Source organism: Amblyraja radiata, chromosome 12 (genome assembly GCF_010909765.2).
Source record: "Amblyraja radiata isolate CabotCenter1 chromosome 12, sAmbRad1.1.pri, whole genome shotgun sequence".
In the NCBI taxonomy this organism is placed as follows: Eukaryota; Metazoa; Chordata; class Chondrichthyes; order Rajiformes; family Rajidae; genus Amblyraja; species Amblyraja radiata.
The window spans coordinates 45,332,182-45,404,270 of record NC_045967.1 but is presented as its reverse complement, the minus strand read 5'-3'; the positions used below and the strand labels follow the sequence as shown (position 1 = coordinate 45,404,270).

At 43.6% G+C, this 72,089-nt stretch overlaps 1 protein-coding gene across 1 annotated transcript; it reads left to right on the top strand.

The window, feature by feature from the left end:
• Positions 1 to 38,537: 38,537 nt before the first annotated feature.
• On the top strand, positions 38,538 to 66,298 carry LOC116979151 (serine protease 23-like). Its single transcript, XM_033030667.1, has 3 exons — positions 38,538 to 38,836; positions 64,369 to 65,530; positions 65,572 to 66,298. Exon 2 carries the CDS (start codon positions 64,385 to 64,387, stop codon positions 65,504 to 65,506), a length of 1,122 nt encoding a protein of 373 aa, XP_032886558.1. The 5' UTR covers positions 38,538 to 38,836; positions 64,369 to 64,384; the 3' UTR covers positions 65,507 to 65,530; positions 65,572 to 66,298.
• Positions 66,299 to 72,089: the final 5,791 nt, after the last annotated feature.

Genomic DNA, 72,089 nt, shown 5'->3' with positions numbered 1-72,089 from the left:
AAAGAGTTTCAATGGGAATGCAAAGTGAAAGAGAGGACTAGATTACCAAGACTTTGGAGTTGTGGAGTGGAGTTTGGAGAAAGAGAGGAATAACAGGAGCTCTGGAGTGAAAAGGATCGTTTTATAAGAGGGACAACTATCAACGGTGCCAGAGGAAGTGTTGACAGCGGATGAGAAGGTGGGTTTCATGGATGAAGTGACCTTGGAGAGAACTCGAGGGGAAATAAGAGAAAATAGAAAACGATCCAAGCTCGGGGCAAAATGGAGGCTGAGGGTAGAGGGTCTTTGCAAAGCTTGACGAGAGAATTGAGCGAGGGGTAGTGCTGGTGGTTACAATATCCAACATCCAATGAAGTTTGGCAAAAAATGCTGGAGTAACTCAGTGGGCCAGGCATCATCTCTGGAGACAAGGAATAGGTCGAGACCCTTCATGAGTCTTTAGTATTTATCTTTGGTGTAAACCAGCATCTGCAGTTCCTTCTTACACATCCAATGAAGGGTCAGAGGCATAATTCCAGTAGATGGGACCACAGGGCCCAACCTGGTCCTCAGTTCTATTTTCAATTCTTCCAATTGCCGACTGCCATGTATTTTCAAGACTTTTCTATAAACCATAATATTTAGCAGTTGTGACAGCTTTATATAGTTCTCTGCAATGTGATGCAATTACATACTTGCTCCAAATTCTCTTGCAGCTTTTCCATAAGGCAATGAGAATCTGTATGTGTTTGGAATATGTGGCCAACACATGTGCAGCTGGAGGAAGCCAGATACTCTGGCATCCAGTAGTATCTTTGTTCCCCTCTCATGGACCTCTAAGTAAAAATGCTGGTCGATTCAGTGCATGCCTTTTCCAATTTTGTACACCATGTACTGTGTTTAATTGATCATGCAAGATGTGTAAGCTGGCTATTTTAACATAGTGCAGATGGAGCTGTCAACTGAACAAAGCATGTTGTGGGTCTCATATTGTCAGAAGAGTGGAGATTGGTGGATGGAGTTTAAATGATGCAAGAATGGAGCAGGGATAGATAGAAGCAGAAGCAAGATTAAATAACAATAATTTGTTATTTATTATTAATCAGTCACAGTGGCGCAGCGGTAGAGTTGCTGCCTTATGCCCCTGTCCCACTTAGGAAACCTGAACGGAAACCACTGGAGACTTTGCGCCCCGCCCAAGGTTTCCGTGCGGTTCCCGGAGGTTACAGGTGGTTGCCGGAGGTTGCAGGTAGTGGAAGCAAGTAGGGAGACTGACATAAACCTCCGGGAACCTCCGGGAATCGCACGGAAACCTTGGGTGGGGCGCAAAGTCTCCAGAGGTTTCCGTTCAGGTTTCTTAAGTGGGACAGGGGCATAAACAGTGAATGCAGCGCCGGAGACCCGGGTTCGATCCTGACTACGAGTGCTGTCGGAGTTTGTACGCTGTCCCCGTGATCTGCGTGGGTTTTCTCCGAGATCTTCGGTTTCCTCCCACACTCAAAAGACGTACAGGTTTGTAGGTTAATTGGCTTGGTAAAAATTGTCCCTAGTGGGTGTAGGATAGTGTTAATGTGCGGGGATTGCTAGTCGGTGCGGTCCCGCTGGGCCGAAGGGCCTGTTTCCATGCTGTATCGTTAAACTAAATCTAAACTAAAGAACAGGCAACTTCATTCCGGTGTAAGTTGTAGGGCTGGAGGATTTATTTCCACAGTTAGTGGATGATACGCATATAAGAAACAGGAGCAGGAGTAGACCATAGAACACCATGAGTTTGCACCACCATTCAATACGATAAAGATCATGAGATTATAAGACATAGGAGCAGAATTAGGTGATTTGGCCCTTTCCACCATTCGATCATGGCTGATCTATTGTTCCATCTCTACCCCATTCTCCCGCCCTCTCCCCATTACCTTTGACATATTTACTAATCAAGATCCTATCAAACCCCATTTTTAAAATACCCAATGACTTGGCCTCCACTGCTGTCTGTCGCAATCAAATCCACAGATTCACAACCCTCTGGCTAAAGAAATTCCTCCTCATCTTCATTCTAAATGTATGTCCTTTTATTCTGAGGCTGTGCCCTCTGGTCTTAGACTCTCATGCTATTGGAAACATTATATCTGCCCTTTGTCCTCAAATCAATTTTTCTGGCTAATTCCTGTAATTGTTGATTCCTTCATAGTCTAGAAATCTATCTCAACCTTGGGTATCATTAATGACTCAACATACACAAACGATCCAGAAACTGTGGTATTATTTAAGATTTGACTTGGAAAAACAGACTTTGGACAAGGGAATGCAAACACGGGAATCAGGTGTAAAAATATTATTTTTTGCTATGGAGGTTGAACAATGCAAGTAATACAAATCCACTTCCAATAGTAAAGAATGCGCTGAATGCAACACTGAACTTGTGCTTAGGACTCTAGAGTGGGATTAGAACCTATAATTTTCTGCCCTCAAAGGTAGGAGCCCTGACTGTTCCAGCTGCTACGGTCAGGCAAACGCCTCCGTTGCCATGCGGTGAGAACAGAGAGGTTGAGAAGGAGTTTCTTCCCAGAGGCCATTCGGACTGTAAACGCCTATCTCACCAGGGACAAACTCTACTGAACGTTTTTCCTTCCATTATTTATTATGTAAAGGTATATGTGTGTTATGATTGTGTTTATAGTTTGTTTGGTTGTTTGGTTATTTGTCTTTTTGCACAAAAGTCCGCGAGCATTGCCACTTTCATTTCACTGCACATCTCGTATGTGTATGTAACAAATAAACATGACTTGACTTGACTTGACTTGACTAGGAATGCTAGCAACCAAGGGACAGCTGATACAGTATCTGCTCAATACAGTTGTTATCATTGAAAATAGCTGGCAGGAGATTTTTTTCTAGATACTTTTTCCTAAATGTGAAAATGGAGTCAATAGCCTCTGACAGAGGCTGGAGCAAGAGATCCTTCAGACTTTACTATAGACTTTAGAGCTACAGTGTGGAAACTGGCCCTACAACCCACCAAATCCACGCTGGCAAGTGATCACCCTGTATACTAGTGTTATCCAAAGACTAGGGACAATTTACAGTTAATTGGCTTTGGTAAAATTGTAAATTGTCCCTGGTGTGCAGGATAGTACTGGGTGATCGCTGGTCGGCGTGGTCTCGGTGAGTCAAAGGACCTATTTTTGCACCGTATCTCTAAAGTCTAGAAGACAAAATTGTTTTTTGCTTCACCTGGAAGGACTGTTTGGGTTCCTAGAGTCAAACGTTTGGAAAAGTGGCAGGTACAGAACTGCATCTCACGTGGTTGCAAGAGAAAGTGCCTTAAGAAGAACAATTGGTGGAGGTGGAAGAGTGACAGGGGAGGTGGAAGGGGTTGGACAGGCTAGATGCAGGAAGATTGTTCCCGATGTTGGGGAAGTCCAGAACAAGGGGTCACAGTTTAAGGATAAGGGGGAAATCTTTTAGGACCGAGATGAGAAAAACATTTTTCACACAGAGAGTGGTGAATCTCTGGAATTCTCTGCCACAGAAGGTAGTTGAGGCCAGTTCATTGGCTATATTTAAGAGGGAGTTAGATGTGGCCCTTGTGGCTAAAGGGATCAGGGGGTATGGAGAGAAGGCAGGTACAGGATACTGAGTTGGATGATCAGCTATGATCATATTGAATGGCGGTGCAGGCTCGAAGGGCCGAATGGCCTACTCCTGCACCTATTTTCTATGTTTTCTATGTTTCTATGAACCAGGGAGTCATGAAGGGAACAATTCCTTTAGTCAGTTGAAATGGCAGGAGAAGGGAAGGTGTATCGAGTGTGGAATCTCAGTGGATGCAGCAGAAAACACCAAGGATGATTTATTGAATGTACAAGCTGGTGGGCTGAAAGGTACAGGGGAATCTTATGTGCAGGAAGGAATCGTGATGTTGGTCTACACCAAAGATTGACACAAAATGCTGGAGTAACTCAGCAGGTCAGGCAACATCTCTGGAGAAAAGGAATAGATGATGTTTCTTCAGAAGGCTTCCAACCTGAAACGCCACCTATTCCTTTTTCCCAGAGGAAAATCCTATCATTCCTCTAACAGACAGGAGAGGACATGAGAGTAGAAGTTTGGGAAATAAAGGAGATATGCTTGGTAACACAGGACAATTAAATTGTTGCAGGGCCTGCTGAACAAATTAGGTCATTGTTTCAAAATCTCCAGAAACAGTTACATTTCTGAGAGAATGATGAATCATGCATCTTCAGGGCCTGAGTGGTTCAATCAAGCCATTGGCATATGGTCTAAAGTATTTACAACATTTTATGAAACTTAACATTAAGTGTGTAATGCTGTTTTTGTAAAGCTGACAGGAATGGAGGAAATTGTCCGGCAATCTGAGGCAATTTGTAATTCATGAAATATCAAATTTTAATCACCACATTTGCAATAATACGCTGGCAGATGTCGGCATTAGGGTGGTACAAAGCATAGTAGAAAATATCCATCTGGCTTATGTTTAAATGGTGATGGATGCAGCAGCTATATCTCTGCCAAGATTACACCCAGATTAAAACAACGGAAACTCTAAACCCTCTTGACTCAGTAAAATTAAAGAAATGCATATCTGGGCAAAAGTGCATCTCCTTCCAAATCAACAAGAGTTTTATGAATTCCTTTGAGTGCCGTTGACTAAGATAAATTGTGTACAGTTTCACTAAATAAAATTAACTCACCCCCAATGGGATTTCTCTCCAGAGATGCTGCCTTGTCTATCACTAAATCCCTTTCCAACACTATGCTTTTCACATAGAAACGATGAAGTTACACATTCTGAACGCTAAGTCTTTCTGTTTGTGAAAAATAAGTAAAACCCCTGTGTGTCACGGTGCGAGTCCACCCAGAGATGCTGCCTGTCCCGCTGAGTGCCCACGGTAGACTCACGAGTCACTACGGTAAACTCACGGGCTACTACGTTCTTACAATGAGTTTAAAAGTTTAAAATTTTTACTTCAAGAGTAAATTTGACTCATGGAAATCTTTCATCATGTTGAAAGATTTTCACGAGTTAACAAGTTTCCCGAGTACCTGCCGTTAGCGTTACGAGTTCCGACGTTCCCGCTACGTTAATTCTACGTGATTACCACGAGTTTGATTTGTTTTAAATTCGGGATCACTCGTGGGTGGACTCGCACCGTGAGACAGGGCCATTAGAGAGGCAAAGTCAAAGATAATAACCAGGTTCGATGAAATTACTGAGCAATTTAAACATGTCATTGAAGAGAATAATTGGACAATTCTTCGATCAAGTTCAGCAAGAGGACAAAAGGAAGAAAGGATCGTGAATCGATCGAATAACACAGGATGATAAATATGCTGAAGAATTGCTCGCTTCATATGCTAAAAATAAGCAACCTGTCCTCTCTGAAGGACACTAAGTGCTGGAATAACTCAGTAGATCAGGCAGCATCTGGAGAACATGGATAGGTGAAGTTTCGGGTTGAGACGGGTCTGAAGAAGGGTCTCAACTCCAAAACGTCACCTATCCATGTTCTTCAGAGATGCTGCGTGACCTGCTGAGTTACTCCTGCACTTTGTGTGCTGTTGTGTATTAACCAACATCTGTAGTTCCTTTGTTTCTATATTCCTCTCTAAACATAGAGATTCTTTGTATCATCAATAACTTCTCCAAAAATGCAGTGTGATGAGATTATGCAAGTGCCTGAGATTGATAAAATGTCCATGATTTATATGTAACTACAATCCACTCAACGTATATTTCTGACGATACCCTGCCTCTCTCTATTGGGAGAGATTGTTGTAGGTGTTTTTTTCTCTCTTTGCCCTTCGAACAAATTCCTTTTTCTAATGATGTTTGCTGTATAAACAACCATTTGTTGTGACTCATGTAAATTGTATCAGATTCCAGATTTAAACCATTGGCTAATGCAGCGAAATCACTAAACAAGTTCCACAGGATAGTTTGTATTTGTTCCAAAGTGCCAAGAGACTGGGGATGTGATTTGTGACACAGCAACTAAAATTATAAAATAATTAACGATACCTAGAAATTATTAGAGGATTGGAAATGGGTTAATATGTTGCTCGTGTTCAATAAAGTGACCAATGAAAAATAGCCAACTGCTAAAGTTTTAGTATTACTGCCTGTCCACGTGTGAAATACTGGAACATTATTATTATGGGTAAATCCAAGTTTCAACTCTACACCAGTGACAACAATCACCCTGGGTCCAACATGGAAATGTACCAAGTTCTCCAGCGTCTTTGAGGAAACAATGTCTCATGTGAACAATAGATTTTGATGTGGGTTTTTATAATCTTCATCGATGTTTTGAATAAGTTCCACATGAGATTTACAGCTTAATGAAGCAACTCCTTGCTGTTGTAAATCTTCCCACCATTAGTGGGAAAATGATTGTTAGGACAGGGAATTGGCTGAAGTGTAGAAATAATGAGTGTGCATTAAATATATTTATATTTGTGTGGGATAAAGCATTTGAATGTTGCTGGGGACCCCGCCTGAAGAAGTGTTCAGGCCCAAAGCGTCACTTGTTCCTTTTCTTTAGAGAAGTGGCCTGACCCGCTGAGTTGATCCAGCACTTTGTGTCTATCTTCGGTATAAACCAGCATCTGCAGTCCCTTCCGACACATTGAGGACTCATTGCTGAGACCACTGTTTCTAAATACCTCCATCTGTAAATAATAAGCAGTGAATGTGTAGCGATCCTAGTGCTGGACGAAAGCTGAGGGTCAGGCAGCATCTGTGGAGGGAATGGATGGGTGACATTTTGGTTTGGGACAGATTTAATTTGCGGGGAAGAAAACAGGAAAAGACAGGTGGGGCGAATGAAACCCTGGGAAATTGACAAGTGGACACAAGGGAAGAGGGAGGTGGGAGGGAGCTTTGATGTGACGTTGACTGTCCATTTCCCCCACAGATGCTGCCTGGCCCTCGTGTTTCACCAGAACCTTGTGCTTTGCTCAAGATTACCTGCGTCTGCAGTCTATTGTGTCTCCATTGCTATTGATCTTATAATTCCACCCATTATTTGTCACCAGCAATGCTGACGGTTATGGATCAACCCTAGTTGCCCCATGAATTGGTTGCTTGTTTCAGAGGGCAAATAAAAGTCAACCAGATTGGTTGGTCTGCAGTCACACTTCATTAGAATGGTGGGTTCGAATGGTGGATTTTCTTCTCGAAAGGACTTCAGTGAACAGGGTCAACGTTTTTTTTAACAATTGGGTAATTTGATGTCGTCACAATAGTTCAAAGTGTTTTATTGTCATATGAACCAAAGTGGAACAACAACATTATTTCTCGCAGCAGCACAACAGGTTTGTAAAAACTCAATAGATAATATAATAAATAAATAAAAACAAAAGTTTAATAAATAAACCCAATGTAGTGAAAAAACTAAACAAAGCCTAAAGTCCCAACTGCAACCAAGGCAGTTCATAGTTTGGAGTTTAATTGGAGTTTATAGTGTTCAATATGGTTGGAGGGAAGAAGCTGTTCCTGAACCTGGACGTTACAGTTTTCAGACTCCTATATCTTCTTCCGGATGGGAAGAGTGAAATTAGAACATGGCCAGGGTGATGTGGGTCCTTGATGAAGCTGTGTTCCTTCCATGGTTGGCCATCGATGATGGTTGCCATTACTGGATGGCGCCCGTATGGCCACCACGCCAGCAGTCTGTCTTGTCCCTTCTCTGTTTTTATTATTTTAAGTATGTCTTGAATGTTTGCTTTAATGTCTCTTGGTATGTTTGTTGGGGGGGGGGGGGGGGGGGGGGGGGGAATCGGGGGGAATGCAGCGGAGCGTTCCGAACCGTCCCGACGCCAGAGTTTTGATCACCCCGACAAGAGGTCTTGAACAGCGGACCATCGGCAACGGCCCCGTTCAAAGGCCCCGACTGCGGGTGAACAAAAGAAGGAGATAACTAAACTTTATTGCCTTCCATCACAGTGAGGAATGTTGGATTCCACTGTGGTGGATGTTTATGTTAAACTTTATTTTATGTGCTGTGTGTATTTTTGCTTTTAACTTAGTATGGCTGTATGGTAACTCAAATTTAACTGTACCTTCATTGGTACATGTGACAATTAAATTGAATCTTGAATCTTGAATCTTGAAACTAGCCAGAGTGGGATTTGAACTCATATCTCTGATCTGAAAGTTCGGGTCTGTGAAAACGAATCCAATTATGCAATAATATTCCAAAGGATCCACTAAGCTGCTGAGAATAGTTGTTTGAGAATTAAGCAAGCTGGTACAGCTAGTAGAGCTGCCACCTCCCAGCTCCAGTCACCACCACTCACCCCTGACCTTCATCCGGGTCTGTGTTGAGTTTGCATGTTCTCCCGATGACCACATGAATTTCACGGGTTTGGTCCAACATTTCAAAGACGTGCGGGTTGATGCGTTAATTGGCCACTGTGAGTTGTGTTCAATGAGTATGTAAATGGAACATCTAGTTGGGAGATGATAGGAGAATAAAATAGGTTAAAATATGTTTAATGTACAAATGGGTGGTTGGTGGTTAGTGCAGACTCGATGGGCAGAAGGGCCTGTTTTCATGGTGTTTTTCTCTGTGACTCTACGAATAATGTCACAGTCGCACAAAATCAAAACTTTCCAGAAAGTTACAATATTAAATATAAAGAGAAGAACAAAACTGTATTTACTTCCAGCACAGAAATGACCAAGAAGAACATGTCATTGTCTGAAGAAGGGTCTCAACCCGAAACTTTACTCATTCCTTCTCTCCAGAGATGCTGCCTGTCGCACTGAGTTACTCCAGCTTTTTGTGTCTAGGGAAGAATGAAGCTTATTGCTGATTTCAAGGATGCAACATCTCATTTACAAGTGTTGATTGGCAATCTCTTCCAATGAAGGATATTTGATATGTATTTTGTGTTGTGCATTAATAAAGAAAAATTAGCTTTCATTTTACTCACTAATGTTACATAGAAGCTGAATTGAATAGAAACTGTTAGATGCATTGTGTGGATAATGAGATTTGAGATCTTATTTGATGGATACCTATTTAAGGACTAGATAGAGTGGACGGGCAGGATGTTTTGAGTAATGGGAGAGTCTAGAACTGGAGGGCACGGCCTCAGAGTAAAATGATCTACCTTCAACATGGAGATGAGAAGGAATTTCTTCAGCCAGAGGGTTGCAAAGGCCGAGACATTGGGTAGTTTTAAGGTGGAGAGTGGAAGGTTCTTGATAAGGAAGGGTGTCAACGTTTGCAGGGAGAAAGCAGAAGAATGGGGTTGAGAGGGAAAAATAGATCAGCCATGATTGAATTGAGGAGCCAACTGGATGGGCTGAAAGGCCTGATTCTGCTCCTATGTCTTATGGACTTATCAAATGAAAGTAAATGACTGATAAATAATCGGTGCAAGACTTTGGATGGGGAGTGAATTCGAGTGGTTCCATTAAAGACATTGCAAGAGAAAGCTGCAGGAAGGAAAAATAACCTTTAAAAATAAATTTAAAAATGTAATTTTTATGAAAAAGCTCCAGTTATAAAATGTTTAAGCGAGTACGAGATCTTACGCTGTTGATTATTCTCTTATTATTCTCTTTCTTGGGCCAATTAGTTGATTGACAATCATTAAAAATCATCACCTTGTTGTTTATTTTTGTCCAAGTTTGATTAATAAATAAATAATGCGAAAATTCGGCTGATTTATGGAAATGAAAAAGAGATTTGGCAATTTGGCAGTATCATCTGTACGGCAGCGCAATGGAGTAGCGGTACAGTAATGCCCCTGTCCCACTTAGGAAACCTGAACGGAAACCTCTGGAGACTTTGCGCTCCACCCAAGGTTTCCGTGCGGTTCCCGGAGGTTGCAAGTGATTGCCGGAGGTTGCAGATAGTGGAAGCAGGTAGGGAGACTGACAAAAACCTCCGGGAACCGCACGGAAACCTTGGGCGGGGCGCAAAGTCTCCAGAGGTTTCCGTTCAGGTTTCCTAAGTGGGACAGGGGCATTACTACCTGACAGTGCCAGAGACCCGGGTTCGATCCTGACTACGGGTGCTTGTCTGTACTGAGTTTGTACGTTCTCCCCGTGACCTGCATGGGTTTTCTCCGAGATCTTCGGTTTCCTCCCACACTCCAAAGACATACAGGTTTGTAGGTTAATTGGCCTGGTATCAATGTAAAATTGTCCCTAGTGTGTGTAGGGTGGTGTTAATGTGCGGGGATTGCCGGTCGGTGCGGGATTGGACGGCCGAAGGGCCTGCTTCCGCACTAAACTAAACTAAATTAAACAAAACCATTGTAGAGTGGCCATACATTTGAATAGCAATGCCCTGTTAAGGGTTCAAATCTGGCCTTAAATTCTATACATTTTTCACAGCTAATACAAAAACATTCTTTAGCACAAACAGATGACAATCTGCAATGCTTATTATTTCATTATGCCAATCAATACAGGAAAGTAGCTGCACATTCAATTTGAAAACTAACCTGATCCTTCTTTAAGGTGCATATGAAAACATATTTGACATTTTTTGAGGTAAATGCGATATTATGATTTTTTTTCACCATAATGGCATCATTATCGAAGAAAATGCCTCAGAGGGCGGTGGAGGCAGGTTCTCTGGATACTTTCAAGAGAGAGCTAGATAGGGCTCTTAAAAATAGCGGAGTCAGGAGACATGGGGAGAAGGCAGGAACGGGGTACTGATTGGGGATGATCAGCCATGATCACCTTGAATGGCGGTGCTGGCTCGAAGGGCCGAATGGCCTACTCCTGCACCTATTGTCTATTGTCTAAAATACTGAAACATACTCAATAGATCGGGCAACGTATGTGAAGGGTGGTTGGTCTGAAATGTTAACTTTGCTTTTCTCTCCACTGATGCTGCCTGATCTGCTATCGCCAGCAGGTTTTGTTTTTATTTCAGATTTCCAGCATCTGTCACGTTTAGGAGACAAAGATACTGCACATGCTGGAAACCTGAGGAAAAAAACAAAACTGCTGGAAGAACTCAGCGACTCGAGCGTATCTGTGGGAGAATTGGAATTGTTAACGTTTTGGGTCGAAGCCCTGCCTTAAGACAGAGTGGAGAGTGAAACTGTAACGTCCAGGTTCAGGATCAGCTTGGTCCCTTCATGCATTCAGCTACACCTCAAATAGCCTTGAACTACATAGTCTATTATTGTTATTATTGCACTATTATTGTTTTATTTGTGTCTGTATGTGTGCGTGTGTGTGTAGAAATGTATACAGTATATGTATATGATCTATATAAATGTGTATTTGTGCATATGTGTATATATTCACACACTGAACTTTTTTTACTCGTTTATTATATTGTTTACGGTGTACTATGTTTACATAGTCTATTGTGCTGCTGCAAGTAAGAATGTCATTGTTCTATCTGGGACATATGACAATAAAACACTCTTGACTTGACTTGAGAGGGAATGTAAGGAGGAGAGGGGGAGGGGTGAGACTGTTCAGTAGTTCTTGACTTGACCAAGGAGGGGTAGGGTTTGTTGTACTTAGCTTTATGCATCATAAGTACAGTTTTGATTCTGAGCCTTGTATGTCCATAAACAAGGGAAGATATGCCCCTCCTATAAAGCTGACTGGGTGATGATAGTGGGAGGGGAGGTGGGGTAAGAAGATGTGGTGGACGAGGTGAACTTCCATGCTGCAAGACTTAGTCAACCAATGCTTGATCTTTTTCATTGTATATTTCAAGTTTATTCCGCATTTGTTCATTCACCTTATGAACAAATTCATATGCATTCTCATATTCACCTTCATTAGAGTATAGCATCAGAGTGATTATGATACAGTACTAGTTCTGTGTTCTATTGCAGGCAGAGAAGATTAGTTTAACTAAGATTAGTGCAATCATGTTCAGGACAACCATTGTGTGAGCTGAAAGGTCAGTTCCTGTGCTGCGATGTTCGATATTCTGTGTTTATTCAGAAGCTTGACCTATAAATTAGAGCACAGAGTTCAAAATACTTCACCTCAGCAGCTGGATATTTTTATTTCATTGAAATGAATAGGAACAAGGTGAAAAGTAAAAGTGGCAGGCAGACAAATCCAGGGCAAAAATCAAAAAGGGCCACTTTTCAACATAATTGTGTAAGGGGTAAGAGCGTTGTAAAAACAAGCCTGAAGGCTTTGTGTCTCAATGCAAGGAGCATTCGTAATAAGGTGGATGAGTTGAATGTGCAGATAGCTGTTAATGATTATGATATAGTCGGGATCACGGAGACATGGCTCCAGGGAGGCCAAGGCTGGGAGCTGAACATCCAGGGATATTCAATATTCAGGAGGGATAGACAGAAAGGAAAAGGAGGTGGGGTAGCGTTGCTGGTTAGAGAGGAGATTAACGCAATGGAAAGGAAGGACATTAGCTTGGAGGATGTGGAATCGATATGGGTAGAGCTGATAAACACTAAGGGGCAGAAAACGCTAGTGGGTGTTGTGTACAGGCCACCTAACAGTAGTAGTGAAGTTGGGGATGGTATCAAACAGGAAATTAGAAATGCGTGCAACAAAGGTAAAACAGTTATAATTGGTGACTTCAATCTACATATAGATTGGGTGAATCAAATTGGCAGGGGTGCTGAGGAAGAGTATTTCTTGGAATGTATGCGGGATAGTTACCTAAATCAACATGTAGAGGAGCCAACGAGAGAGCAGGCTATTCTAGACTGGGTATTGAGTAATGAGGAAGGGTTAGTTAGCAGTCTTGTTGTGCGTGGCCCCTTGGGCAAGAGTGACCATAATATGGTTGAGTTCTTCATTAGGATGGAGAGTGACATTGTTAATTCAGAAACAATGGTTCTGAACTTAAAGAAAGGTAACTTTTTTTTTTTTTTTTTTTTTTTTTTTTTTAATTATTTTTATTAGAAGTACGGTAAATTACAACAATACACAACACATATATCTTAATACATTTTTTGTACCGCTTCATTTTTTTTAAGCTTTAAGAAAAAGATAGAAGTAAGGAAAGTAAAGAAAGTGCGCAAGAGTCGTGAAGTGCAAGAGAGTGTTGGGAAAAGAAAGCCCCTTAGAAAAGAAGTTAGAGAAGGAAGTGAAGTAAGAAAGTAGACCCTAGAAAAGAAAGAAAAAGAAAGTAAGGACAATCGCTCTATTATAACATTGAACTCCGCAGAAAGACTACCAACCAAGTCTGTTTTTGTTGTTTTACCTCCCATTGCCAGGTCCTGATACCATTTATTTATTTATTTATTTTTAAAATTACTATTGCACCTCATGCTTGTAATAGGTCCATAAACGTAGACCACGTCTTTTGGAATTGGTTTGCTTTACCTGCTAAGAGGAATCTCATCTCTTCCAGATGTAATGTTTCAAACATATTTGATGGCCACATTTTTATTGTTGGTGTGGGCGCATTTTTCCAGAATTTAAGTATGAGCTTTTTTCCCATTATTAGCCCATAATTGAGTAAATTCTTCTGATACACGTTTAATTCAGGGATACCTTCCGATATCCCAAAAATGATCCATTCTGGTTTTGGTACCAGTTTTATTTTAATTAATTTTGAAAAAATATCAAACATTCCATGCCAGAATTTTTGGATTTTTGTACAAAAAACAAAAGAATGCGCTATGGTAGCTTCTTGACACAGACATTTATCACAGATTGGTGAAACATTAGGAAAGATTTTATTTAATTTAGTTTTTGAATAATATAGTCTATGTAATGTTTTGAATTGGATAAGCGTATGTCGTACATTGATCGAGCATTTATGCACCTGTAGTAAATGATTATCCCAGCTCTCTTTTGAAATTTTTATAGCTAATTCTTGTTCCCAGTCTCTTCTAATTCCATCTGTTGTGGGTATTTCTATGTTTAAAATGATATTATATAAGTACGATATTAGATTAGCTGATTCCGCCTTTGTCTTCATTGCTTCATCCAGTAAGTCGGAAGGCATATTATGATAGTCTTTTGTGTATTTTTTCAGATAATCACGAATTTGAAGATATTTAAAATATTGGTTATTTTTCAAATTATATTTCAGTTGTAGTTGTTGAAATGATAATAATTTTCCCACTTATTACAGATCTTCGAGCGTTTTGATTCCCATTCTTTCCCATTGTATAAATGATTTGTCTATGATTGATGGTTTAAACGATGGGTTATTGACTATTGGTATTGAGAGAGATAGGTTTCTTAATTTTAGATTCTGTTTTATTTGTTTCCATGTTCTAATTGTGCTATGTGTAATTGGGTTTTTATTATAATTTTTATTATTCAAGAAAGGTAACGTTGAGGGTATGAGACGTGAATTGGCCAAGATTGACTGGCAATAAATTCTTAAAGGGTTGATGGTGGATATGCAATGGAAGGCATTTAAAGACTGCATGGATGAACTACAACAATTGTTCATCCCAGTTTGGCAAAAGAATAAATCAGGGAAGGTAGTACATCCGTGGATAACAAGGGAAATCAGGGATAGTATCAAAGCAAAGGTACAGGATACTGAGTTGGATGATCAGCCATGATCATATTGAATGGCGGTGCAGGCTCGAAGGGCCGAAAGGCCTACTCCTGCACCTATTTTCTATGTTTCTATGTAAAAGATGAAGCGTACAAATTAGCCAGAAAAAGCAGCCTTCCAGACGACTGGGAGAAATTCAGAGACCAGCAGAGGAATACAACGGGCTTAATTAGGAAAGGGAAAATAGATTATGAAAGAAAACTGGCAGGGAACATAAAAACTGACTGCAAATGTTTTTATAGATATGTAAAGAGAAAGAGATTAGTAAAAACAAATGTAGGTCCCTTGCAGTCAGAAACAGGTGAATTGATCATAGGGAACAAGGACATGGCGGACCAATTGAATAACTACTTTGGTTCCGTCTTCACCAAGGAAGACATAAATAATCTGCCGGAAATGGCAGGGGACCACGGGTCAAATGAGATGGAGGAACTGAGTGAAATCCAGGTTAACCGGAAAGTGGTGTCAGGTAAATTGAATGGATTAAAGGCCGATAAATCCCCAGGGCCAGATAGGCTGCATCCCAGAGTACTTAAGGAAGTAGCTCCAGAAATAGTGGATGCATTAGTGATAATTTTTCAAAACTCTTTTGTTTCTGGAGTAGTTCCTGAGGATTGGAGGGTAGCTAATGTAACTCCACTTTTTAAAAAGGGAGGGAGAGAGAAAACGGGGAATTACAGACCAGTTAGTCTAACATCGGTAGTGGGGAAACTGCTAGATTCAGTTATTAAAGATGGGATAGCAGCACATTTGGAAAGTGGTGAAATCATTGGACAAAGTCAGCATGGATTTACGAAAGGTAAATCATGTCTGACGAATCTTATAGAATTTTTCGAGGATGTAACTAGTAGAGTGGATAGGGGAGAACCAGTGGATGTGTTATATCTGGACTTTCAGATGGCTTTCGACAAGGTCCCACATAAGAGATTAGTATACAAACTTAAAGCACACGGTATTGGGGGTTCAGTATTGTGGATAGAGAACTGGCTGGCAAACAGGAAGCAAAGAGTAGGAGTAAACGGGTCCTTTTCACAATGGCAGGCAGTGACTAGTGGGGTACCGCAAGGCTCAGTGCTGGGACCCCAGCTATTTACAATATATATTAATGATTTGGACGAGGGAATTGAATGCAACATCTCCAAGTTTGCAGATGACACGAAGCTGGGGGGCAGTGTTAGCTGTGAGGAGGATGCTAGGAGGCTACAAGGTGACGGATAGGCTTGGTGAGTGGGCAAATGCATGACAGATGCAGTATAATGTGGATAAATGTGAGGTTATCCACTTTGGTGGCAAAAACAGGAAAGCTGACTATTATCTAAATGGTGGCCGATTAGGAAAAGGGGAGATGCAACGAGACCTGGGTGTCATGGTACACCAGTCATTGAAAGTAGGCATGCAGGTGCAGTAGGCAGTAAAGAAAGCGAATGGTATGTTGGCATTCATAGCAAAAGGATTTGAGTATAGGAGCAGGGAGGTTCTGCTGCAGTTGTACAGGGTCTTGGTGAGACCACACCTGGAGTATTGCGTACAGTTTTGGTCTCCAAATCTGAGGAAGGACATTTTTGCCATAGAGGGAGTGCAGAGAAGGTTCACCAGACTGATTCTTGGGATGTCAGGACTTTCTTATGAAGAAAGACTGGATAGACTCGGATTATACTTGCTAGAATTTAGGAGATTGAGGGGGGATCTTATAGAAACTTACAAAATTCTTAAGGGATTGGGCAGGCAAGATGCAGGAGGATTGTTCCCGATGTTGGGGAAGTCCAGGACAAGGGGTCACAGTTTAAGGATAAAGGGGAAATCCTTTAGAACCGAGATGAGAAGAACATTTTTCACACAGAGAGTGGTGAATCTCTGGAACTCTCTGCCACAGAAGGAAGTTGAGGCCAGTTCATTGGCTATATTTAAGAGGGAGTTAGATGTGGCCCTTGTGGCTAGAGGGATCAGGGGGTATGGATAGAAGGCAGGTACGGGATACTGAGTTGGATGATCAGCCGTGATCATATTGAATGGCGGTGCAGGCTCGAAGGGCCGAATGGCCTACTCCTGCAACTATTTTTTATGTTTCTATGAACATTTATGGGCCTGTCCCACTTACGTGATTTTTCCCGGCGACTTGCCGGCACCCATCATAGTCGCAGCAGGTCTCCGAAAATGTTCAACATGTTGAAAACTCAGCAGCGACCAGAAGAAGGTACGACTCTTTGGGCGACTACTCACAACGATACAGGCGTTACCCCACGACACGCCGAAAAAAATCGCCCTTTATGCTTCCATTTGTGATATCATGCAACTACCTAACTGCTGTGGAAAACAAAGCTCCCTTATTCATTCATGTTCTTTAGCTTCCCATCCTGATCAATATGTGACCTCAAACCCCCAGCAATGTGGATCACTAGAACGGGTTTTTGAAGTTGTTAACAAACTCCCATTACAAACATACTCCAACTAAAACCAGAGAGATCACACAACTTCGATGGAGGCAACAGATTTAGAGATGACAATCCTGCCCAGTCAACCGCAAAATCCTCCACGGAAACATCTGGGGACAAATACCTTAAAAGGAAGAGTTACCAGTAAAATAGCAAACCAATATGCTAACACAGCCATATTGATTCCTAGACACAAGGAACTAGTTTACAACAAAAGACACAAAGTGCTGAAGTAACTCAGCAGGTAGACAAAAAATGCTGGAGAAAATCAGTGGGTGAGGCAGCATCTATGGAGAGAAGGAATAGGCAACGTTTCGGGTCGAGACCCTTCTTCAGTCTAACTCAGCAGGTCAGGCTGAGTTACTTAATGTTTTGGGTCGAGACCCTTCTGGTCCTGATCCAAAATGTCACCTGTTCATGTCCCCCAGGGATGCTGCCTGGTACCAGATTCCTACCTTCCAATTATGTTTCAGGCACCACGATCATTGTTCCCAGAGTCATTTTGCTCTTTGTCTGTGTTTGCCTTGAAACCATGAGAATCTGAGAGACCTGAATCAATTTGGAGACACACTGGGTCATGAAATTTGATCTGCTACAACTTGTACTCCCCATCCTGCTGGTGGGACTATCCTGCTGGTGGTTAGATTGTGATGTTGGCTGTTTGATGTGATTCAGTGAGTCATGATAACATTCCTACTTTAATCTCCAGTTCCCAGATCTTTATGGGTAGGAGCTTTACTGATTGTCTGGATTGGGAGGAACATTGGCCATGTCCAACTCCCTTGGCTGGGATAATGCAGAGTGGCACAAAGAGTTGTTCAAATGTGATGATAGAGCATTTCAGAAGGTAAATAAGGTGCTGAACTCACATACAAGCAGAGTCAATGTAGCAGTTCCTTTGCTGAGGAACATTTTTCTGAAGCCAAAATACTGCTGATATTGGAAATCTGAAAATACTCAGCAGATCAGGCAGTATCTATGGGGAAAAGAGAATGAAATTTTGATCTCAATGGAAAATGTCGGAAGATTGAATTAAATAGTGTTTTAAATTGTAGAATTGTAGTGAGGAATGGAGCGAACAAAGGAAATGTCTGTGCGAGGATGGGGAACCACACTATCCAGGTGACAGAACGCTTTTGATGTCATCTAGATAATGGATAAAAGAGGGAACATTTCTGATAACAGTGGCTTTTGCATTCACAATTAGCCATATTGCAGGGGTCCCAGGAATGCATGCATTCATTGAGGATACTCATGCCCTTGTAACAAAACACAAGATGCTGGAGGATCGCAGCGGGCCAGGATACAAAGGACATTTATTATCACATACAGCAATTGGTGTAGTGAAATTTGACTTGCCATGCAGCGCACAAATAAAGATAAGACTCAACATTAAAGAATTTAACAATAAACATAAAAACATCCCCCCACAATGGTTCCCACTGTGAGGGAAGGCACAAAGTCCAGTCCCCATCCCCTTGTCCACCCAGGGTCAGGCAGCATCTGTGGCGGAAATAGACAGATGACATTTCAGACCAGGACATTTCACACTCATGCTTTTACACTCACTGCATTCTGGTAGTGGTGCTTGTGACTGGCACCAGTTTTTGTCAGAGAGTTTTCTCCAGTTTGATTACCCATTTCTAATATTTTGATGGGATCACATGTCTCTCTTTTATTTTGGTCCACTTCATTTTGAGGGACTAGCTGCTGAAACTACAGGGGATTACGAACCACAGTTTGGGCCAGTCTGCTCGAGGTCAGTTTTACACAGACATATGTAAGTTCTCCCTCACGCTGCCTCGGCAAGGCCAGCAGCATAATCAAGGACGAGTCACACCCTGGCCACTCCCTCTTCTCCTCTCCCATCAGGCAAAAGGTATAGAAGTGTGAAAATGCACACCTCCAGATTCATGGACAGTTTCTTCCCAGCTGTTATCAGGCAATTGAACCATCCTACCACAACCAGAGGAGAGCAGTGCTGAACTACTATCTACCTCATCTGACCCTCAGACTATCCTTGATTGGATTTGCTGGCTTTATCTTGCACTAAACATTTTTCCCTTATCATGTATCTGTACCCTGTAAATGGCTCGATTGTAATCATGTATTGTCTTTCCGCTGACTGGTTAGCACGCAATAACACCATTTCACTGTACCTTGGTACACGTAACAATAAACTAAACTGAACTAAACTACACCCACGGCTGTAGGAAATATACGTCTAAGGTTTTAAACCTCATTTTGAGCTCTCAGTATTATTAAAACCTTCCAAGCAACCATGATTTGAACCACTGTTGTTGCAAATCTCCCCAGAAATTAATTTTGGGCAGTGTACTACAGTGCCAGTGCCAGTGTACACAAAACTGTGGCGCTATAAAGTCTGTACCTTATTAACAACAGGCATTAATTAAATTGGAAACTTGCACAAAACTGGTTAATGCGCTTTTCATTTGCACAACACTTTTTTTTTTTTTTTAATATTTATGGATAAAAAAAATAAAGAGAAAAAAAGAAAATTAGAAAGATAGAATAAACTGTCAATAATACAACAGGAGATAGGTCCGTAGGTCAGAAAACATATCTATTCATCTAGTCCTGGATTCAAGCTTCAGTCTGGCTTCCGCGCCGGCCCAAGCTACCCCTTCAAATAATCTATAAATGGAGACCATATTATAGTAAATAATTCTGGTTTGTCAATTAAGACAAATCTAATTTTTTCCAAATGTGAAGTCTCCAACATCTCCATAATCACATATTGATTGTGGGGGTTGCTGGGTTTTTCCAAAATTTTAATATTAATTTTTTCCCAATTATTATACTACAATCAAGGAAATTTCTTTGGTTTGTTGTAAGTTTTAGGTATTGTTCTGATATGCCCAATATTATTAATTGGGTATTAACAACTACGGAAATAATTTAAAAAATATCCATCCAGAAATGTTTAATTTGGTACACGTAACAATAAACGAAACTGAACTAAACGACACCCACGGCTGCAGGAAATATACGTCTAAGGTTTTAAACCTCATTTTGAGCTCTCAGTATTATTAAAACCTTCCGAGCAACTATGATTTGGACCACTGTTGTTGGAAATCTCCCCAGAAATTAATTTTGGGCAGTCTACTACAATGCCAGTGCCAGGGTACACAAAAGTGTGGCGCTATAGAATCCATACCTTATTAACAACAGGCATTAATTAAATTGGAAACTTGCACAAAACTGGTTAATGCATATCAATGCGCTTTTTCATTTGCACAACATATTTTTAAGCCTAGGAATTTTTGGATCTCGACCCAGGAACAACAAAGGAATTGTTAATGCAAGATGTGTAAGGAAACCCAAGAGGTGATAGTGTTCCCATGGTCTAATTGCTCTTTTCCTTCGTGATTGTGGAGGGCTCAGAATTGCGAGGTGCTGTACAAACAAGCCCAGTGGATTGCTGCAGGGCAAACAGCAGAGTTTCAGCCACAGTCGACAGAAAGAGAAAAAAATTATGTGGTTGTTAGACTTTGGGAAACAAAGTTACACAGTATGTGCTCAAGAAAGTGGTGATGATGGGGAATAGAATGTTCCCACTTCAAAGAAGATGGACACAAAATGCTGGAGTAAATCAGCGGGGTAGGCAACATCTCTGGAGAGAAGGAATGGGTGACGTTTCGGGACCCGAAACGTCACCCATTCCTTCTCTCCAGAGATGCTATGACCCTCCTGAACATCTATGTTCCTCCTGAACATACAACAGACCTGACTGAGAAACATTCGTACGATGTCTACACCAATCAATTGGCCAACATACCATGATCATGAAATATCTGTGTTGCTCCGCCTCTGTCTCCTAATGTCCTTCTCTGACTACTCCTATTCCCCAACCATTCCTTCCTCCATCCAGCCCCTTGGCATTTTTCCCCCTCCCCCTCCCCCTCCCCCTCCCCGGTCTATTCTGACCACAGCTTTCTCCTTCTGTTCTTTCTTCCTCCGATCATTCTGGTACTTCCCCTCTCCACACTCCACTTGACTCCAAATGACTCTCAACCCTTTAAATCCACTTGACCCGAGTCCTGCCCGCACCTTCACTTCTGGATGCAACACTGAGACGCTCCAACTCATATCCCTGTTTTAAGTGAGGCACAATATTCCATTTCAAAATGAATGGGAAGTCCTTTGTTGGGCTCACAGCAATGGTAAAACAAATTTTAAAATGTCAATATTTAGAATTTGTAACAGTTATGTCATTCGGAGATACTTTCATAGTGGCTTGTGATGTAACCTTTACATTATAACCTTGCAATGTAATGAGAATACATTCATAATGTTATGACATTCAATCTACTTTCATTGTAGCCTTTGGTCAGTGAGGGACATTGTAGAGAAAGCATTCTAAGTGAGTCCTGATCTTAACCCTAATTCCAAGGCCAAGTTTCAGGTTATAACCAACACAGACTCTAAAATGTACCTATAGTCTTAACTAGTTATCATGAATAAACTTGCATCTCATCATAGTTCTGGTCCCACCTTCTCTAGTAAGGCCAACATCAAGATCTTGTGGTTCAGTGTTACAATACCATCAGGTTCTGATTACATCAACAGGCTGTAAGCATTGCACTTCAGAGGTTGAAAAGCTCCTGCATCCCAAAGCAATAGTTTAGATGTTGACCAGTGGGAATGCAGTACCAGACTCTGGAACAGAAGATTGGAAAAAAAAAACATTCTAGTTACCACTATACCAAAAACAATATATGTTGATAATATATCACAATACCAAAAACAATATATGTTGTTAATATACCACCATACCAAAAACAATATACCACAATACCAAAAACAATAATAGCCATCTCCCCGCTAGCAAATGCATCTATTGAAGGCACTGCCTCAAAAAGGCAGCAAACCTCATCAAAGATCCACAGCAACCTGGCCATTTTCTAATTTCTCATTCTCATTCTCTCATTAACCTTGTAGGTTCACCAGGTTAATTCCCGGGATGGGGGGGGACTGTCATATGTTGAAAGAATGAAGCGACTGGGCTTGTATACTCTGGAATTTAGAAGGATGAAAGGGCATCTTATTGAAACATATAAGATTATTAAGGGATTGGACACACTAGAGGCAGGAAACTTGTTCCCAATGTTGGGGGAATCCAGAACCAGGGGGCACAGTTTAAGAATAAGAGGTAGGCCATTTAGAACGGAGATGCTTCGCCCAGAGAGTTGTGAATCTGTGGAATTCTCTGCCTCAAAAGGCAGTGGAAGCCAATTCTCTGGATGCTTTCAAGAAAGTTTATAGATGGAGCTCTTAAAGGTAGCGGAGTCAAGGGATATAGAGAGAAGGGCCATAGAGGGAGTACAGTGAAGGTTCACCAGACTGATTCCTGGGATGTCAGGACTTTCATATGAAGAAAGACTGGATAGACTCGGTTTGTACTCGCTAGAATTTAGAAGATTGAGGGGGGATCTTATAGAAACTTACAAAATTCTTAAGGGGTTGGACAGGCTAGATGCAGGAAGATTGTTCCCGATGTTGGGGAAGCCCAGAACAAGGGGTCACAGTTTAAGGATAAGGGGGAAATCTTTTAGGACCGAGATGAGGAAAACATTTTTCACACAGAGTAGTGAATCTCTGAATTCTCTGCCATAGAAGGTAGTTGAGGCCAGTTCATTGGCTATATTTAAGTTAGATGTGGCCCTTGTGGCTAAAGGGATCAGGGGGTATGGAGAGAAGGCAGGTACAGGATACTGAGTTGGATGATCAGCCATGATCATATTGAATGGCGGTGCAGGCTCGAAGGGCCGAATGGCCTACTCCTGCACTTATTTTCTATGTCTCTATGTTTCTATGTCTAAGGGAGGAAAGGGGTACTGATTATGGATGATCAGCCATGATCACAGTGAATGGCATTGCTAGCTCAAAGGGCCGAATGGCCTTCTCCTGCACCTATTGCCTATTGTCTATTATCTATTTCACTCCTACCATCAGGAAGAAGGTTTAGGAGTCTGAATACCATGACCCCCAGCATAAAGAACAGCTTCTTCCCAACAACCAACAGGCTCTTGAACGCTACAAAATACCAACTAAACTATGAACTATCTTGTTTGCACTAAGGACTTTAGGCTTTTTGCACTAGTAGTGGGGTTTGTAATATATTGTTTTGGGGTATTGTGGTCACAGGACTGTTATGACACCATAAGTAAGAATTGTATTGTTCAGTTGTCGGTACATACGGCAACTAAACAATAGCAGGAACAACAACATTACAGATGCTGGTTAATACACAAAGTGCTGGAGTAAATCAAGAGTGTTTAATTGTCAAAAGGATTGGAGTAACTCAGTGGGTCAGGCAGCATTCCTGGAGGACATGGATAGGTGATATTTTGGGCCGTCTTGACCCGAAACGTTACCTTTCCTTGTTCTCCAGGGATGCTGCCAGTAATCTAGTACTTTGTGTCCTTTTGACAACCAAATAGTCTTGACTTGACATGGTGGTGATGGTGAGATTAGTGTTGCAGGAAGAGATTAAAGTCAGCCCTTATACTTTGAACAGAGGATACATTTGTAGAGGTTGCATCCCATGTGACATTTGATATCTGATAAAATGGTGATCACAGCTGGAGGCAGAGAGAGAGTCCATTGAGGCAAATTGCACATCTCTGCTCTCTGTTTCAGGCAGAAACCATACCTATACTAAACAACATATTTAAGCAATTTATATATCATGGAAGAGTTTGATAAAATATATGATTTACCAATTAAACTTGCATTTTTTTCCTGTAATTCTTTTATTAATACCCTTTCGGCAAGATGCAAGTAATTAAGATGAAGGACTAATTGGAGAAACATGGAATGGAAGGTTGCCAAGAACACCACAAGGAAGAACAAAAGGTCTTCCAAATGCATGTATTACTGTTTGAACAAAGGTCAAAAGGAAGTATTGTCCCAGTACAATATGATAATGGGAAGCTTGGATCCATGAACAAAGGAACGTTAGACTTGTATAATTCCCATCTGTCTTTATTCAGGAAGGGAAGGAAAGGATGCAATTCAAGGCTATTATCCAATTGGAAGTGGGAGTATCTTTTAAAAAAGCCTCAGGGGGAGACATATCATGAACGAATATCAGAGGTCATTGTGGTTCTCACCTCACTCCGGGTAAACTCAGAAGCTGATGTGAAGCTTAACTCCATGAAGATCCACAGTCAAATGCAGACCTGCACCATTTCAGTTGCAAGTGCAGATATTGACAAACCTACATGCACAGAGATTCTAATGGGGAGAATTATACATCTTCATTCCTGCTCTGGCACTGGCTTTAGACAATGTGTCCGCAAGCACACACAGATCTGAAATAAAGTAGCCCTTGTAGCACCAGCGAGATTAGTGAAGGTCCAGATCTCTACCTTCTGCCTAGATGTTTGGTCTCATGACTCTGAGGAGAAACTTAAACCTACAATCTTCTGGGTTAATGTGTTCCCATTGAGTCATAGCTAATTTACTATTCAATCTGACTAAACTCCAATTGTGTCAAGTACATAAATATTCCAGATTACCATAGTAACAAGCCTGACTCCATCCCTAATGGTTTTCTTTTTCCACAGATTTGCAAGTTTAATATTTACATCCATTTTCCTTTCCAATCCCATTATGGAATCTGCCTCCAGCGATGTTTCTGGGAGGGCAGCCCAAGCCTTTAAAAATCTTCTACATCACACTATTACTCTTCAGCTTTTTTTTGATGATTCTAATTCTTTGCCCTTTAGTTACAAATTCACTGATCTAATAAAAGCACACATAACTTTAAACATTCGTCTGAGGACTATCCGTTTTTGTACAGTTTTAGTATTGTCTCTTTTTCACACAAATGGTGGTGGGTGTATGGAACAAGCTGCTAGAGGAGGTAGTTGAGGCAGGGACTATCCCAACGTTTAAGAAACAGTTAGACAGGTACATGGATAGGACAAGTTTGGATGGATATGGGCCAAATGCAGGCTGGTGGGACTAATGTAGCTGGGACATGTTGGCCAGTATGGGCAAGTTGGGCCGAAGGACCTGTTTCCACAATGTGCAGTTCGAGATTAAGAGAAAGGAGGTGTTGGGGATCTTGAAGAGCAAAAGGTGGATAAATCCCCAGGACCTGATTGTATCTATAATTTATTGAGAGAGGCAAGAGAGGAGATTACGGGACACTTGATGAAGATCTTTGTGTCTTCTCTAGCTATAGACCAGGTCCAGTATGGGGGAGTAGCTAATGGTTTTCTGTCTTCTCTGGGCACAGGCAAGGTCCCAGAGGACTGGAGAAAAGCTCACATTGTTCCTATGGCTTTGTACATGGGAGGTTGTGTCTTACTAACTTGATCAAGTTTTTTGAGGAGGTGATGAAGGTGATTGATGAAGGTAGTGCAGTGGATGTTGTCGGCAAAGTCGTCAGCATAATCAAGGATGAGTCTCACCCCGGACAAACTGCTTTGAGTTCACTTCATAACTAAACATTGCTTTGAGTTCACTTCATAACTAAACATTCCTGTTTATTAATAAGATTGGTTACAGATATCAGAAATAATTTTGTGCATTTTGCACTGAGGACAGATCGAAGGCCAATGTTACTGAGCAAAACACTTCTCTGCATTAGACACATTGGACTACATTCTCAAGCCTTTCCCAGCCGACAGGAGTGATATTAGCGCCAGAGATCCGGGTTCAATCCCGACTATGGGTGCTGTCCATACGGAGTTTGTACGTTCTCCCTGTGACCGTAAGGGTTTTTTCCGGGAGCGCCGGTATCCTCCCACATCCCAAAGGTTAATCAGCTTCAGTAAAATTGTAAATTGTCGCTAGTGTGCTTAGGAAAGTGTAAATGTGCGGGGATCGCTGGTCGGCGCGGACTTGGTGGGCTGAAGGGCCTGCTTCAGCACTGTATCTCTAAACTAAACTCAACTAAAACTATACTAAAGAGCACACAAGTCGTTTAACCCTTACGTGGGACTCAGTGAAGAGGCAGTCCTCTGTGGAGCTATAAAAACAAGTAATGATTCCTCCCTAATACTGGCCAATCGCTTTCGGACATCGGAGCACTTCCATTGCCTGAGGCTTGACCACAAACCCTTTGTTGGGCCCAATCCAGGGAGATTTATTTGGACATGTTCCTAGAAGTTTCATTGTTCATCAGCTCCTCCGTCCAGATTGCCTCACACCCTATTGCCAGATGTTGCCTGACAAACCCAACCTCAGGCCATCTAGTCTGCCCATGCTAATGAGAAAGTGACCATACAATGAATCAGAGATCAGATACAATCATGGCATTTAAGAGGCTTTTAGATAGGCATCCAGAAGTGCAGGAAATAGAGGTATATGGATCATGTACAGGCAGATGAGATGAGTTCAACATGGCATCATGTTTGGCACAGACATTGTGGGCCGATGTGTCGTTCTTGTGCCGTATTGTTCTACGCTCTGTGTTCTATATCTTTCCACTTGACCGACAATCAAGATATTTAGTTTAGTTTTCATTTAGAGATACAGCGCAGAAACAGGCCCTTTGACCCACCAAGTCCGCGCCAACCAGCGATCCCCATACACTCGCAAAATCCTACACATTGGGTACAATTTACAATCTTTAAAGTACAAACCTGTACGTCTTTGGAATGTGGGTGAAAACCGGAGCACCCGAGCGGCCATGGGGAGAACGTACAATCTCCGTACAGACAGCACCCGTAGTCAGGATCGAACCCAGGTCTCTGGCGCAATAACGCAGCAACTCTACCGCTGTGCTGCCCCAATTGACAACACCTCAATTATATTGAAGCAGTACCTCCTTCCCCATGTTCAATGTTTTTATAACCCCTCATTCTATATTTTAGCTGTGAAATATGTTCAAAGGTATTCTTCCGTGAACATTCTTTTGTTGCTCCTACAATGTTTTCCTCCTGGGTTTATAGGAAATTGTAGTTGAATACTCAGGTTTAGAAGTAGCTTCACGGCCAGGATCAGGACCCCCAGAGCAACTTAAATTGAATTTACAGCAGTGTGTTAGGCATCAGTCTTTAGTTCCTGGAGACTGCAGTGTAATGCTGGAGCGCTGACAATCCAATGCTCACTTTCTGCCAGCCAAATGCTAGTGGGGCCCTGCGTTCAGCAAGGATCGGTTCTCCTGCTGTGGACAGGGAACAGCCAGCTGGCTTGCTCCACTGCCCAGACCCACTGCCCAAAGATTGCTCAGAGGTAAATCTTGACTCTGCTGTCAACATCAAGCATTGCAAAAGCCAGCAATAGCAGGACTGCTCACACAGGCCATCCATGACTTGAATCCTGGATATGTTTTGTGATCAGATTATGTTTCTGGCCGTAAGAATAAAAACAAGAATTTCATGTGCAAACATTGCACCAATTAGTAATGGCTTATCTTTAAGATTCGACAGATGTGCAATAGCAAATCCACATTTATCGTAGCATAGAAACGAGGTACTGCAGATTCTGGTTTATGAAGGAAGACACAAAATCCTGGAGTAACTCAGTGTGTCAGGCTGCATCCCCGGAGTCATAAACTCAGAAGTCACTGGAGCTGAATTAGGCCATTTGGCCCATTGTGTCTATTCTGCCATCCAATCATGGCTGATATATCTCAACCCCATTCTCCTACCTTCTCCCTATCACCCTTGACAGCCTTGCTAATCAGGAATCTGTCAATCTCTGCCTTAAAAATAAAAAAAAGTATTCATTTTTTAAATTTAGAAATGCATTGTGAAAACAGGCCCTTCGACCGACCGAGTTTGTGCTGGCCAGCGATCCCCGCGCATAAACACTATCCTACACACTGGGGACAATTTACATTTATACCAATTCATTTAACATAGAAACATAGAAACATAGAAAATAGGTACAGGAGGAGGCCATTCGGTCCTTCGAGCCAGCACCGCCATTCATTGTGATCTGGCTGATCACAAATCAATAACCCGTGCCTGCCTTCCCCCCATATCTCTTGATTCCACTAGCCTCTAGAGCTCTAACTCTCTCTTAAATCCATCCAGTTATTTGGCCTCCACTGCCCTCTGTGGCAGGGAATTCCACAAATTCACAACTCTCTGGGTGAAAAAGAATGGCTTCCCCTTTATTCTAAGCCCCTGGTTCTGGACTCGCCAAACATTGCGAACATTTTTCCTGCATCTAGCTTGTCCAGTCCTTTTATGATTTTATATGTTTCAATAAGATCCCCCCTCATCTTTCTAAACTCCAGTGAATACAAGCCTAGTCTTTTCAATCTTTCCTCATATGACAGTCCCGCCATCCCAGGGATCAATCTCGTGAATCTACGCTTGCTGCCTCAATCACAAGGATGTCCTTCCTCAAATTAGGAGACCAAAACTGTACACAATACTCCAGATGTGGTCTCACCAGAGCCTTATACAACTGCAGAAGAACCTCTTTACTCCTATACTGAAATCCTCTTGTTATGAAGGCCGACATTCCATTAGCTTTCTCCATTGCCTGCTGTACCTGCACGCCAACTTTCAGTGACCGGTGTACAAGGGCACCCAGGTCTCGCTGCACCTCCCCCTTACCTAATGTAACCCCCTTGAGATAATAATCTGCCCCCTTGTTTTTGCCGCCAAAGTGGATAACCTCACATTTATCTATATTTTACTGCATCTGTCACGTATCTGCCCACTCACTCAACCTGTCCAGGTCACCCTGCAACCTCCTAACATCCTCTTCACAGTTCACACTGCCACCCAGCTTTGTGTCATCCGCAAACTTGCTAGTGTTGCTCCTAATTCCCTCTTCCAAATCATAAATATATATGGTAAACAGTTGCGGCCCCAACACCGAGCCTTGCGGCACTCCACTCGCCACTGCCTGCCATTCTGAAAAGGACCCGTTCACTCCTACTCTTTGCTTCCTGTCTGCCAACCAATTTTCTATCCATGTCAACACCCTACCCCCAATACCATGTGCTCTAATTTTAGTCACCAATCTCCCGTGCGGGACCTTATCAAAGGCTTTCTGAAAGTCTAGATACACTACATCCACTGGCTCCCCTTCATCCATTTTACTTGTCCCATCCTCAAAACATTCCAGAAGATTAGTCAAGCATAATTTCCCTTTCATAAATCCATGTTGACTTGGACTAATCCTTTTACTGCTATCCAAATGCCCCATTATTACCTCTTTAATAATTGACTCCAATATCTTTCCCACCACCGAAGTCAGGCTAACTGGTCTGTAATTCCCCATTTTCTCTCTAGCTCTTTCCTTGAAAAGTGGGATAACATTAGCTATCCTCCAATCCATCGGAACTGATCCTGAATCTATTGATCATTGGAAAATGATCACCACTGCGTCCACTATTTCTAGAGCCACCTCCCTGAGGACCGTGGGATGCAGACCATCCGGCCCAGGGGATTTATCATCCTTCAGTCCCATTAGCCTACCCAATACTATTTCTCACCTAATGAACATTTCTTTCAGTTCCTCTACCCCCTTAGATCCTCTGTCCTCCAGTACATCTGGGAGATTGTTTGTACAGGTGCACAACCTTTTATCCGAAAGCCTTGGGACCAGACACTTTTCGTAATTCAGAATTTGTCGGTCTTCGGAATGGAATTTTTTTAGCGTAGATTTTAATGGCTGGCTCAGTGGTAGAGTGCTCGGCTCATATCCGCAAGGTCGCGAGTTTGCGCCTTGATCCCGGCAGTAAACTCGGTCGCGAGTTTGAGTCTTCAATGTAGTTTTTTCTTGCAGAATAAATGTTTGTATGAAATGCAGTGTAGGAGAGGTGTACTGACTGTGTGGGCAGAACTTTGGAAGTGATTGCCCACCAGTCTAAAAAGCCGCTGTGCCCTGTCCCTGGGATAGCAGGGGGCGATCAAACAGCACAATACTCCCTGTCCCTGGGATAGCAGGGGGCGATCAAACAGCACAATACCTCCCTCCCCCTCCAACTCCAGAGGAATCCGCTCCCTAATGGGCCGCTACGGCGACAAGTGGCAGTATGCCCACAGCCCGAGCTGCGCCCCCTCATCCGCCACCCCAAGAACAAGACGTACCTTGCACACCATCAGCTTCTGCCCCTACGTGTTCCTCTGGAGTTGGAGCGGGGCTGGGCTGGAGTTGCTGCTGGCTGTGCGTCTCTGGGATCTCCGTGCTTGCAGTGGGCCTGGGGGTCGGTGTCCCGTTGGTCCTGACGTCTCCGGCCACCCCCCTGGACTGGAGCTGAGACTGGAAACTGTACCGCCCTTGCCCCCTCCCTCTGCAACTGCAAACAACCCCACTCTCCTGCAAGGGCGGTACGGTTCCCGGAGGATGGCAGGTGGCCGGAGACGTCAGGACCAACAGGAACCCGCTCCCCGATGGGCCCCTACGACGCCCTGAGCTGCGCCCCGTCATCCGCAACCCAGGTTCCTCTGTAGTTGGAGCGGGGCTGGGCTGGGCTGCTGTTGGCTGTGGGTCTCTGGGATCTCCGTGCTTGCAGTGGGCCTGGGGATCGGTGTCCCGATGAGGGGGCGCAGCTCGGGGAACGGCTTCTGGTGGTCCTGACGTCTCCGGCCAGTTTGCAGTTTTCCTCTGGAGTTGGAACGGGGCTGGGCTGCTGCTGGCTGTGGGTCTCTGGGATCTCCGTGCTTGCAGTGGGCCTGGGGGTCGGTGTCCCGTTGGTCCTGACGTCTCCGGTGACAGTGCAAAGCCCCCGCGCTGGTGCAATGAGCGGGGAGCTGGAGAGGGGAGGGAAGGGGTCACACACATGGCCGGGAAGCAGAGGGGTGTAGGTGGGGTGAAACTGAAGGGAGCGACAATCTGCTGCTGCCTGCCCCGCTGAGTTAAAAAGTTCCCACGCAAGACTCACGAAACACTGTGTATCGTGAGTCTACCGTGGGAACATTTTAACTCAGCGGGCAGGCAGCAGCATATTGTCAATTATTAACCCTCCCGCGCAATATACCCTCACCTTCTCTTTTATGAATGGGGATTTAGTTCCCCTTTCTTCGAGGACCGACCGGAGGTTCCGCTGTCACCTCTGCGGGCCGCCCTCGGTGAACGTTTTCAAGGACCTTTCTTCAAGGACCGAAAAAATGTCCGCTATTCGGAGGTTTTCGTTATTTGGATCTTCGGATAAAAGGTTGTGCACCTGTATCTTCCTTAGTGAAGACAGATCCGAAGTACCTATTCAACTCTTCTGCCATTTCCTTGTTACCCATAATAATTTCACCCGTGTCTGCCTTCAAGGGACCCACATTTGAACCTTCAAACTTGTTTGTCTTTGGAGTGTGGGAGGAAACCAGAGCACCCGTAAAAAACCCACTCAGTCACAGGGATAATAGATAATGGCGTAGCGGCGCCTGTTGGTGCACGCAGATATCGAACCCGGCGTTCGGAAGCCGCGGTCACGTGACTCGGGAGGGGCTGCTGTTTTCGCGCGGTTTCGCTTTCGCGCCACAGTTGTTTTGCTGACCACCGTTGTGATCAGGCGTGTTTGCAGAGGCCTGTTTGCCAAGTAGAGATTGTGTAAATAAAACCGTTCAGAAAACTTGGTTGTCGTTTCTGCATCCGCTAAAATGGAAATAAAAGATTGATCAATGCAGGAGCAGCAAAGAGGATACCCAGTGTAGAAACAAGGAAATGCAAATGTTAGTTTATACCACACAAAGTACTTCAGGTAGACAAAAATGCTGGAGAAACTCAGCGGGTGAGGCAGCATCTATGGAGCAAAGGAAATAGGCAACGTTTCAGGTCAACACCCTTCTTCAGACTGATGTGAGGGGGGGGGGGGGTGGGGGGGAGTCAGAAAGGAAGAGGTGGAGCCAGTGGGCTGATGGAGAGCTGAGAAGGGGAGGAGAAAGTAAGGACTACCTGAAATTAGAGAAGTCAGTGTTCATACCGCTGTGGTACAAACTGCCCAAGTGAAATATGAGGTGCTGCTCCACCAATTTATGGCAGGCCTCACATCTGGCCATGGAGGAGGCCTAGGACAGAAAGGTCGGATTCGGAATGGGAGGGGGAGTTGAAGTGCTGAGCCACCGGGAGATCAAGTTGGTTATTGCGAACCAAGCGGAGGTGTTGGGCGAAGCGATCGCCAAGCCTACGCTTGGTCTCACCGATGCAGAGCAACTGACATCTAGAGCAGCGGATGCAATAGATGAGATGAGGTTGGAGGAGGTGCAGGTGAGCCTCTGCTGCACCTGGAAAGACTGCTTGGGTCCTTGAATTGAGTCAAGGGGGGAGGTAAAGCGACAAGTGTAGCATTTCTTGCGGTTGCAAGGGAAAGTGCCCGGAGAGGGGGTGGTTCGGGTGGGAAGGGACAAATTGACCAGGGAGTTACGGAGGGAGGGGTCTCTGCGGAAAGCAGACAGGGGAGGAGATGGGAAGATGTGGCCAGTGGTGGGATCACGTTGGAGGTTAGCGAAACTGACGGAGGGTTACTTGTTGTATGTGACGGCTGGTGGGGTGAAAGGTGAGGACAAGGGGGACTCTGCCCTTGTTACGAGTGGGGGGATGGGGAGTGAGAGCAGAGTTACGGGGTATAGAAGAGACCCTGGTGAGAGCCTCATCTATAGTAGAAGAGGGGAACCCCCGTTCCCTGAAGAATGAGGACATCTCCGATGCCCTGGCGTGGAACACCTCATCCTGGGTGCAGATGCGGCGTAGACGGAGGAATTGGGAGTAGGGGATGGAGTCCTTACAGGAAGCAGGGTGGGAAGAAGTGTAATCCAGATAGTGTAGAGTGACTGGACTTGGACATCCAGTCACTCTACACCTCTATTGCCCACCAGGAGGGTCTCAAAGCCCTCCATCTCTTCCTCGACCGGATCTCATCGGCCTGTTTCTGATCTGTTTCCTTCTATTCTTTGCACGTGCGTGTGCTGAACTAAAAGCTGTGTAAATATCACTTTTGTATCTGTCTCTGCCAACACTCCTGGCCCCCACCACTCTCTGTGTAAAAAACATGCTCTCCACATCTCAATATATTTAAAACCTATATCAAGTCTCCCCGCAACCACTGATGTTCCAGAGAAAAACATTCAAGTTTCTCCAACCCCTCCTTGTAGCTGAAACCGTCTAATCCAGGCAGCATTTCCTTCGCTCCATAGATGCTGCTGCACCCGCTGAGTTTCTCCAGCACTTTTGTCTACCTTCGGTTTTCCAGCATCTGCAGTTCCTTCTTAAACATTCTGGTAAACCCTCTCTGTACCCTCTCCAAAGCCTCCACACCCTTCCTGTAATGAGTACTGCACGCAATACCAAATAATACTCTGGTATATAACGTGTAAATCTCTTTGTGATCAAGGTTGGACACATCTTTTGTCAATCTCTTGAATAACATTTGAGACTTGGAAAAAGCCATTAAGATGCTTCAATTCACTGTGAAACAGAATAATTGCCCTGTTTCATTCAAATAGAGTAAGTTTATGCAGCAGAGTGAACTTGTGATCACTTGAATGGTCATTTACCCTCATTGTCAATTAAGCATTGTTATAGACCTCAGTCTAAAATATAATTTATACCTGCAAGGCCGTTAAATTTAACACGATTTCAAAATATTTCACTACACAGCAGGATGAAGCCTGAAACATGAATCCATTTGCACTAAATTGAAATACTCCCTTTTATTTTATTTGTAGAGTTTCACTTATTTTTGTCCATAATCTTTGAATAGAAAAATAATAACTTAGCTCTGCTTCCTCAACTTTAAATTAACAAATGCAACTGACTGAATAAATTGTATTCAATGTATTTACAACTCTTCTTTTCAGAAAGCTAGGAATCTGGCTCAGCTTTTAGTAAAAGTGTTCAACACACCCATTTCAAGAGTCTTAGTCTCGGCTCATCTTGGCAAAGGGCCCTGCTGAATTCAAAAGAGGAGTTGATGCAGCAAAAGTGACATTGAATGATCACTTGAATACCAAACTGCTTGTATTGTTCACAGCCAGAGCTTTGACTAAAATATAAATTATACCCTGTAAGCTGAGCAAGTTTGTAATATCTCTTGGGAGCTAAAGTTAACCCCTGTGCTTCTGAACACATTATGAAGGTATTTTCATTCCGTGGCAGGTAGACCCTGAAGTGCGATACACACTGAATGAATTTGCACTGAAGTTCAATTATTGCCTATGTATTATCCAAGCATGTAAACGTGAGACTGAGACATGTGGACGCACATGCTTTGAGACTTTAGACTTTAGAGATACAGCGTGGAAACAGGCCCTTCAGCCCACTGAGTCCGTACCGACCAGCGATCACCCCGTACACTAGCACTCTCCTATACACTAGGATTTACAATTTACAGAAGCCAATTAACCTTCAAACCTGTACATCTTTGGAGTGTGGTAGGAAACTGGAGCCTCCGAAGAAACCCACACAGTCGCAGGGAGAACGTACAAACTCCGTACAGAGAGCACCCGTCGTTAGGATCGAACCGGGGTCCCTGGCACTGTATAGCAGCAACTTTACTGATGTACCATTCTGGTACTGTGGGGCTCATACAAATTTCACACTGAATACAAATCATAGCATATTTCACTTAGGTCAGAAATTCCAAGTGTAGCTGTATTCTACTGTAACATTACCAGAAATGGGAAACCAATCTGCAAATCGTTGCTGCTTCTCTGGTGATACCCAAGTGGATGGGTAGCTCCACAGAAATTTTTGGACTTACTAACATAGAAACTTAGAAAATAGGTGCAGAAGTAGGCCATTTGGCCCTTCGAGCCAGCACCGCCAATCAATATATTCATGGTTGATCATCCAAAATCAGTACCCCCCCGCTCCAGCTTTCTCCCCATATCCCTTAATTCCATTAGCCCTAAGAGCTATATTTAACTCTCTCTTGAATACATCCAGTGAACTGGCCTCCACTGCCTTCTGTGGCAGAGAATTCCACAGATTCACAACTCTCCGGGTGAAAAAGTTTTTCCTCATCTCAGTACTTACTGCAGACTTACTGCTATTTAGCATAAATTACAGATGTTTGGGACGGCACGGTGGCTTAACGGTAGAGGTGCTGCCTTACAGCGGCAGAGACCCGGGTTCGATCCTGACTACGGGTGCTGTCTGTATGTTCTCAACGCGACCTGCGTGGGCTTTCTCCGAGATCTTCGGTTTACTCCCACACTACAAAGATGTAAAGGTCTGTCGGTGAATCAGCTTGATGTAAAATGTTTAAAAAATTGTCCCTAGTGTGTGTGCGGGGATTGCTGGTTTGGTGCGGACTCAGTGGGCCGAAGGGCCTGTTTCCGCTCTCTAAACTAAACAGTCAGGTGAGAGTTGGTCCAAATTTGCACAGCAGCTGACAATGGGATACAACTGCTGTACAGCATTAGGGCTGCACTGTGGCGCAGCTGGCAGAGCTGCTGCCTTACAGCTCCAGCGACCCCAATTTGATCCTAACCTTGGTAGCTATCTGTGTGGAGTTTGCACGTTCTCCCGATAACAACATTATATTCCTCCAGGTGCTCCAGTTTCCTCCCACATCCCAAAGTCATGAAGTTGTGCAGGTTAATAGGCCTCTGTAAAATTGCCCCTGTAAAAAAATGGGTTGTAGTTACCTAAAATTGGTGAATTAAATGTGCATAAAGTTGGGTTGCAGTATCAAACGTGAATGATTTATCATATCTTTCTTATCAAGCACATTTTGCACATAAAGAAAACAAGACACAGCAAAAATAAATATATACTATCAACCTAACCAGTAACAGTATGATGAAACTATCTGGGAACTCACACACACACACGCACACGCTCACACACACACACACGCACGCACACACACACACACACACACAATCACACACACACACACACACAATCACACACACGCACGCACGCGCGCACGCGCGCACACACACACACACACGCACACACACACACACACACACACACACACACACACACACGCACGCACGCACACGCACACGCACACGCACACACACACGCACACACACACACACACACACACACACACACACACACACACACACACACACACACACACACGCACACGCACACGCACACGCACACACGCGCACACGCACACGCACACACACACGCACACACACACTGCCTTTAACTTGAGGAGTGTGACTTCAGCCTCAATGCATTCACTTTGAACAAAACAATTATCAATCTTTTAGTTTCTTGCTGAGGAAAGAGCAAACGACCAAAAGAAAATCATATACAGGGAATGCCAGTTTTGGTGAACAAAGACATTCTTTCCCCTAACAAAGTAAGGGATTTTGGAGAAGATTTCTTTAAGCTGAAGAGCTGTGAACCTGAAGTTAAATACTAGTTATTCTCTGGGAATCCAGCCTGTCACTAACGTATTGTGCCACTGTGAAAATAAACCTTGCCTTGGAAAACGAATTGAAAGCAGAATTGAATTGATGAGGCAGGTATTCCCACAGCTATTCGTATTTAAGACTGGTGTGAGACGATGAGGGGTTAGTTGAGGAGAGTGCAAACACTGCTCGAATACTGAGCTACACCTGCTGGTAACCAGATCTGCATTCATAAATCCAGCACACTCAGAACTTTTTTATTTTTGCCCAAGGGTAGAGAACCTTCATTTTGCAACTGGAGAATGAAGAATGTGGTTTTTTCCAAGGCTCACAATGGCGAGAAAAATGCCGGGATTTCCCAAGGTAAAATAAGCGCATAGGAAAAGAGAAAAGAAAAAAAGAGCCAATCCTTCAAGGCTGTTTGGGTATTTTGAGTTCCCTGTTGCAAACATTTTCATTAATGATTCATTGTTCTATTGAAAGTTTATTCATTTTCCAGTCAGTTTGATCTTTTCTCACTCAAAATGCTGCGTGTATCAATTATAGAATTCAATACAGAAACAAAATACTCTTTTCTTCACAAAGGTGGACTCGTGACCTACCTTTATTAAATAAACAGTTGCACCTATCTTTTTAGTCATTGGTGAAACTTATTCAGATCATATCAAGATTTAGTGTGATTTGCAAAAGCCAGAATCCATTTCCCTTATTAACATTAACCTTATGAAGGTTCAAAACTATTCTAAATAAGTTTCAATAATATATTTCATCTGCAGTACTTTTACACTTGAATTAAATTGCTCTTTTGTTCTATGGAGATTATGTGAATGTATGCTGACATTGGGTAACTTTTATCCCAGTGCATGTCTAAATATGCACCTTGATAAAACTAATATATCTACAAATGCCTCGATGCAGCAGTTTGACTGCCTGATCGCGGGAGAAGAAGCAAGGAAGAGATAAGACTTTTTTTACCTTCCATCACAGTGAGGAGGTACCTGGAGGAGACTCACTGTGATGGATGTTTATGTTAAATTTATGTCATTGTGTGTTTTGTTTGCTTTTTATTGTTATGACTGTATGGTAACGACATTATGTTCAAACATTGTTGAATGACAAATCAATTCAATTCAATTCAATTAACTTTCATGCTATTTGTGTGAAACAAAGACTGCCAACTTATCAACTGCAAATAATAGATTACATATTAAAGAAAGCTTGTGCTATGCCCATGTCAACTTGTATAACTGCATAGTCCATTGTAGCTGCTTAGACTGGAATATTCATCAGTAATCCATACTTTGCAAGCCAAGAATTCATACATCTATACTGTAGCAAGGCCAAAAGTGGAAAGATTGTGGCTAAAATAGAAATCTAATGAAAAGTGCAAAATTTCTCTTGACATCTGTCCTGGGATCAGGTTTCAGTCTACCTTGTAGTTAAGTTCAGTTTAGAAATACAGCGCGGAAATAGGCTCTTCAGCCCACCGAGTCTGTGCCGACCAGTGATCCCCGTACAGTAGTACTATCCTACACACTAGGGACAATTTATACTAATACCAAACAAATTAGCCTAGCAACCTGTACGTCTTTGGAGTGTGGGAGGAAACCAGAGCCCCCAGAGAAAACCCACGTGGTCACGGGGGGAACGTACAAACTCCGTACAGACAGCATCCAAAGTCAGGATCGAACTAGGGTCACTGGCGCTGTAAGGCATCAACTCCACCCGCTGCACCACTGTATATACTTTTGCCAGTATATTTTTGCTCAACAAAAAAATAGAACTCTCATCTCATCATCTCCAGACCCACGATGTGGCAAATATTTTATCATCAATTCCTCAGCGAATCCATTTTTCCAACGCTTAGGTGAACGTGAACATCAATTTAGAGACCAAAATTAATTACCACATCTTACAGGGCACTTAAGTAACTCGGACTATTCGGAAAAGTATTAAAGACCTTTAAATTCCTCATAATTGACAGTTTATTGTAAATCTGTTAAGTGCCAAAATACGTGATGCAGAAGTTTACTAAAATGTTTTTCATTTAAGAAAAGGGTATTTGAAACATGATTTCATATACTATGAATGTTTAAATTTGCAGAATATCCAATTATGGAAACATCAGCATAAATTAAGTCAAGACAAAATTAATATAATAACTCACAAAGATATAGCCCCTTGAATGTAGTACAAATCGCAAGCTGCCTGTCAAAATATATGGAATTTACAAAATATGGATGACTGTAACAATGAGGAGGACGAGTCTATAGTTGACACTGCATTTATAATTCAGATCAGAGCTATCGGGCACTAGGACCATAGGGGAAACCTTTCAAACCCATTTCAGGGTACTGCGATTTAAAATGCAAACTCCCACACAGCCAGCAAGGAACAAGTATTCAAACATAGTTAGAGTTCACCAGCACAGAAACAGAGAGATTCCAGCAGTCGGGATCCGACACAGTGCGACTGATCTAATCCCAGATGCAGAGGTCTTTTGCTGGCTGTGTGCAATGCAAGTGATATGAACTTAAAGCAACAGAGAAAGACAGGAGACAATTGCATTGTGAAATGGAAATTGATTTGAGTTTAAATCTTAGGAGACACAAACTGGAGCTGAACAAAGACTAGTGATACTGTTTCCTTTAAGGTTGAGGTAAGGAATTTTAATTTAATGTACTGTTGAATGCAGTGTATGCATTGAAAAAAAATCAAAATATGGATCACAGTCACTTGGTTGTAACATCTGTTGCTAATGTTTTACACAGCTGAATTCTGAGAACAATCAAAGTCTGTTTACTAAGAAGCAGGCAATACAAATCTCAATATAAAACTTGAGGGAGAAAACTTCACTTTGTTGTTCCTAGCTGATCGTAATTATTAAGAGAGTTAGGCTAAAATGAAACTTAATGATGATGATATGATACATTTTTCCACGAGAAGCCCAGATGAAGACCGCGGTCCATTGCGCAAAGCGCCAGTGATAATTACGAATGTAGAAGGAAAGGCAAGATTAAATCAAGGAAAATGCTAAACTAGTTTTTCAAATGTTTCCAAACTGCATAAAGATTAGAAAATTGAGGAGAGTATGGAATGGAAAGAGGAATAAACAAATTTCAAACGTAAAAGTAATTAATCTTTTCAATTGTGTTGTTGACTCCAAAGTGATATCAAGTGGATCAAACATATTTCATCAAGTGACATTTAAACTCACAAGCTGGTTGACAATCGAGTACCAGGATAATATTTGTATTTTATTTAAGTTGTTTAATTAGGAATTGGACAGTGGCCCAGTTGAAGTTGGAACAAATTTGGAGGGCCATTTGGAATATGGAGGCACATTGGAGAAACTCGAACTATCTTCACTAAACTTTATCTTGCACTGTAGACAAAAAAGCTGGAGAAACTCAGCGGGTGCGGCAGCATCTATGGAGCGAAGGAAATAGGCAACGTTTCGGGCCGAAGCCCTTCTTCAGACACTTATCTTGCATTGAACGTTATTCCCTTTATCATGCATCTGTACACTACGGATGGCTCAGTTGTAAGCTTGTACGATCATGTATAGTCTTTCCACTGACTGGTTAGCACGCAGCAAAAGCTTTTCACTGTACCTCAGTACAAGTGACAATAAACTAAACTAGACTAAAAACCGAATTAAGATGAGAGAAGAGACGACCTGGCCTGTCAAAATCCACACAATGAGAATGAGAGACTTGCTCTGTTTAATTTAACCTCCGAATGATACGGGTGATTGCTATGATTGTTGTCTTGCTTGCAGCACCTACACTGTGCAGGTTTAGTGCTTCTCAACCTCATTCTCTCACCTGCCATTTTCACTTACGAATCTGGCAAATGTCTCCCAGAGCAGGTCCTTATGAGCTCAGGATTTGGTTCTACCCAGGTTTTATTGAAACGAAAGTCGTATCTTCTAAAATTGGCGAGGATTGCACAGAAATAAAACAATAAAGTGCAGCATATTCTAGAAAGCTCACACGTTGCGGTATTAAACCTCTCAAGTTACAAGCTGTTGTAAAGCTGCCAATATTACGAGAGGTTTTTTTTCCTGGTGAGTTCTACTCGTCTCAGTTTAAAAAGTTCTGAAATAGGAAATGCACATCAACATCTCAAATAAAACCAAATTAGCGTCTTCACTGGAATGCTCTCAACACAATGTCATCACAAACGTACAATGATGAGTACACACTGAAATGACCCTGGGTTACATTTCCTAGCTTTTTTGTTTAACTTGAAATGTGCTTATGCACGCAGATAAAATTATTCATATACTGTTTATCTCATCGGATTAGGTCACATCAATAACCAACAATGCTAGCATTTGTTAATGACTAATGGAAATGATAACATTTTTTTCACTAAAGAAAGCTGTTTGGTAATTATTTCTGGATGATTGTTTGGAATCATTGTGCCAAAATCAATGAATGCCAAAGCAAACTCTTCCCACAAGGAGGTTATTCACAAATAGACCGTCTCTTCAAATTAAAAGAGTGTTGTTGCCTCATGGTGGGGTTTGGAAGAGTTTCTGTCTTGGATCATGTCGTTCTGGGCCATTTATTAGCAGAACGCTCTGAGAATTTCATTGGGTGGTGTAGCCATAATAGTGGCAACTGCGAGCTCACACCACCCACGTGCTCCTTCTCTTTTCACTTCTTGTCAATGGAGTGAGGTGGGTGGGCGATGAGATAGGGTGGAGTTCCCAATTTTATTTACCGTTTTTCATAAGTTCTAGGAGCAGAATAAGGCCATTCGGCCCATCAAGTCTACTCCGTCATTCAATCATGGCTGATCTATCTCCCCCTCCTAACCCATTCTCCTGCCTTCTCCCCGTAACCTCTGACACCCGTACTAATCAAGAATCTATCTATCTCTGCCCTAAATATATCCACTGATTTTGCCTCCACAGTCCCCTGTGGCAAAGGATTTCACAGATTCACCACCCTCTGACTAAAGAAATTCCTCCTCATCTCCTTCCTAAATGAACATTCTTTAATTCTGAGGCTATGACCTCTAGTCCTAGACTCTCCCACTAGTGGAAACATCCTCTCCACATCCACTCTATCTAAGCCTTTCACTATTCTGTACGTTTCAATGAGATCCCGCCTCACTCTTCTAAACTCCAGCGAGTACAGGCCCAGTGCCGACAAACGCTCATCATATGTTAACCTACTCATTCCTGGGATCATTCTTGTAAACCTCGTCTGGACCCTCTCTGGAGCCAGCACGTCCTTCCTCAGATATGGTGCCCAAAATTGCCCCCAATATTCCAAATGTGGTCTGATCAGCGCCTTATACAGCCTCCGCAATGCATCTCTGTTTTTGTATGGAGTCAAGACAGTTAAGGGCCTGTCCCACTGTACGAGGTAATTCAAGAGTTTTCCCGAGTTTTCCCCTGATTCGAACTCGGAGAATGTCCGTAGCGGGTCCATAGGAGTTAGTGGATGTCTCGTAACGGCTCGTACGAGTAAAAAGTAACCATTTTTTTTACTCGTACGTATTTTTTTATTCGTGGACATTTTTCACAGTGTTGAAAAAACTTCACGAGTTTACCGGATTTCCCGAGCACCTACCGTTACTCGTACGAGCCGCTACGAGACATCCACGAACTCCTACGTACCGCTTACGGACATTCTCCGAGTTCAAATCAGGGGAAAACTGGGGAGAACTCTTGAATTACCTCGTACAGTGGGACAGGCCCTTGACTATTCTCATGCAACACCCACAAAATGCACAAAATGCACTATTCAGTTCTTGGTGATCTGGGCCTCCAGTCTGATCTCTTAGCCCAGGGACACTGAACGTAGCCTATTCTTTGCTAATGCTCTTTTGACTAAGATACACTAATTTAGTGTAGACTAAAGGCAGACAGTAAGCATTTCTCTACAGTATGACTCAGTATCCGGTGGTGCTTTGACTTTTGCTTTTGAAACGACAATTGTAAATTTTTTACTTAACAGTTATTACTTCCTCTAGTTTCCCCCCCGAGTCCCTCGTTGCTCTACAACACATGCAAACCGCATCTGAGAAGGCAGGTGCCTGACCAGTGCTAGCGTCTCTGTTGTATCTGCTCTGAACAGCTGCTTGGAGATGAACAATTGCAATCTACAGACAATCCTCTCCAGTTTATATCCCCTCTCCTGGAGCGAAGAGCTTGGGCTCCACCAAGATGGTGTGGCTGAAATATAAACCTGCACCTCTGTGATTTGGCAGCACGACCACCAGGTAATTTCAACACAGGTAGAAGCCCTTGAAGCATCAAATACAAACAATGTGGCAATGATATTACAAATACTCTTGAGCAAGAAACAAACTGGTGGAGGAACTCAGCAGGTCATAGAGTCATACAGTGTGGAAACAGGCCCTTTGGCCCAACTTGCCCACACTGGCAAACCTGCACTAGTCCGACCTGCCTTCACTTGGCCCATATCCCTCCCAATCTGTCCTATCCAGGCACCATGTACCTGGTAATACGAATATCACTGTACCTTAATTGGTAAACGTGACAATAAAAGACCTTTGAAAACTTTGAAACCTAAATGTTTCTTAAATGTTGTGATTGTCCCTGCCTCAACTACCTCCTCTAGTGGCTGGTTCTCTCCACCCACCACCCTATTCGTGAAAACGTTACCCCTCAGGTTCCTATTAAATCTTTCTCCTCTCACCTTAAACCCATGCCCTCTGGGTACAAGATCATCGGACACGTAGTATCTGCGGAGGGAGAGGGATGGTTGATAGTTTGGGTCAAGATATTTCTACAATACGATACGATACGATAGAACTTTATTTATCCCAGGAGGGAAATTGGTCTGCCAACAGTCATAGAACACAACAAGATACATGAAACATGAAGGGGGAGTAGTTGTACCATTTGATAGCCACAGGGGAACAACAATCTCCTGTGGCGTTCTGTACTGCATCTTGGTGGAACCAGTCTGTTGCTGAAGGTGCTCCTCAGGTTGACCAGTGTGTCATGGAGGGGGTGAGCTGTGTTGTCCAAGATGCTCCGCAGTTTGAGGAGGATCATTGTCCAAGATCCTCCAATGATTTCACCTCCACTCCCAGCCTTCCTGATGAGCTTGTTGCTCATATGAGACGCAGGAACATCCGCTATCCGTCAAACTCCACAGATGCTGCCTGAGTTCCTTCAGCAGTTTTTTTTAAGCTCCAGATTACTGCATCCATAGTCTCTTACAACTCTATGAATATACTTGGATAGCAAATAGACTATAAGTGCCCATATCATCATTCTCATCTTAACACACCCAGTCAATAGATAAATGACAAAAGTGATATAAAAAATACACATAAAGCCAGAAAACAGTTCCAATGGGATTGATTTATTTGCTACATCTAAGATTGTATTACCTGGTGGAGCTGCTGCCTCACAGCACCAGAGACCCGGGTTCGATCCTGACCTCCCGTGCTGCTTGCGTGAAATTTGCACGTTCTCCCTGTGACCGCGTGGGTTTTCTCCGGGTGCTCCGTTCTCCTCCCACTTCCCAAAGACACGCACATTTGTAGGTTAATTGCCCCTGGTGTGGAGGGAGTGGATGTGAATGTGGGATAGTATAGAACTAGTGTGAACAGAGTGTGTGATGGTCTTGGTGGGATGAAGGGCCTATTTCCGTGCTGTATCGTTCAATAATTGTACCTGGTAGAGCATACTGCTACTTATGAATGAATGTTTCAAGTTATTGGGTTCACTTTAAAATTGCCCTTATATACTAGTCCTCGTTATCCTATTTGAACCAGGACTCCATCTACAACTATTGTCAGCAGAGACTATTGTCATTAATCTGTCCTGCCTTCCCATTTCAGACATAGACCTATTTGGTATGAATATAGGGGCCAAGTGACATGGGGTCCAGGACAGGGTAAGCTAGTGCTGGTCATGCTGTTGAACTAGTAACTTAGTACTTCAGTCTGAAGAAGGGTTCCAACCCAAAACATCATCTATTCATTTCCCCCAGAGATGCTGCCTGACTCGCTGAGTTACTCCAGCATTTTGTGTCTACCTTTAGTAATTTATATACTTGAATGACTCATCTGGTTCAAATTTCATTGTAGAAATAAGAGATATATATTCAGTTATACATTCTGGAATGGTATCTGGAGAAGTTATCCTGAAATATCCGATTGTCAAAGTTGGTTGGAAGGCAGGACATCTGCTGCCATCACCAGCCTAATCTATGTGTGACTCCAGTATGATTACTTTTAATTGCCCTTGAAGTGGCCCTCAATCCAATATAATGTTATAGGCAAAACAAACCCAACAGCCTTTTAAATTTTAACCTGGATAGAAGCTGGACACGGAAAAACACATTTAAGGGATGAAGAGCTGTAGTTACTGTTTGAGTCAGAAGAAGGGTCTTGACCGGATGAGTCACCTATCCATGTTCTCCAGAGATGCTGCCTGACCTGCTGAGCTACTCCAGCACTTTGTGCCCTTTAGTGTATTAAACAGTATCCTCATTCTATGTTTCTACAAAACACATTTATGTCAGTGGACCCTGCAAATTATTTCTCCCTACAATTTAGAGATGACAATAAAACTTGTCTTGTCTTGATATCAAACTAGGGAGGACTGTCTTACTGTTGACAGCAGTTTGATGCAGCCACACTCGTAACACTGGCCTGGTTGACTCTTCCATCACCGTCTCCAGGTATATCCACTTCGACCTGCTGGGAACGCCCACAGGAGTTGGGGTAATGGGGAATACTGTCAGGGTAGGTGCACCTCTATGCATCCTCAACGCTGTCATTTGATCCATGAAGCCTCATTACTTCAGTTAGGATACAGACAAGGAAACTTAATTACTATCAACCCTTCTCCCTCTGCTGATGTATCAATAGACAATAGGTGCAGGAGTAGGCCATTCGGCCTTTCAAGCCAGCACTGACATTCAATGTGATCATGGCTGATCATCCACAATCAGTACCCCATTCCTGCCTTCTCCCCATATCCCCAGACTCCACTATCTTTAAGAGCCCTATCTAGCTCTCTCTTGAAAGTATCCAGAGAACCGGCCTCCACCGCCCCCTGAGGCAGAGAATTCCACAGACTCACAACTCTGTGTGACAAAGTGTTTCCTCATCTCCGTTCTAAATGGCTTACCCTTATTCTTAAACTGTGGCCCCTGGTTCTGGACTCCCCAAAATATATTTCCTGCCTCTAGCGTGTCCAAACCCTTAATAATCTTACGTTCCAATAAGATCTTGTCTCATCCTTCTAAATTCCAGTATACACAAGCTCAGCCGCTCCATTCTCTCAGCATATGACAGGCCCTCCATCCTGGGAATTAACCTTGTGAACCTACGCTGCACTCCCTCAATAGCAAGATTCAATAGTGAATATTTATCTAAACTGTGTTTATCAAAAATTTATTCTGTGCAAGTAACTCATTCCAGCTCCGTAGTCCTCTCCCACCTCTACCTCTGCATTGCTGTATGTCTTGAGTAAAACAAAAAGTGCTGGAGTGACTCAGGCAGTATCTGTGGAAGGAATGAGCAGGCGAGGTTTTGGGTTGGGACCCTTCTTCAGACTGAATGAGGGAAGTAGACTAGATACGGGGAGGGGAATTTGATTGGAAAATGAGTGGACAAAGGCCAGAGATCAAAAGAAGACAAAAGGGATGTCAGACAAGGAGAAATGTAGAGTGAACTGTAGATGTCAGAGGCTGGTGAATCTGTGGAATTCATTGCCACTGACGGCTGTAAACGGCAAGTCATTGGGTATTTTTAAAGTAGAGATTGACAGGCTCTTGATTAGTAAGGGTGACAAAGATTACGGGGAGAAGGCAGGAGAATGCGGTTGAGGGAAAGATAGATCAGTCGTGATTGAAAGGCAGAGTTGACCTGATGGGCCGAATGGTCTAATGCTGCTCCTATAACTTATGAACTTATGATTACTAGTTGAGGCCCACATTACCTATTCAATGACATGAATTCTGCTCTTGTGACATGAACTTATGAAATCACGGTTAACTAAATGACTATCTACCCTTTACTGTGGATGTTGGAAATCTGAAATTAAAAAAAACAAATGCTGGAAATAATCAGTATTTATGGAGAGAGAGGCAGAATTAATACCAAGTAAATTAGAAACATAGAAAATAGGTGCAGGAGTAGGCCCTTCGAGCCTGCACCGCCATTCAATATGATCATGGCTGATCATCCAACTCAGTATCCTGTACCTGCCTTCTCTCCGTACCCCCTGATCCCTTTAGCCACAAGGGCCACATCTAACTCTCTCTTAAATATAGCCAATGAACTGGCTTCAAATACCTTCTGTGGTAGAGAATTCCACAGAAATTGCCCCATGTGACTACCAGTTTCAATGAAAGTGTGTTAACCTGAAGCATTAAGGTGGTTTTGTAATCCGATACAACCCCCCCAAAACCAGCACACTGGGTATCTCTATCACCTCAACAAACCTTTAGGTCAGATATATTGCACATTGTGAATGAGAGGTGATGCTGGATGTGTGCTAGCCTGTCAGGTACTTTCAGGTGAACCATGAGTCACATGAAAGATAAAGCTTCCTCTGTTCATTTGAACCTTGGGCGTTAAACTGTTAACAATCACCTATCATGATGCATCCGGCAAGCTAGTCATCATGCCAAGCATAACCTGAGGGGTAATCGCAGTCGTGCAGAGAATTATTTCCCCACCAAAGAAGGAAAAGAATAATTGTTTTTTTTTTAAACCTTTTGTTTGCACATATGTAATATTGACATCTTGTAGCCTTGCTGAAACTTAAAAAACTTGCTAGCCCTTGCTGTCTCCTCCCCTTCCTTAACCTTCTAGCTGTCTCCTCCCACCCTCCCATCCGCCCGCCCTCGGGCTCCTCCTCCTCCTCCCCTTTTCCTTCTTTCTCCCCCCCCCACCCCCCATCAGTCTGAAGAAGGGTTTCGGCCCGAAACGTCGCCTATTTCCTTCGCTACATAGATGCTGCTGCACCCGCTGAGTTTCCCCAGCAATTTTGTGTACCTCCAGCTATATCAGTTTAGCAGGACTGGAAAATGTCTGAAGCTCAGGTCAACAATTAGAAGTTTCAGAATCAAAGATTTCATCATCAATGCCCACTCTTTCAAAATTAGAGTATTTCTTGGACGCACAAAATAACAACCTTCTGGAATGGATTATTCCAAGGATTCACAATTAAGATTTTTTTTTCATACAAAAGGTAGTGAAAGGCAGAAACCAATATATTTTTACATGTTAAGGGAAACCAGACAGATGGATTCAGTGTAAGTAAGTGGCACTGAGGTAAAAGATGTGTTTGAATGATAGAATAGCCAAATGGCCTTCCCCTGCTTTTATTTCGTATGTTCTGACAGGTTTTTTTTAAATGAAGATATTTTGTAGTATTATAAAGTCATTATTCTTGCACGTGTAGTTTCCTGATGTATACTCTGCCCACTCCTCTTCTCCCACTCCTCGTCACACTTGTGTTGTTAAAATAATAGTTTTAATCTAGTAAAATGATCAAATGCAAAATGATGAGGTAGTTTGCGATGATAAATGCTGGGGTTTCAACCATGGAACAACTTGGAAACGTCATGGGGAACTTCAAAGGAACTTCTCACACAAGGGGTTTTAGGATATGGGTCTCCTTATTACAACCAGTTGATATGACCAACATCATTAAAAGGCATGATAAAAGTCATGGATTCAGGGTTAGAGTAGAAGCTTCCAGAGGTGAGAGCCACACAGGCTCAGTACATCAAATACCTTCACTTTGCTTTGGTTTTGAGGCACAGCATGGATATGGGCCCTTGGCCCACCAAGTCAATGCCGGCTATCGATCACCTAGTTCTGTTTTCCTACTTTCTCATCCATTTTCTGCATACTAGGTGCAATATACAGAGGCCTATTAACCTACAAAACCGCACGTCTTTGGGTTGTGAGAGGAAATCGGAGCACCCGGAGGTAAACCATGCGGTCATAGGGCGGGCATGTAAACTCCAAGAGGCCAGGATCGAACCCAGGTCTCCGGTGCTGTGGTTTCTGCCTTGAGTACATCAAAGATAATTCACTGCCTTTTGTGTGAAAAAATAATCTTAATTGTGAATCTTTGGAACAATCCTTTTCTGAATGACTTTGGGAACCTTCTTCAGACTGATAGCAGTGTGGGGGGGAGGGGGGAGAATACTGACTGGGAGGTGGGAGGGGGGGAGGGGTGAGACAAAGCCAGGCAAGTGAAAGGTGGATACAGATGGGGGAATAGGTGACGTTTCGGGTCGAGACCCTTCGTCAGACTGATGTGGGGGTGGTGGGGGCGGGAAGAAGAAAGGAAGAGGCGCAGACTCTTCCTTCCCGCCCCCACCAACCCCACATCAGTCTGAAGAAGGGTCTCGACCCGAAACGTCACCTATTCCTTCGCTCCATAGATGCTGCCTCACCCGCTGAGTTTCTGCAGCATTTTTATCTACCTTCGATTTTTCCAGCATCTGCAGTTCCTTCTTAAACAAACAGCTGAGGGAGGTTGGTATGGTAGATGTGCGGAAAAATGCCAGAGCTGAAAAGAAGACAACAGGCTGTGAAATAAGGAGAGAAGAGGCCAGAGAAAGGGGATGAGAGAATGTTAGAGGGGGAGAGAGTGGCGGGGGAGTTGGGAGAAATAGGTGGGAAAACAGGTGGGGCATAGGGAAGAAAGTGAGGAGGAAAAGGGAGGAGGGAGGTTATTGGTTAGTTACTTAAAAGTGGAAAAATTAATATTTATATCATTGGGTTGTAAGCTACCAGTGGACTATGAGGTGCTGTTCCTCCAGTTTCAATGTAACTCACACGCAATGGAGAGAAGGTCCAGGACAGAAGGGTTGTTGTGTGGATGGGAAGGGGAGTTGAAATGGATAGCAGCCAAGAAATCCAGCAGGCCTCGTGTAAGCCTGGTCTTGTTGATGTACAGGAGGTAATGTTGGGAGCATTGATTGTAGTAGATAAGGTCAGACAGAGGAGGTGCATGTGAATCTCCGTCTGACCTGGAAGGAAAGCTGGGGTTCCTGGGTGGGTGCAAGGGAGAGGTGTTACTGGGGAAGTACCCGGGGTGGGGGGAAAGGGATGAGTGAACCAAAAGGTTGCGGAGGGAGTGGTCTCTATGGAATGCAGTAGCGGTAGGAATGGGAAGCTGCGACAGGTTGTGGGATCACTCCGAGGATGTGGAGGCTGATGGGGCTGAAAGGCAAGGACCAGGGGAACTCTATCCTTGTTCGTTCTGGGGAGAGGTGAGGAGAGGGCACAACTATGGGACACAGAGGAGACACTGGTGAGGGATCCATCAATGACAACAATAGACAATAGACAATAGGTGCAGGAGTAGGCAATTCGGCCATTCGAGCCAGCACTGCCATTCAGAGAATTGGCCTCCATTGCCTTCTGAGGCAGAGAATTCCACAGATTCACAACTCTTCGGGTGAAAACGTTTTTCCTCATCTCCATTCTAAATGGCCTACCCCTTATTTTTAAACTGTGGCCCCTGGTTCTGCGCTCCCCCAACATTGGGAACATGTTTCCTGCCTCTAGCGTGTCCAATCCCTTAATAATCTTATGTTTCAATAAGATACCCTCTCATCCTTCTAAATTCCAGCGCATACAAGCCAGTCGCTCCATTCCATCAACATGTGACAGTCCCGCCATCCCGGGAATTAATCTGGTGAACCTCCCTCAATAGCAAGAATGTCCTTCCTCAAATTAGGAGACCAAAACTTGCACAGAATACTCCAGGTGTTGTCTCACCAGGGCCCTGTGCAACTGCAGAAGGACCTCTTTGCTCCTATACTCAACTCCTCTTATTATGAAGGGGCGGGGGGGGGGGGGGGGGACGGGACATGTTTAATATAGAACGAGGACATCTAGATTGTCCTAGAGCAGAAAGCCTCATCTTGGGAGCAGATGTTGGAGTTGTGAGAGTAGGGAATAGTGTCTTTGCAAGGGGCAAGGTGGGAGGTGGTACTAGAAGCCTGGGATGTATAAAAATATGTTGCAATAAAGTTTAGGCTGAAATGCGGGAGAGGCGTTCCTACTCTAGAAAACTGGTAGAATGACAAGTGCAGAGTCACAGTTCTACATCTATGTACATGAGAAATATTTTGACACTGTTTGACAGATAAATACTGGGACTGGGAAACTTCCCCTGTTCTTCTTGAAGAAGTGTCTTGGAATATTATCGTTGCAGATGTGGCATTTGTTTAATTTCTCCCAGGAAAGACAACACTGTGGCATGACAGAACTTCCTCAGCACCAAGCCAACAGACTGAAGCACAAACAGAAAACAAAGCCACAGTTCCCATTATCCCAGCTGGCAATGTTTAGTTCATAAAGCACGAAAGGAACTGCAAAAACAGCCTGTAGCACCAGATGCTTCACAACAGCCCCATGACACATTTGAAGGCAACAGTTTTATAAACTCATTTATAGGACAGCATACTTCATTTTATAATATCATCTCTGATCTATTACACTTTCCAACCTCACCCCCAAATCCTTTGATTTCCCCGAAGCACAAAGATTTGTTGATCTCTGTCTTAAATATACTCAACAGGGAATAATTTATCGCCTCAAAAAGGGGTCAAAAATTCCAAACATATCTGCATTAATCACAGCTAGATCAAGTCCACAAATTAGCTGCTAACTGCCACATCATCCAGGCCCAGGGTCGGTAATTCAATGAAATAAATGCAGAACAGAATTCTCTCAACTGTGCCTCTAGTAAAGCAGCTAAAATTAATCTTCAAAGGTGCTGTTAGCAAAAGACTTTATTCGAGACTTATGAGGTACAGCACAGAACCAAGCCCGATGGCTTGCTGACTCCATGCTGACCAGCGATCCCCATACACTAGCACTATCCTATCCAGTAGGGACAATTTACAATGTTACCGAGGCCAATTAACCTACAAACCTGTACGTCTTTGTAGTGTGGGAAGAAACCAGAGACATAGACAATAGGTGCAGGAGTAGGCCATTCGGCCCTTCGAGCCAGCACCGCCATTCAATGTGATCATGGCTGATCATCCACAATCAGTACCCCGTTCCTGCCTTCTCCCCATAATCCCCAGACTTCGCTATCTTTATATCTAAATCTTTCTTGAAAGCATCCAGAGAATTGGCCACTGCTTTCTGAGGTAGTGAATTCCACAGACTCACAACTCTCTGTGTGAAAACGTTTTTCCACATCTCTGTTCTAAATGACTTACCCCTTTTTCTTCAACTGTGGCCCCTGGTTCTGGACTCCCCCAACATCGGGAACATGTTTCCGACCTCTAGCGTGTCCAAACCCTTAATAATCTTATATGTTTCAATAAGATCCCTTCTCGTCCTTCTAAATTCCAGAGTATACAAGCCCAGTCGCTCCATTTTATGACAGTCCCGCCATCCCGGCCATCCCGGGAATTAACCTTATGAACCTAGGCTGCACTCCCTCGGTAGCAAGAATGTCCTTCCTCAAATTTGGAGACCAAAACTGCACACAATACTCCAGGTGTGGTCTCACCAGGGCCCTGTACAACTGCAGATGGATCTCTTTGCTCCTGTACTCAACTCCTCTTGTTGTCATAGAATCATAGAAAGTAGGTGCGAGAGTAGACCACCAGGTCCGTCGAGCCCGCACCGCCATTCGCTCATGGCTGAACACTAAACAGACACCCTTACCCACAAACAGTAGACACAAGACACAGAACACAAGACACTACCCTCCCCTTTATACCGCTATCTCCCCTCTCCACCCCAAGAACCGCGTGATCTCCTGGGGGAGGCAAAAAACCGGATAAAAACCCAGGTCCAATTCGGGAAAAAAATCCGGGAAATTCCTCTCCGACCCCAATCCAGGCCAACTAGAACAATAAACAATAAACAGAGCACCCGGAGGAAATCCATGCAGTCACAGGGTGAAGGTACAAACTCCGTATAGATAGCACCCATAGTCAGGATCGAACCCGGGTCTCAGGAAATGTAAGGCAGCGATGCTGCACCACTGTACCAGCGACAAAAGTTAATTCAAATTAATTTCCTAATTGTGGGTATCTTTGGAGAATTTGTATATTGTTTTCCAATATAATTGCAATCCAATAGGTAGGATAGCAATCATCATCATCATCATGAAAACATCAACGGGCAGGGTGCCTTACCATGCTATGTCCGACAGCGATCGCAACTTCTACTGAAGTGTGGATGGCCTTTGGCTCGCTAGGAGCTCATCCGTCCTTTGACAGGTTTTCGGTCCTGCTGGGGGTCCACAGCCCCCTCTTCACCTGGCAAACCAGGTGGGGGAGATGGTTTAGTTGCTGACTATCTGACCATGAAGCAGGTAGCACGGGATCACATGGTACCCGTGGCAGGGGGGGAACTTCCCCCCAACTTGACCTGTGATGACAAAGTTTGCTCAATTAACTAAGTGTAAAATATACATAACTTTGTCACTTTTGAGGGCAACTACAGCAGTAGAAGTAATCATGGAAAGAAAATCACACATTCGGTTACAATGTAGAATCGTAACTTCCATGCGACTGGAACGAATCAGGCCATTCGGCCCATCAAACTACTCCACCAGTCAATCATGGCTGATCTATCTTTCTCTCTCAATCCCATTCTCCTGTCTTCTCCCCATAACCCCAGATACCTGTACTAATCAAGATTGTGAAGCTGCATAGCCCAGGAATCCTGTTATTTACATTAGCTCCTTACATAAGCCCAGCATTTTATCTACTTCTTCACCTTTTTTCTTCATGAAACAAAATCAATTGTAGTTTTCTATTTTCAACATGAAACAAATGCACTTTTTTGGCACTGCTTAAAATGCAATTGTAATTAAAAGGTTAGGAAATTCTCTCATTGCAAAGAAAAGTCCTGATACTTTGAGGTAATTCGATGACTAACGCTATAGGATAAAATGTTGCCTCTCCAATAAAAGACCAAGCATGGATGACAGGCATTGTTCCTACCATGTCCAATATCATGGAATGTACATTTTATGGAACGTTCACAAGAATCTTCCAATCCCCTTATCTCTTAGCGTTGTAATTCTGATGGTATTGTGATCAGGCAGCAAAGCTGGTCCCAGTACAACTCAGACACATGCTTAATCTGTGGGGGAGTTTCCCCAATGGGGAAATTTACCATAACATTGACCCCTTGGGTTTCCTCCAGATTTTTCCCTCATGCCAAGACGCGCAGATTTGTAGGTTCAATGGCCCCTGTAAAAATTGCCTTTAATGTATGTAGGGAGTGGATGGGAAAGTGGGATAACATGGAACTAGAAAGGATAATCGGTGGACTCATTGGGCTGAAGGGTGTGGACTCATTGGGCTGTAGGGCCTGTTTCCATGCTGTATATCTAAACTAAGAGCTAAAAATGAAAACTATTGTGAAATAAATACAATCTATGGTCATCAACCTGCTGAGTAAACGCTGCTGCTAACCCAGCATTATTCAACTTACCACTTTGTCGCAGTCCATAGAACATAGAACAGTACAGCACAGGAACAGGCCCTTCGGCCCACAAAGTTTGTGCCAAACATGATGCCAAGCTAAACTAATCTCAATTGCCTGCACATGATACCCTGCGTATCCGAGCCCATCTAAAAGACTCTTGAATACCACTATCATATCTGCTTCCACCACCACCCCTGGCAGCTTGTTCCAGGCACCCACCACCTTATGTGCAAAACAACTTGCCCCACACATCTCCCTTAAACTTTGTCCCTTGCAACATAGAGCAGTGCCCTCGACTCTTTGACATTTACACCCTGGGGAAAAAAATTCTGACTGCCTACTCTATCTATGCCTTTCATAATTTTATGTAGGCGCCGACCTGTAGGGGGTATGGCTGCCTAGCCTGCAGCTGTCTGTTTTTTCATCTTTTTTCTTATTTTTAGTTAGTTTAGTGTTTTGTTTTTGAGGAGTTCTATCTTTTTTAGGTGTGGGGGAGGGGGGGGGGGAAGGGGGAAACTAAATTTCAGGGTCCCTACCTGGTCGGAGATGCAGCTTTTCTCCGGGCTGCACTTTCGACCCGTCCTCGCGGCCTACCAGCGGGCCTGGAACGGCGTTTCCTGAGGGGATCGCCCGGGGCATCGGCGGCATCGGCGGCGGCTGCGGAGCTGCGGGTCCGAGGAGCGAGGGGACCGCCCTGAGCCTCGGCATCGGCGGCGGCACCGGCGGCGGCGGCAGCAGAGCTGCGGGTGTGAGGACGGCGGTGCAGCGCTGGAGCGCCATTGCGGGGCGGGCGGTGCCTTGCCTGAGTCGCCGCGCTGGAACTCCGGTGAGCTGGGACCGGCGTTAAAAACATCGCGGAGCTGCGGGCGGCGGCGCTGAAACTTTCCATCGGGAGCCTGGGATCTCGCGACGAGATCGCCAGTTGAGCTCCATTCGGCGCGGCCTTGTCGGCTCCGGAAGCCACGGTCTCGAGTAGGGAGGCGGCCGTTCCAGGGTTCCCATGCCGCTGAGAGGACTCTCCCGACGCCGGAACAACATCACCCGGCGAGGATGGCCTGGAACATCAGGCCTCCGTGAAGGCAACTGTGGAGGCCTCAATAGGCCCGACTATGGGTGAACATTGGGGATGGGACTGGACTTTGTGCCTTCCCCCATAATGGGAACCATTGTGGGGGGATGTTTTTATGTTTTTATGTTGAAACTATTTATTATTGCTATGTTTGTATTCTTTTTTATGTGCTGCATTGGCAAAAAGAATTTCACTACACCTAGGTGTATGTGACAATAAATACAACCTTTGAACCTTTGATATACTTGTGCCGGGTCTCTCCTCAGTTCCGTGCTACATTTTCATCAAGTTCTAAAACTTTCCTATTATAAAATACTAATTTCTTTCTCATTGCAAAATAAACCAAAGAAAAATATCCCATAATTACTCTGTCAAATTAAATGATTGATTTGGTTCTGGGCTGTGGTAAGGCTCTTTCTTTGCAAATTATGCAATGTTTGAAACTTTTATTACAATAGCATTGATGTCTGGCACTAAAAGCATTATTCTGTAATCATTCTTGTTTTGCTTACTGAAATAATTAATGGGCAACAGCCCACTTGATCAGGTTAGATTAACTAGATGTAACAACTTTGCCAAAGGAGAGCACAACCATGGCAACTTATCCTTCATTCCATTGTGCTGACAATGTTCCAGGCTGAGTTCCTCAACTGGCCACAGAAAACCCATGCAGAGAAGACAAGAACTAGCAACTCATCTCCAGTGTATTGTGTGCACTCCCCAGCTAAACACAGCCTCTCAACTACACAGATTGCAAAACATATGGCAAGCTCAAACGCCGTGTGAAACTTAAAGGATGGAAACTAGAAAGGGATTTTTTCCCACACATTGAAGAAACTCAACTCAACAAAGCAAATGACATTTTATCACTCAGACACGGGTCCAATTCTAGTCTCTGAATGAGGAGATGAAGGGTGTGTATCTATTAATTTATGGACTGAGCTGCCAGAGGAGGTAGTTGAGGCAGGTACTATTGCAACATTTAAGAAACATTTTGACAGGTACATGGATAGGACAGCTTTAGAGGAGTATGGGCCAGGTGGGACTAGTGTGGATGGGACATGTTGGTCGGCGTGGGCAAGTTGAGCTGAAGGGTGTGTTTCCATGACTCTATGACTGTTCCTGGTGGTTCCAAGTGGAACAAGTATGAGAGATATGAAACCAGTTCTCCTTGAGCAGTGACCACAGCACAGCATTTGTCACTATTCTAAACTACTGGCATTAATTTATCCAATTGTAATAAATATCCACACATGCCGGCTGGCATGGGAAACAGTTACTTCATCCTTGTGGCGTAAGGGTGGCTCCACTGAAGTCATGATTAAAGATAATTACATCTTTCATTGGTTGCGTGTGATTAGTGATGCCAAGCACAAATACAGTAATTGGAAAAATAAGAGGACGATTTGTCCCGTGAAATTTCTATCTGTATCATTGCCCATGTCAGGTTTCGTAATGCCAATGGAATTGTTTGGCAGCTTGCAGTTAATTATACCAAAATGACATTATTCAATTGTCCAGGCAAACTTTCCACATGTTTGTGCCAATTTGGCACTTGTATCTACCCATCCCTGGGAAATGGGTACAAAAGGCTGTTGTTTCCAGGTTAATATTTAAACAGCCCTGTAGCAAAATTGATAACAGCATTTTTGTGTCATCGTCAATCAGCTTTACTTGTTTTCTTTCTTTTCCACTTCCATTTAACTAGTCAGGAGGCTTCGTGCAAAATCCTCTGTTAAAGCTTTATTGTAAAAGAAGACAATATCACAAAAGGTTCCCCATTGGAAATACTCTTTCCCATTAGGCAGCATCAAAGAGAGACTACCTCACCCACCAGCACCAGCCCACCCATACAATTGTAAAGCCTTATTTTTGCTAGTGGTCAGCCTGAACTAACTACATGATCTCCATAATCAGCAGGCCGTTATTATAGAGTGTGTATATCCAACATATTGACAACTAACTTATACAGGTACTCAGTTTAGTTTAATTTTCAGCGTGGAAGCAAGCGTTTTGGCCCACTGAGTCCACGCCGTCCAGCGATCACCCCTACACTAGTTATATTCTACAGATGAGGAACAATTTACAATCAACCTACAAGAGAAGGGTCTCGACCTGAAACATCACCCATTCCTTCGCTCCTGTCCCACTGAGTTACTCAAGCTTTTTGTGTCTATCTACAAGCCTGCATGTCTTTTGAGTGTGGGTGGAAACTGGAGCACCGGAGGAAAGCCCGCGCGGTCACAGGGAGAACATACGAACTCCATACAGACAGCATCCGTGGTCAGGATCGCACCCGGGTCTCTGGCGCTGTAAGGCAGCAACTGTACTGCTGTGCCACTGTGCTGCCCCTCAGCTGTACGTACCACTGTCTCAACTGGAACAGAGAGCAATAACACCACCCTCAAATCAAGACAGACTGCAACATCGCTCCTTCCTGTTTACATGAGGGCTGAAAATGCTTTATTTACAAAATTACAAACTATTTCTTAAAAGGCGGTTTACAATTTTTTATAAACCCACAATTCAGCCTCTGTTGGAAAATTCACCCATAATCCACACAAGAAGAGAGGCACAAAACGCTGGAGTAACTCAGCGTGACAGGCAGCATCTCTGGAGAGAATGAATGGGCGATGTTTTGGGTGAGAACCTTTTTCAGACACACAGTCAGCATATCAGTGGTCCGTTCATTGTTAACCATACAGGACCTAGCAGCAGATCAGTAATCCAATTTGAATGTCCACCTTCCAGCAGTTAACAGTAGCCAAAGACCCAGTCGCGAACATGTTATTTATTCTTCAAGCTGCTCAGTAACTTGCACCTTCTTCCTCTGCGGCAGTAGTCCATGTTGTTCCAAGACATGCTCCCAAAGAGCAAAGAACCTTCTTAATGCAGGTACGCTGCTCTAGATGTCAGCTGATCTATATCGGTGAGACCAAGCGCAGGCTTGGCGATCGTTTTTCGCCGCACACGTCCGCTCGGTCCGCACTAACCAACATGACCTCCCGGTGGCTCAGCACTTCAACTCCCCCTCCCATTCCGTATCCGACCTCTCTGTCCTAGGCCTCCTCCACGGCCAGAGTGAGCAACACCGGAAATTGGAGGAACAGCACCTCATATTCCGCTTGGGGAGTCTGTATCCTGATGACATGAACATTGAATTCTCACAATTCTGTTAACCCTTGTTGTCTCCTCTCCTTCCTACCTCAGCCCTTGGGCTCCTCCTCCTTTTTCCTTTCTTCTCCCCGCCTCCCCCCACCCCCTATCAGTCTGAAGAAGAGTTTCGGCCCGAAACGTTGCCTATCTCCTTCGCTCCATAGATGCTGCTACACCCGCTGAGTTTCTCCAGCATTTTTGTGTACCTTCTTAATGCAGGGATTGGGAATGTGGCAGGGGCAGATACACAAATGTAACCCACCCTGCTGAAGGTGACCTCAGATCATAAAATCCAAGTCAGAGTTTATAGCTAAGGCCTCCTCAGTGATAGCATTTTCAGGATGAGTTCAATTGATTCTTGTGAACAAATTGAAGCTATAAACTACTTTTAAACAGCAAAGGAGAGTATAAATGTGGTATCTATTGACTCTTTAGAAAGTTGCTTGCAGAGGCAAATAACAAAAGTTAAATTATCAAGAGTAAGGCAGTAGATTCTCAAGTTACCACGATATCTGCTACGATAATGTATCAAATGCCATATCATGTGATATCGTTCTTATAAATATATACACTTGCGTAGACTGCACTTCTTCCCTTTAAAGTAACGAGTACCAGCAAATAATTATAATTAACAACTCAACCAAAACTATTTTTCATTCACTCACTTGGTGTTTTTCATCACAGAACTCATCACTGGACTTCACTATATATACAGTGACATAAACGTAACTGTAGATGGGTTGGTGAGTAAATTTGCGGAGGACACCAAAATTGAGAGACTTACAGTGAGGAATGCTGTCAGAAGATACAGCAGGATATAGACCAGCTGCAGAAATGGGCAGAGAAATGGCAGATGGAGTTTAACCCGAGCAAGTGTGAGGTGTTGCACTTCGGAAGGTTGAATGTAAGGAGAGAGTATATAGTTAATGGCAAGGCCCTTAAGAGCATTGATGTGCAGTGGGATCTTGAAGTCCAAGTTCATAGCTCACTGACTGAAGGTGGCAGCACAACGAGATAGAGTGATTAAGAAGGTACATGGAATGCAAGGGGCATTGAACAGAAAAGTCAGGAAGTCATGATGCAGCTCTATAGGATTTGTTTAAGCCACATTTGGAGTATTGCGGCAGTTCTGGTCGCCCCATTACAGGAGAGATGTGGAGCCAACGGAAAGGGTACAGAGGTGGGGGTTTACCAGAATGTTGCCCAGATTTGTGGGTTTCAGCTACAAGGAGAGGTTGGATAGACTTGGATTGTTTTCTCTGTAACGTCAGAGGTTAAGTGGAGACTTGACAGATGAGACACAGATAGGGTAAAGAGTCAGCACCATTGCCCAGGGTGGAAATGTTCAACATTTAGATGGTATAGCTATAAAGTGAGAGGGAGAAAGTTTAATGGAGATTTGCTTGCCAAGTTTTTTTTTACAAGGGGGGGGGGGGGGGGGGGGAAGCGTTGACAGGGGTGGTAGTGCAGGCAGATATGATAGTGGCGTTTAAGAGGCTTCTGGATAGGCATGTGGAAGTGCAGGGAATAGAGGGGTATGGATAATATACAGGCATATGAGATCAGTTTAACGGCATCATGCTCGGCAGTCTTTGTGGGCTGAATGGCCCGTTCCTGTGCTGTACAGTTCTACATCCAATGGGTATGTGGGGAGGGCAGGGTGGTGGTGTTGAGGCCAAGGCAACATCAGCTACGATCTTGTAGAATGGTGGAGTAAACTGAAGGAGGCTTGTAATCCTACATCTTATTCAATATTGCATCAAAGGACTTTGGTTAGGCCGCATTTGGAGTATTGCATGCAGTCCTGGTCAACCCATTCCAGGAAAGATGTGGAGGCATTGGAAAGGGTGTAGAGGAGGTTTACCAGAATGTTGCCTGGATTAGAAGGTTTCAGCTACAGGGAGAGGTTGAACAGACTCTGTCCTTCAAGACAGATTTGCATCCTCAAAATAAGGAGAGAACCAGGCTCACTATTCTCTAGGTTCATTAAGACGCATGCAATCACACCACAGCCAATGAAGACATAGAAACACAGAAAATAGGTGCAGGAGTAGGCTATTCGGCCCTTCGAGCCTGCACCGCCATTCAATATGATCATGGCTGATCATCCAACTCAGTATCCTGTACCTGCTTTCTCTCCATACCCCCTGATCCCTTTAGCCACAAGGGCCACATCTAACTCCCTCTTAAATATAGCCAATGGACTGGCCTCAACTACATTCTGTGGCAGAGAATTCCAGAGATTCCCCCACTCTCTGTGTAAGACATTGGTAAAGACTTATTTCATGATTTCATGATTTGTTTTTTAAATATATATACATTCTTGCACTTAGACTGCCTGCATATGACACTATTTTGGCTATGGGTCACGATTTAATACAACAGGGGTGATGAGCAAATAAATGTTTAAACATTCCCATTGGCTCCATTAGTTATAAAGTATGCTTCCTTGGTCTGATTGTACAAAATATTTAATTTAACTCTAATCTCTTATAAGCAACAGCCAAGTGGCTGCAGCCAAAAATAATTAGGCTTCATAACAGGAAATTATTTCATTGTGTAAGCTGGAACTGCAGATACTGGTTTAAACTGAAGATAGACCCTTCTTCAGGCATTTTATTTGGCATAGAGTGTCTTTGCAGTGTGGTTGCAGCTTCTCTCTCAGAACTCTACTCCCATCTACAGGAAAGCAAAGACTTTACAGGGAACAAAACCACAGTATGCATTATTTTACTGGAGAGAAGGAATGGGTGATGTTTCGGTTCAAAACCCTTCTTTCATCTACAGTTTCTTCCTACGCATTAGTTTACTAACGGATTCAAAGGTTATTTTGGGAGACCTTTGAAAACCAAGGTAGACAAAATGCTGGAGAAACTCAGTGGGTGAGGCAGCATCTATGGAGCGAAGGAAATAGGCAAAGTTTCGGGTCGAGACCCTTCTTCAGACTTATGTGGGGATGGGGGGGGGAGGTGCAGGAAGAAGAAAGGAAGAAGCGGAGACAGTGGGCTGTGGGAGAGCTAGGAAGGGGAGGGGAAAGGAGAAAGCAGGGACTACCTAAAATTGGAGAAGTCAATGTTCATACCGCTGGGGTGTAAACTACCCAAGCGAAATATGAGATGCTGTTCCTCCAATGTATGATGGGCCTCACTCTGGCCATGGAGGAGGCCCAGGACAGAAAGGTCGGATTCGGAATGAGTGGGGGAGTTGAAGTGCTGAGCCACCGGGAGATCAGGTTGGTTAATGCGAACCGAGCGGAGGTGTTGGGCGAAGCGATCGCCAAGCCTACACTTGGTCTCACTGATGTAGAGCAGCTAACACCTAGAGCAGCGGATGCAATAGATGAGGTTGGAGGAGGTGAAGGTGAACCTCTGCCGCACCTGAAAAATCTGCTTGGGTCCTTGGATGGAGTCAAGGGGGGAGGTAAAGTGACAAGTGTAGCATTTCCTGCGGTTGCAAGGGAAAGTGCCAGGAGAGGGGGTGGTTTGGGTGGGAAGGGACAAATTGACCAGGGAGTTACGGAGGGAGCGGTCTCTGCGGAAAGTCAAAAAGGGAGGAGATGGGAAGATGTGGCCAGTGGTGGGATCCCGTTGGAGGTGGCGAAAATGTCGGAGGATTATTTGTTGTATGTGACGGCTGGTAGGGTGGAAGGTGAGGACAAGGGGGACTCTGCCCTTGTTATGAGTGGGAGGGATGGGGAGTGAGAGCAGAGTTACGAGATATAGAAGAGACCCTGGTGAGAGCCTCATCTATGGTAGAAGAGGGGAACACCCGTTCCCTAAAGAATGAGGACATCTCTGATGCCCTGGTTTGGAAACCAAGTGTATTCTGACAATTTTGCATTGGAGTTATTTAAACAAATGAATCCATTACAGCAGGGATGTAATGCTGAGGCTCTATAAGGCGCTGGTAAGGCTGCATTTGGAATATTGTGAGCAATTTTGGGCGCCATATCTGAGGATGTGCTGGCTCTAGAGAGGGTCCAGAGGAGGTTTACAAGAATGATCCCAGGAATGAGTGGGTTAACATATGATGAGCGTTTGATGGCACTGGGCCTATACTCATTGAAGAAGTTTAGAATTAACTTACCCAATAGTGAAAGGCTTAGATAGAGTGGATGTGGAGAGGATGTTCTCACGAATGGGAGAGTCTAGGACTAGAGTTCATAGCATCTGAATTAAAGGACGTTCCTTTAGGAAGGAGATGAGGAGGAAATTAGTCAGAGGGTGGTGAATCTGTGGAATTCTTTGCCACAGAGGCTGTGGAGGTCAAGTCAATGGATATTTTTAAGGCAGTGCCAGAAAGATTCTTGATTAGTGCGGATGTCAGGGGTTATGGGGAGAAGGCAGGAGAATGAGGTTAGAAGGGAGAGGTAGATCAGCTATAATTGAATGGTGGAGCAGACTTGATGGGCTGAATGACCTAATTCTCCTCCTATCATATGACCTGATGAATCAAGACCACCATTACATGCCAGACAAAAAAGAATTATGAACCAGTTAAATATTCTTTAATACCATTCACATTTTGACAAATGTCAAATTTGTTTCTTTTTTGAAATTGTCCTGTTGATCAGTTACATCAATGAATTATTTTTCATCTGATATGGCCAAAGAAAAGTTCTGTTATTTTTATGTGTCTTTTTCCACATGAAGTTCAGTAAAAAAAAAAATTTAAATCTCAAAGAGCAAGATAAACCAAGAGAATCCAGTTAAAATATTTTAACTTTGATTGTTAAACTCCAAGAAAATCAGTTTGGCATAATTAAACTAAATGGCAATTTCGAACGTAAACAAGATTTTTATAGTGATCTCAGTGGCTGTTTGCTGTGTATTATAACATTCAATAATCAGAAAATGACAGAGTTACATGCAACCTATTTTAGTTGAATAGTCAGGCAGTGAAGTGTTAAAAGTACCATATTAACTATGTGTTTAAGAAGGAACTGCAGATGCTGGAAAATCGAAGGTACACAAAAATGCTGGAAAACTCAGCGGGTGCAGCAGCATCTATGGAGCTGAAGGAAATAGGCAACGTTTCGGGCCGAAACCCTTCTTCACACTGATGGGGGGTGGGAAGAAGAAAGGAAAAAGGAGGAGGAGGAACCCGAGGGCTGAGGGAGAGATAAGAAGGGGAGGAGATAGTAAGGGCTAACAAAATTGGGAGAATTCAATGTTCATGCCCCCAGGATGCAGACTCCCCAAGCGGAATATGAGGTGCTGTTCCTCCAATTTCCGGTGGTGCTCGCTCTGGCCGTGGAGGAGACCCAGAACAGAGAGGTCGGATACGGAATGGGAGGGGGAGCTGAAGTGCTGAGCCACCGGGAGGTCAGGTTGGTTAATGCGCCATAGATGCTGCTGCACCCGCTGAGTTTCTCCAGCATTTTTGTGTACCATATTAACTATATTTGTGGTGAAATATTTCAAAAGTATAGCCAAATGTGAATGCTGTGTGTTGAACTTTAGCTAAACAGGTTGTGCCATGCATGATGATGATATTGTGTGAAGTAAATCCACTTGGTTAATAACATAACCAAAATCATTATGAAAGTCTTCAAGCAGCTTCCATGGTTACAATATGCACATAAACTTGGGCCTGCTTTTTGATAAAATATCAGTTGCATTTTTCCCTGCTTCACAGCACAATTGAGAATTTACTTGTAATAGAACGTAAAATAGTACACAGAATGCAGCAGAGTGGCGCAGCGGTAGAGTTGCTGCTTTACAGCAGCAGAGTCCCGGGTTCGATCCTGACTACGGGTGCTGTCCGTTCGGAGTTTGTACGTTCCTCTTGCGACCGCGTGGGTTTTCTCCGGGTGCTCCAGTTTCCTCCGACACTCTAAAAACATACAGTTTTGTAGGTTAAATGGTTTCTGGAAATTGTAAATTCTCCCTCGTGTGTAGGGTAGCGCTAGTGTATGGGCTGATTGCTGGTCGGCACGGATTCAGTGGGCCGAAGGGCCTGTTTCTATGCTGTATCTCCAAAATACAGATGTTACAGCATCTGCCTCAACTACCTCCTCTGGCAGCTCATGTCCTATATCCACCATCCTCTGCTTGGCTAAAGGACTTTGCATTCGCTAAATAAATAAACCATCCTCCGAGTGAAAAAGTTGCCCCTCAGGTCCATATTAAATCCTGCCTCTTTCACATTAAACATATGATCTCTTGTTTTAATTCCCATACCTTGGGTGAAAGGATCTGTGCACTTACCCTATCTATATTCATAGAAACATAGAAAATCGGTGCAGGAGTAGGCCATTTGGCCCATTGAGCCAGCACCGCCATTCAATATGATCATGGCTGATCATCCAAAATCAGTGCCCCTGCTTTTCCCCCCATATCCCTTGTTTCCGTTAGCCCTACGAGCTATATCTAACTCTCTCTTGAAAACATCCAGTGAATTGACCTCCACTGCAATCTGTGGCGGAGAATTATTGCAACTCAAGTCGTCACATATATATATATATATATATACATATAGCCCTCGCTCAGAAAAACTGATGTTGTCTTTTGTTTGAACAGGGCACCGGTCTTCAGGATGGGCCGATTACAGATGCTGCTGATTATTCTGCATTTTGCCAACCAGTCCCGGGCGTCGAACACTGGCCCCAACACAAGCTGGGGTGGGCAGAAGATGCCAGTGTTCCGGCCGCAAGAAACAGTGAAGCTGGTCAAGCCGCGGTTCTCGGCCGTGGCCAGGCAGGATCTCATCACACACTGCGACGCGGGGTGCCTGTGGCGAGAGACGCACCCGACCTTGGAGGACTTGAAGGAAGACCTTGCGTACGAGACCGTTTACCTCAACGGCACTCGGACCCTCACCAGAGTGGACATCTCTGGCGTGGACTCGCCGCTCTCACAACCCCAGGCCCCGCGGCGGGCGGCGAGGGGGACGAGGCGCAAGAGGCAGATCTTCGGGGTGGACGGCAGGTTCGACATTCGCGGCAAGCATTTCCCGCTCAGCTTCCCCTTCTCCACCACGGTGAAAATCTCCACCGGTTGCACGGGCATCCTGGTGTCGGACAGGCACGTCCTGACCGCCGCCCACTGTATCCACGACGGGAAAGATTACGTCAAGGGAGCGAAAAAGCTGAAGGTTGGGTTTTTAACAGAGAACCTCAAAATGCAGCCGCCCAAACGCGCGAAGCCTTCACCAAAACTCCTGATAAGGTGGTCGAGGGTCAAACGCACGCGGGTTCCAAGAGGCTGGATACGGTCTCACAATGAGCTCAGCATGGACTACGACTATGCTTTACTGGAGTTGAAGAGGCCTCATGGAAGGGCTTACATGGAGCTGACAGTTATGCCACCTCCAGCCCAAGTAGCGGGCAACAGAATCCACTTCTCTGGATTTGACAGTGACCGGCCTGGGCAACTAGTGTATCGGTTTTGCCCCATCATCAACGAGACGCCCCATCTCATTTACCAACACTGTGATGCCCAGCCCGGCTCCAGCGGCTCCGGTGTGTACGCCAAGCTGTGGCTGCCGGACAAACACCACTGGGAAAGGAAAATAGTCGGCATATTTTCGGGACACCAGTGGGTGGATCTCAATGGGGTCCAGCAGGATTACAACGTGGCAGTCCGCATCACACCACTGAAGTACGCACAGATCTGCTACTGGATCAAAGGGAATTACCGTGAATGCCATTCCAATTGACACCAATTAAAAAAGCACTACAAGGCAAAGATCTTATAGCTCCGCTATAGGATCTTTGCTACAAGGAACAGCAAAACGTCCCTTCCATTTCTAACCTTCAATTAAAACAATGATTTAATCCCCCACACATTGGTTTGTTCAACAAGATGACTAGTATAATACTACAGAGGGTAGGGCTACCGGTGAAAGCATTTCTCACAGATCGAGGTTGGGGAATTTTAATACATCAACGCTTGCTGCGTTAAGGTTAAGGTTGCCAAATTTGCAACTGAATAGCTCAAGGCACGGGAGAAGGCTGGAACTCAAGACCTAACATTTTCCAGTTGATGATAGCAATTAATTGAAAATTGATGTTAAAAAGTTTTTAAAATCTAACATTTGCTTAATATTTGTTTAAAAACATACTCAGTCACCAAGTTAATGGGATGTTCAGGTTAGAGAAACACATTAGTCCCAACCCTTGTCCTGCAAAATCTGTTAGCTGAAGTTGTCCATTTGTCCCTCTCCAATAGTTCATGCGCTGATTGGGTCGGGTTACAGAAAACAGTTATTTTTCTAATTTGGACAGATTACGTGAAGTAAATTGCAAAGCGATTGAGAAAGGGAAAAGCCAGGAAAATAAGCAGAGAAATATGTTTCGAACATGGCTAGAGAGTGGGTAGACACAAAAAGCTGAAGAAACTGAGCGGGACAGGCAGCATCTCTGGATAGGAATGGGTGACGTCTCGGGTCGAGACCCCTCTTCAGACTGGTCGTGTCACCATATTTCTTCCAAGGCTATTTTCCCAATGTCACTTAGAAACATAGAAAATATGTGCAGGAGTAGGCCATTCGGCCCTTCGAGCCTGCACCGCCATTCAATATGATCATGGCTGATCATCCAACTCAGTATCCTGTACCTGCCTTCTCTCCATACCCCCTGATCCCTTTAGCCACAAGGGCCACATCTAACTCCCTCTTAAATATAGCCAATGAACTGGCCTCAACTACCTTCTGCGGGAGAGAATTCCAGAGATTCACCACACTCTGTGTGAAAAAAGTTTTCCTCATCTCGGTCCTAAAAGATTTCCCCCTTATCCTTAAACTGTGACCCCTTGTTCTGGACTTCCCCAACATCGGGAACAATCTTCCTGCATCTAGCCTGTCCAACCCCTTAAGAATTTTGTAAGTTTCTATAAGATCCCCCCTCAATCTTCTAAATTCTAGCGAGTACAAACCGAGTCTATCCAGTCTTTCTTCATATGAAAGTCCTGACATCCCAGGAATCAGTCTGGTGAACCTTCTCTGCACTCCCTCTATGGCAATAATGTCTTTCCTCAGATTAGGAGACCAAAACTGTACGCAATACTCCAGGTGTGGTCTCACCAAGACCCTGTACAACTGCAGTAGAACCTCCCTGCTCCTATACTCAAATCCTTTTGCTATGAATGCTAACATACCATTCGCCTTCTTCACTGCCTGCTGCACCTGCATGCCTACTTTGAATGACTGGTGTACCATGACACCCAGGTCTCGTTGCATCTCCCCCTTTCCTAATCGGCCACCATTCAGATAATAATCTACTTTCCTGTTTTTGCCACCAAAGTGGATAACTTCACATTTATCCACATTATACTGCATCTGCCATGCATTTGCCCACTCACCCAGCCTATCCAAGTCACCTTGCAGTCTCCTAGCATCCTCCTCACAGCTAACGGTGCCCCCCAGCTTAGTGTCATCCGCAAACTTGGAGATGTTGCATTCAATTCCCTCGTCCAAATCATTAATATATATCGTAAATAGCTGGGGTCCCAGAACTGAGCCTTGCGGTACCCCACTAGTCACTACCTGCCATTGTGAAAAGGACCCTTTTACTCCTACTCTTTGCTTCCTGTCTGCCAGCCAGTTCTCTATCCACATCAATACTGAACCCCCCCAATACCGTGTGCTTTAAGTTTGTATACTAATCTCTTATGTGGGACCTTGTCGAAAGCCTTCTGAAAGTCCAGATATAACACATCCACTGGTTCTCCCTTATCCACTCTACTAGTTACATCCTCGAAAAATTCTATAAGATTCGTCAGACATGATTTACCCTTCATAAATCCATGCTGACTTTGTCCAATGATTTCACCACTTTCCAAATGTGCTGCTATCCCATCTTTAATAACTGACTCTAGCAGTTTCCCCACTACCGACGTTAGACTAAACTGGTCTGTAATTCCCCGTTTTCTCTCTCCCTTACACTTAAGCCAGGTATTTTTTTGCCCTTCATTTTGCTCCAAACAGTTACCATCTTCCACCTACGGTGTAACAAGTGCCAACCACACATATGTTAATTTTATTGCCTTTGGAAAGAGAACTAGCATCAGTTTGATCACAGCCAGCCCTCATCCGTTTTTGGAACTGCTTTGATAGCATTTATGGTTGCAGTTTCCAAACCCTGAGAACGTTAGACAATGCAGGATGATACAAGATGAGTTAACAGAGGGAAACAGAACTTTGGTGTTGCAGCGGAAATCAACAGTTTTCAGCTTCTTTGCAGTATCTGAATGGAAGAAGGACAGGGATCATTCCTGCAATTACCTTTTATAAACTTAAGATCGTGGAACGAGGCAATGCTAGTTGAATTCCTTCCTAACTTTACCTGCAGCGCAGCAGTACCTCATGATTAATGAGGCTGACTCATCATCGTAAGACATAACAAATAGGTGCAGCATAACAAATCACTTTTGGTTTGGCTCCTGCAATGTGGAAAATGGTCAGAGGAGAGGAAAGGAGAAAGGGGAAAACTAGACTTAAATTAACATGGCTATAACAGTAATAAGAAGGAACTGCAGATGCTGGTTGATACCGAAAATAGACACAAAGTGCTGAAGTAACTCAGCGGGTCAGGCAGCATCTCTGGAGAAAATAGATAGGTGACGGTTTGAGAAGGATCCCGACCCGAAATATCTCCTATTCATTTTCTCCAGAGATGCTGCCTGACCCATTGAGTTACTCCAGGACCTTAAGGCTATAGTAGTGCACCTGCCTCTAACTAGTCTTAATTCAATATTGAATGTTCAAATGCATGAACCATCACAGTAATTGAGCAGTTATCGATGTCTATTATTGGTGTTGAACACAGGGCTAGCCAGATTACCCACATGGAGTTTGTACTGAGACCCAACAGCACCAATGTGTAGTTATTTACCAACCAATGGTAAGGAATAATGTTAAGTTTTCGTAAAGAAACCATGTTTCCCAACTCCTGTCTTAGAAAAATAATCATATTTTTGTCCAAAATTCTTTATAGATCATAGTGCTTATTCTGGGCCTAAACATTTAGGGTGGGTGGGGGAAAATTACTAACCAGCAATAAAAATCATCCCCCAAGATGGATCGACTCAAATCCTTGCCAGCCAGGAGACACGCGAGGCTCTGCAGCCCTGGATTTAGCCATGATGACCGAGATCGTGACAATAGCGCCCTCTAGCTGCAAGTGTTGGAATGTGGCCATTTGGGTTTCCACTGAGTTGACCACCCACCAGATGCCATTTTAAGCAGGCTGCTGGTGAGAACCAACACTGCCACATAGAGGGCGGTATAGATATTGGGAAGGTTGTCATCTTCGACGCTTGCCCACCTGAAACCTAATGTCAATTAAACCCCCCCCCCCCCCCAGCCAGCTAAGAGATATGAGAATTCACAAGTTCATAAGTTATAGGAGTAGTACTAGGCCACTTAGCCCATCGAGTCTACTCCGCCATTCAGTCATGGCTGATCTCTGCCTCCTAATCCCATTTTCCTGCCTTCGCCCCATAACCTTTGACACCCATTCTAATCAAGAATTTGTCTATCTCTGCCTTAAAGATATCCACTGGCTTTGCCTCCACAGCCCTCTGGCAAATGAAATTCAGTTTAGAGATGGGTGATATTTAATTGCTTACTTTCCACACTATAACACAACCAGGCTAATTTAGAAATATTGATAGTGAAGGTATTTTCTTCATCCATTTTGTCTGTTATGTCATTTGATTTGCCATAAACTTATTAAAATGGGTTTGTTTGAGATGAAATGAAACAGTGGGTATTCCAAACTTTGCTTCAACTATTCAGTCAAGACTGAAGGAAAACTCAGATTCCCCAAATTTTGCTCAAAATGCAGTGCTTGGGAGTGTTCACAGGACCGCTTGATTCATTGATTATTTCTTATTGATTTTATACCTTTGGATTCTTTCTCTGATTAAGTGTTTCTTAATTTGCTGTTTCTGTCTAGAAACTAAAAGACAAAGACAATAATGCCTCCAAGGCATTGTAAGTTGCATGAGGAAAGTTCAAACCGACTCAAATCCATAACTTGTTTTCCCCTCTAACGTCCAGTTGTGAAGGTTCTTTTGATGAAATTATGTGCAAATTTGTATTTTTGGGAGCTTACTTTTAAAGTTCCTGCTGTGGAGAGAAATAGAACTTTGGAAAACAAATATTGTAAATGCACCTGTCATTAAAGCAAGGATGGTAATGGAAAAGAGGTTTAGTCATGTGAATGCAGCATGCAAATTTACACTTTACAAAACTATATAAAAACTGAAGAACACAAAAAAAAAATTGTAGCCTTAACTCCAGTATTCAAAACCATTAAAACAAGCAGCTGATAATGAGAGAAGAGTAAAAAGCAACAAACTGCAGATGCTGGTTTACAAAGGAAGACAAAATGCTGGAGTAAGGTCAGGCAGCATTCTGAGATGGATAGGTGACATTTCAGGTCAGGACCCTTCTTCAGGATGATTCACCGAGCTTTTCACTGTATCTCAGTACATGTGACAATAAATTCAACTGAGGAAATGACCCAAAATGTCACCTATCCATGGGTGCCTGAAATGCTGCTTGGCCCGCTGAGTTCCTCCAGCACTGTCTGGTCGACTGATAATGAGCTGGTGTTGTGGGGTACCGCAAGGCTCGACTAGTGGGGTACCGCAAGGTCGGAGCTGGGACCGCAGCTATTTACAATATACATGAATGATTTAGATGAAGGGATTAAAAGTAACATTAGCAAATTTGCAGATGACATAAAGCTGGGTGGCAGTGTGAACTGTGAGGAGGATGCTATGAGGATGTAGGGTGACTTGGACAGATTGGGTGAGTGAGAAGATGCACGGCAGATGCAGTTTAATGTGGATAAATGTGAGGTTATCTACTTTGGTGGCAAGAACAGGAAGGCAGGTTATTATCTGAATGGTGTCAAGTTAGGAAAGGGGGAAGTACAACAAGACCAGGGTGTCCTTGTACATCAGTCACTGAAAGTAAGCATGCAGGCGCAGCGGGCTTGAAGAAAGCTAATGGCATGTTGGCCATAACAAGAGTAGTTGAGTATAGGAGCAAAGAGATCCTTCTGCAGTTGTACAGGGCCATGGTGAGACCACACATGGAGTATTGTGTGCAGTTTTGGTCTCCAAATTTGAGGAAGGACATTCTTGCTGTAGAGGGATAGTGGGACTGTCATATGTTGAAAGAATGGAGCGACTGGGCTTGTATACTCTGGAATTTAGAAGGATGAGAGGGAATCTTATTGAAATATATAAGATTATTATGGGATTGGACACGCTAGAGGCAGGAAACATGTTCCCGATGTTTGGAGAGTCCAGAACCAGGGGCCACAGTTTAACAATAAGGGGTAGGCCATTTAGAACAGATGAGGAAAAAGTTTTCACCCAGAGAGTTGTGAATCTGTGGAAATGGATAGAGCTCTTAAAGATAGCAGAGTCAAGGGATTTGGGGAGAAGGCAGGAACAAAGTACTGATTGTGGACGATCAGCCATGATCACAGTGAATGGCGGTGCTGGCTCGAAGGGCCGAATGGCCTTCTCCTGCACCTATTGTCTATTGTCATCTTCAACTCCGTTCTAGCCTTGCAAATTAACACTACATTTATCATACCTTGAAAGAAGAGTGTTTTTACCACTGTAGGTTTTGCACAATGTTTGATTTGCTTTGTCTTGGACTTCATTATCAGTGGTGGTAAGAAATCTTCACTTTGTTTTCAAGGAAGTACGATTTTTAATAAAAGTCTGGATTATTAAAAAAAAATGTTTTAACACAAAAAAGGTTGTGTTCGGGTCAGATGTAAATTAAAAATACAAACAACCCATCTTTGCACGTCAGTTTTTTACTTAAGTGGAAAATCAACTAATACCAAGAGGAATGTTGGTTCCTAAATGATGCTGCCAGCCAATGAGCTGACCTGCTTTCATATGGATGGCTGGAATTGAAGCAAGATGAGCAGAGAAGGTGAATATCTTCACAGCATTCCTTGTGGATACGGAAAGTATTCCTCTTAGCCCCAAGTTCATCTCTTCCACCATTCACCATACCACCATCCCCATATAACATACACAGGGATAGAATCAGTTCCAAACTATCCATCAAACGTGGCACCCATGAGAACTAGCAGACCATGGAAAGGGGGACCTTGACCTACACTGACCAATGCAGGGGGACCTTGACATTAACTGGCTGTGGCAACGGGACCTTGACTGACCGTGGCAATTGTACCTTGACTGACTGTGGCAAAGAGGATTTTGACTTCCTACAGTGGTGCTTCTGTGTACACTCACATAACCCA

What these genes read in the sequence shown, in the direction of transcription:
- LOC116979151 (XM_033030667.1), top strand. Translation starts at nt 64,385, where the DNA reads ATGGGCCGATTACAGATGCTGCTGATTATTCTGCATTTTGCCAACCAG.